This window comes from Coffea eugenioides, chromosome 9, assembly GCF_003713205.1.
Source record: "Coffea eugenioides isolate CCC68of chromosome 9, Ceug_1.0, whole genome shotgun sequence".
In the NCBI taxonomy this organism is placed as follows: domain Eukaryota; kingdom Viridiplantae; phylum Streptophyta; class Magnoliopsida; order Gentianales; family Rubiaceae; genus Coffea; species Coffea eugenioides.
In genome coordinates, this window is record NC_040043.1 from 38,260,736 (window position 1) to 38,332,824 (window position 72,089).

A 72,089-nucleotide genomic window follows, 5' to 3' on the forward strand; every position below is an offset into this window, starting at 1 on the left:
GATTGCCCTAGAAGTGAATAAACTAGTAAAATGAATTGGATGGAATTGACGATTTATTCAAAAATTGACTGGACTGACCTAAAGTGAATAAATCGGTCAAAATGGATTGGATGGAATTAACGGTTTATTCGAAAATCGACTGGATTACTCCCCTATTTGTAGTTTCAAAACTCACAATATTTGTTGCAATGCATTAGTCTATGAGCCTTCTAAAATCAAGATTTGATCTCGATATATTTATCATCTCAACATTGAGAAATTATTTGTGAATTTCTTCAATTCAATGTCCTTTATGCAAGGGATTTTACCACCTTTGACAAAATGATCAAAAAATGATTATTAAAGGCTCATATTCTAATGCGCGAAAACTGTTTCATCACTATTCTCAATGTCGTCATCGTGGAAGGGACCAGATCGTACCTTACCTTGTGCACTACCTCTTTGGATGGTACAAAAATATAAACGTGCAAGTCTCATTGGATTGTGTATCCGAGACAAAAGATAGTTTTTTCCTAACGTGGGATTCCCTATACGGCATTCTCTCTATGGTTAATGCATGATGACAATTTATTAAAGCGTATTAAATATACAATGAAATAATTGAAATATGACCTAAAAGTGCTCCATTTAAATGGCGGGGTAAGCTTAAAATGATGTGCTTATATATACATAGTATTAATGCGATAAACTGAAATTTAAATGTACTATTTACAAAAGGTGGTCTGCCCTAAGTGAGTACCATGCCAGGACTCTTGTTTCTAGGGCTTATGAATGCAATATAAGAAAATAAAACAATTGTTAGTTTAATAAACAACACATAACAGATTGGAGCAACAAAATAATACAGAAATATAAGATAAAAAAGAAAAAGAAAGGGGGTAAAATCCTTCCCCTCGTGTCTAGTGTTCTTAATAGGATAGATGAAGGTTCTATCTTTGGTGATTTCTATTTGGATGCATGAGATTCGGCTCACTAATGCATCTAGACTCGATAAAATTTCAGATTCCCAAGCCTTTAGACAAAAGGGCGAAGGGTCCTCAATTCCAAAGCTCTTAGTCGGTGGCTCGAGTGACCCCTTTGACATTGCTACGTGCATGTCGTGCCACGGTCACATGTCCAAGTGGATCGATCCTAATCCTAACAGGAATGAGTGGTGTGATAACCACTAACTGAAAATAAGATAAAAGGTTAAAAATAATAATGTATGCACGTATGAAGTGCTCATTTGAGGGGAGGGAGTAATACCCTTAAACATGCATGAAGGTTCTATGGTAATGTCGTTCCCCATCCCCAAATGCTAAGCGCGATACAAATAAGTAAATAAACAAAAGTAAATAGATAAACCATTTATCACATACGCAAAAAACGAGGAACGAATACTAGTGTGAAATGTAAAACATTCTGAAAAAAGAAAAATGCAATCTAAAACATTCAAATATGATAAATGAAAGGGTTAGAAAGATAAAAGACAACTAAACCAAGTGTTTGGACTCTCTAGCGTCCCTAGTAGAGTCGCCAAGTTGTCGCGCCCTATTTTTCGCGATGGGAAAAAAATATTTTTACAAAAGATGTGATTTTATTTAAAATAAGTGAAAAGAATATGTGAAAAGGGACATGAAATAGGACTTTAAAAAATGTGACAGTTTGGGTCCAAAAATTTAGTCAAAAGGATTTTAAAGAAAATAGGAGTCGTCACTTGGTATTGAGTTAGAGTGTATCAAGTCACCCCAAAAAATATTTTTTGACAAAAATAAAAGAAAATAAAACCCTTTTTGACAATTCCAGATCTTTGAAAAACAAGAAAAAATAGGTTCGGGAGTTACAGTTGAAGAAAGGGAAGGCAAAGGTTCGATTAAGTCAAATCTAAGGCACCCTTTCAATCTAGTCTAAGTTAGTTGAGAGGTTTAGTCAAAATTTTCCTAATCTAGCCCTTAATTTTATTATATTTGGATGTTTCCTATATGGATGCAAATCTAAATTTATAAAATATCGAAATGGACAAAATATCCATTCAAGAGTTTAATTGATACCAATCGCATTGACTGCGAAAATCAAAATAATTTCTTGAAGGGGTCACGAGCATGCATAAATGAAATTCAAAGAAAAGAAAAGAAACTTAAATTATATATCTAGATATAAGTGTACAAAGAATAGAAATGCAACATAATTTTCGTATACAGGGATTTATGGATATTTAAGCTAAAAAGTTATAATCACCCATTTCCTATGTTCAAAGAATAATTCTCCTAACATAAGCAAGCAAATGAACTAGCTTAAATGAGATGCAATTCTAAATGATATGATTAACACATATAGAGGGTAGGGAATAATATAATACGAAATATCATGCAAATGAGAAAAATCCTAAAAATAAAAATATGCATGAAAATATAATAGATATCATGCAAAAGATAAATCTAATGCATGAACGATCTACGGGTCTAGCGTTGGACTAGTCCATTTCTAAAAAAAATCCTTACTAGTGTTGGACAAGCAAATAAACGGATGAAGAAACCACAACTAGCGTTGGACTAGTGTGGTGACGTCATGCATTCTTAACATATAATAAGATAAATAAGGCATAAATTAAAATAAATAAATACATAAGAGCACGTAGCACGAAACACATGATATCTAAATGCAAAAACCCTAAGAAAGCGAGTAAACACATAAACATACAAGTATGCAAGCACACAAGGCAAATAAGAGCAGATAGAGACCTAACTATTACATTTGGGGGCTCTAACTACAATCTAAGGAGGTAAAGAATGAAATAAAATAATAATCTAACTATTACAATTTGATATTCAATTGCCTTTTACATAATCATCAAAAAATAAATTTATGAAACTTAAAATAAAACAAGTAAATTAATAAATAAAACACTTAAGCCATGCAATTATACATAAAACACGTAGGAGCACAGAAAAGATTTTAAATTATGAAAGAAAATACCTCCCATTGAAGTAGTAACTAATTGAGTTTGGATTTGCCGTATTTAACTCCAAAATTAACAAAAATCATCAAGGCACCAATTTAATCAACAAATAAATCATTAAAAATGAAAATAAACATGAAATCAATCAACTGAAACATTCAAATGGAATATAATTCATAATTAAAGAGGAAAAACAACTTTTATTTAAGAAATCAAATCTATTAGTGACCTAATTGCAAAAATTAATAAAGTTTTAGGGATCAAATTATAATTATCACAAATATTTGGGGTCAAAATTAAAGAAAAATAAAGTTTAGGGATCCATTTATAATTAAATTAGGGACCTAATTGAAAAAATCTAAAATATTTAGGGCCACAATAAAATTATTCAAAAATGGAGGGACTGAAATACAGTTTTGAACCGGATTTCTTAGCCAAATGGGCCATTGGGCCACTTATTTATTATTTGGGCCAAAGGCCATCAGGTCAAGACAAAAGTCCAAGGAAAAATACACAGGCCAACCTGTTGTTTTATCCAAGAAATCAGCCCAATGACAAATGCATGGGCTCTAGCCTCCTAACCCAAGCCAAAAACCCCAATAAAATAAAACCCAAACAAAATAGCCCAGATTTTTATACAAAACCCACCTAACAAACCTCAACCAAAACCTCCAACTATTTTACCAAACCCAATCAAAATAATAAATCTATCAAAATTATTAAATCTTAAATTTTATCCTAAAATTCATAAATAATCTGTAAAAAAAAATCATATTAAAAAATGCCAAAGAAAATTTAAATTTAAAGGGGCAGAATTGATTATTTGCAGAAGTTTTTGAGCTACAGTGAAATTAGGTAAAAATTGGGGGATCAAAAATGAAATTTTCATAAAATTCATGCATCCTGCCCGAAAGCTTTCTCCTACAGTTTTTGGATTTGCTTTTCCAGCCAACGGAAACTCCGGCAGCCATGGTAGCGTCGACACCTGTCGCCGGCGATTTCTCCGGTCGCCAAAAATTTCCAAAATACACTCTCCCACTCGATTTTTCACGTAGATTCCATTTTTGAAGTTAGTTTTTACAAAAAAATGACTCGAGAGTGGCCGAAAGAGCAAAAGTCAGTCCAGTTTTTTATTTTTATTTTTTTTAACACTCAAATCTTCATAAAAACCAAAAAAATTTATACTACCACACTCCTTGCAACTTCTATAATACAACTGTGATTTTAATTTGACAAGAACGCAACATAAAAGGGCTAAAATAAAGCAAAACAGCCCCTAAAATTCATTTTTTTTTTCATTTTGACATTTTTTCAAACAGTTAGCATGCATATACAAAAATTATTTCCTTTTCCCTAATCTAATTCAAATCATTTTCCAAATTTTGAACAATACAACAATAACAATAAAAGACCGCAAAAGCTAGAAAATTAAACGATAAAATATTAGGGGTGGGTAAAAAATCCGGACCGATCCGAAACTCGACTAATCCAATCCGAAAAATAGGATATTCGATACGATTTATTTTAGCGGGGTAGATGCGGGTCGGCTACCCATAAAAACGGATACGGATACGGATCAGCAAAAAAACCCTCGGGTACCCGACCCGTAGGGTATATTATATAAATATTAAAAAAATAAGGGTTCATTATATAATTTTATAATTTTTAATCCTAAGCGTAAGTAAAGTGGTTCACAACCTCATATTTAATCTCATATGATCCGCCTCTCCTCATCTTGTCTAAAAAAAATAAATATTCTTGGTGAAACCTGAACCAAATGAATAAAACAAAGAAAAATTTGTGAAACTCTATCATAAAAATTGTTCATTCCTTTCATCCTTTTTCATTTTTATTCTACTTCCATCGATCTTTCCTGCAAATTTTTCATCAATTCAATCAAAAATTTGTGTTTGGAGCTCCAATTTTCTGTTAGCTAGATAATTAAAACATTTGTGTCTTTCATTTATTTATTTATTTTATTGCAATTGCGTCTCTTAAATTTGTCTCCTTTATTTTAGTGCAAGAAATTTATTTTTCTTTTTCATCACCTTTAATGCAACAAGGTCTATTCCAAAGATGTAAGAAAGTTGTGGAAATGAACCAAATGCAAATTTGTTAGGCTAAGCGGTGAAAATGAGGTTAGCTAAGACTTGGGCGGTGAATAATACTTATTGGGACAGTTATCAGGGAGAAAACTACCAACTTTGCTATGTAAGCAGAGACCGACCGAGTGCAGCTAAGAGAGACCAATTGTTAAGAATGCCTGGGCGGTGGAGGAGAGCAAAATGAAACTGCAGACCTTCTTCTTATCAACTAACATCGAGAGGAAAACAGAGAGTGCGGAAGTGAGAGCAAGAGCTTAGCTAGTTTATCACCAAACAACCAAAGATAAGGAAAATACAGTAAGGAAGGCAGGAGAAGCTGGAAAGGAAGTAATTTCGGCTGCAATTTCTAAAGCTTAGGACTAGAGGCAAGATCGTGAATAACATTCATATGTCCTGAGTATATGTTTAACCTGTAAGTTGAGCTTCAACTGAGGGAAATTTCTGATCTAAAGCTCGAATAATTCTGGACTGATGTAGGCCGTAAGAACTTTGAACTAAATTCTGATAGGAAGATGCATGGAAGTGTTACCTCTGGTTTCTGATATTAGGTCACGTTTAGCTATACAAACCTGTAAAAGTTGGTTGAATTAGTTAAACTTGAGCTTTATATGATGAGTTTAGCAACGGAATGAGTTCTGGTTCAAAAAAATGTTTTGCATCAGAATTTATAGCTAAAAAGTAGAAATGAGCTAAGGTTCTGTTTAGCTCTTGAATTTAGTCTCACGTTTTGTTTAGTTCTTGAGTCATACCTTACATGCTAGCTGGAACCTGAGATTGAAGGGAATCCTAAGGAACTAACCAATAAAATTTTGTTGCTAGATGCATGCGAAAGCATGCAAATCTGATGCATGCACGGCTGCACCAGATTTGCAGCTAGCTGCCGAAACGAAACCGAACTCAGTTGTTTTCTTTTCCTTTGAATCCTGGTCATGAACGACCTTGTTTAGCTAAGGATAACCTACAACAAATAAGGTTAAATCAAGTAGAAAACTTGCATGAGAACGGACCATGCGTTTGCGACGTGCGAAACCGGTTAAACTGGAAAACAAGGCAGCCCAGAATCTGAACTTTGGCTACATTTTTCTTTGTGCTACGTACTGATTCAGGGTTTGCCCAAAACATGAAAGTTGTATCTTCTTAAGTGCTTGTTGTGCCTGAAAAATTTCATGGCAAACGGATCTGTGTAGCCTGAGTTATGGCCAAAACCCTCGCTTCTATTCTACACTCTAAATTGTGCTACGTTTCTTGATTTTGCTTCTGCCCGTGCTCAGTTCACATTGATAACGAAGGAACTGGGTGTTGAGGTCTTCATAAGACTTGTAGATCTTTGTCTCATCTTCAAAACAGTATAAAGTGCATCCAAATCCAAGTTCCGTAGCTCTAGTTATACCCAAAAAAAGATCGGGTGTCGGAACTGCCTTTGAAGTTGGACAGTTCTGATAGGAACTTTGGACCCATTTTTCCCTATGCTCTGTACTGATTTAGCTTTTGGTCAAAACACAAAAGTTATAGCCTTATAAATGAGATTTCCAACGCCTCTAGAATTTCTTGATTCTGATCTCTGAGTTATGAGTTATAGTCGTTCAAACAGGGCCTGCTCGGTAACCTAAATTGAAACGGCTGGGACTATCTTGTGCATTTTTGTCCTAGTTCCATTGAGATCTGACTTGAGGTGTCTTCATGAAAGTTGTAGCCCTTCTTCTTAGCTTCGCAACGGTATCTCATGCACTTTGATCTGATAACCATAGCCTAAAATTTGATCAAAACAGTTCTATGTTCCAAATTTGCCCGTTTCCGTTCGCCGACCGTTTCCGTTTTCGTTTGCCGTTTCCGCCCGTGCATGTGTCCGTTTTGCCGTTTTGTTTGATTTATGCATTTTAGTAGTCGTTTGTGTAGTAATGTGGTGTAATCTTTTATTTCAGACGGTAACAGGCTAGAGGGTGCCAGTAGGGCCTACTAGCTGTTACGTGACGTGATCTTCGCACTTTTGCTATACTTGCTCTCTGTATAAGTATTCAGGCCGTTTTTTTGTATAACTTGCTTATGTGCTTTGGTGTGGATGAGAGGGTACTTAGGCGAGGGTGTACTTGATTACACTCGATCTAAACCCTACTTTTCACCTGTGCTTCTTTATGAGATGTGTATATATATGAATTATTTTGGTGTTGAGCCCTTGAGCTTGTAGTTCGGGGTGACTTTTGTGGGGCCCAATCTCAAGACCTAGACGGACTATTCGAGCCGGCTGGGGTTTGGTTGAAACCAGTCCAACCTAGTCTTAAGGTCACAAAGTTTATGGTTTTGTGAATCAAGTTTGTGAACCGAACTTGTGAGTCAAGTTCAATTTCGTTTCGTTTGCTCGAGCTATTTCGTGAGGTGACTGGCCAGTGAGGGTGATAAGGTGTTAAGTGGGAGTACAAGTGGAGTTTTACGGACCCTTACCGGTGGTCGATGGAGTGTCGACAGGAGGTCACACATGGCACATGACGTGGCTTTGGAGCCAACCTGTATCCTTAACTTGTGTTGTTACTTTTATATTTTCGATTGGACATCTTTGTGACGTAATTGTTCGTCTTAATGTAAAATTTACGATTTTATTCCTGTTTATTTACTAAGCATATAGCTTCAAGATTATTTTGGTTATACTTTCTTTAAAAATTATTAGCTCTGTTCAATTCTTTTCCGGACTTGATTCCACAATCGACTCATTTTGGATGCAATCTTGTACCATAATATCCTTAAGAAAGTTAAAAAAGTTGCCATATACTTATTATCTTTATGTTTGTTATGTTGTAAAAGGACGAAATGCGTGAGAATGGTGATGTATTCAAAATTATCATAAAACTTCATTTTATCCTTGTGTTTGTTATACTTGGAATAGTTGGAAAAGTTGCCATATACTTATTATCCTTGTGTTTGTTATGTTGTAGAAGGATAAAATGCGTGAGAATGGTGATGTACTCAAAATTATCATAAAATTTCGTTTTATCTATTAGATATTATAATTCTAATATGTACTAAATTTATAAAATCAGTTTGATTATTGAATGAAATATGTGAGAATGGTGATGTATGGATTTTGATTATAATATCTCTACTAGTGTTAATTGGAAAGCATACTTTTTTTTATTGGAAAACATGTTGATATTAAGTGAAAAATATTTTTGTATTGGAAATTTTTTTTTTTAGGGGGGGTACCCTATGACCCACCCCTTTTTTTCGGGTACCCGAAAATATTAGAAACGAGTTAGGGTCACAAAATGGCTGATCTGATATTTTAGGGTCAGGTTAGCCAAATCTTGTTAGGGGCGGGTACTCGACCCGTGCCGACCCCTATAAAATATGAATTTAACATGGTTAACAAAAAAATGAAAAAAAATACCTCAATCTAAGCAAGAGTTTCTCGGTCAAATTTTGAAGGGACACCCAGGCTTCAATCCTTTGTTGCTTGCTTTGTTGTGTTTAAATTGTATGTGGGTGTGTTGTGTGAATTGAGAAAATGGAGGGATAGAGCCGAGAGGATCAGAGAAATTTTTTTCTCCTTCTTCCTCTCTGTTTTTTTTTTCGGCAGCCTAAGCTGAGAGAAGGAGAGAGTGAGGGCCTCTCTGCAAAATTTTCTTCTACTCCATTGAGCCAGCCGAGAGAGGGAGAGAGTGAGAGAGTTTTTCTCTTGCTTTCTTTTGCTTTTTTTTTCTTCTTCTTTTTCTTCTCTTTTTTTCTTCTCTCGGATCAGTTGCTTCTTTCTTTTCTTTCTCTGGTCAAAGGGATGGTGATGGCCATCATGAGTCATCATGAAGGCTCATGATGACTTCCTTTTTTTTTAATACAAAAACTAATTTTTTTTTGTTTTTTCTGCTTTTATTTTTCTTTTCCTAAAACAAACCTGCAAATATAAGAAAAATGCACATTAAAATGTAAAAAAATAAATAACTCATTAAATAAAAAATAATCAAGAAAATATTAAAATTTGACAAAAATACGGTGTCTACACGTAGACAATCATGGCTTTCTCTTGGGTGATTTTGCAAAGTGGATGACCTTAGTATTTGTCAAATTGAAGGTGACGGCTTAACAAAAAGATGACTTTTGTTGCTACCCTTTAGATTTCAAGAGTTGAATTGTTAGAGACTAATCAAGACTCAATGATGAATTGTTAAAAGACTAATCAAGATTGAATGATGAGTTCAATTACAATTTGTTGAGTTATTGCACTGGTTCTAACAAGTTATTGATTTAGATTTTTTTTCATCCAGCCTTGTAGCATCTGTTTGACTTTTTAAATCAAGATAGTAGGGATGGTTAGATCATGAATTGGAAAAAACTTTTGATTGGGTGAACATTATTACGTCAAGATGGAAATTTTTAAGCAATCATTCTTTTCTGTCCAGATTGGAATTGTTTTGTGGACAGCATTATTTAAGGACTTCCGTTAAATTAAATGTTTGATTCCAAGTCTTTATTAGTAATCAATTCAGATGGTTGAGTCATAAATTAAGTAGCAAATTTAATGTGATCATAAAAATATCTCAAGAAACCGAAATAAATTGAAGAAGATCAGTAACTGCTCTGCTAGGGAAACATATATGGTCTTCCTTGGCGGATTTGGGTGGTTTTCAGATTCCCATGAAAATGCCCATAGGTTGTTTGGATTGGTAGGGAGCATGTAGGATGGCCATGGGTAATGTTGTTTTCCTTGAGGGGGATTTGGGTGTATTTTGGTTTTAAATTTCCCAAGAAAATCTCCATTGGCTGTTTGGATTGGTACTAGGACGATATTTGGATCCACAATTAGTGGAAAGAATTTAAAAGTTGAATTTGATGGATTTCATATCCGATAAAGTTAGAGGCAATTTTGAGATCTTTCTATAACATATTTGTCCATATGAAAAGGAATAGGGCAAATTACATTTGACCCTCCTGTGGTTTAGCATTTTTTTACATAACCCTCATATGGTTTCAAAAGCTATACATAATCCTCTCGTGGTTTGGATTAAAATGTCAAAATAACGAAAATAGTCATTCGTAACGGAACTTCTAAAAATGTCAAAATTACCCTTATAAATATATGATACACTAACTCGTATGATTTTGATATTTTACCATATAACCCCCTTATGATTTAATACTTTACCATATAATCCCCTTATGGTTTTCAAAATATATACATAACCCTAGGGATGGCAACGGGGCGGGAGACCCCTCCCCCACCCCCCGCCCTGTTGCCTATTAACTCCCCCCAACCCCCGCCCCGCTTCCCCCGCGGGGGCACCCGCGGGGTTAATAAAATTGTCCTCGCGGGGTTAATAAAATTTTATTATAGTTAAATTTTAATAAATAATCAAGTACTAAAATATCAACACATCATCAAGTTATTATTCATTGTAATTTTACAATTGAAACTCATAAAAACAATCAAACAAAAGTTATTTGAATACAATCCAACATGATGAAATAAATACAACTAAAATAGTCAAATTTTCACTTTTGGTACAAATACAATCACTAATTCATTATTGTGTTTGTGCTTTTTTTTGAGAAAAAAGTGTTATTCTATTAAGTGTAATTAGAAATTTAGTATAAATGTATTAGTAAATTTAGTATAACTAATTAATAAATTCTATTAGTAGACATGTCTAATTATTCATATAAATGATAATATCAATTATATTACATACACTAATATACATTATATAGTACATCTAACTAATAATATCATTATCATAAGTTTATAACTAATTAAATTACATATTATATATATTTATTTATATATATATATACTTTTTTTTTGCGGGTGGCGGGGCGAGGGTATACTCCCCCGCCCCCCGCCCCGTGTCTAAATGGGGGGAAAAAATTCCCCCCCGCCCCCGCCTCAACCCCCGCCCCGAGAGCCCCCCGCGGGGCGGTTGCCCCATTGCCATCTCTACATAACCCCCTTAGTTAATAAATAATTTTCAACTTTACCTAAGGGTATTTTTGAGATTTTAGGTGAATCAGTTACAAATGATCATTCCCGTTACTTTGACACTTTAATCCAAACCATGAGGGGGTTATATATAGTTTTTGAAACCATAGGAGAGTTATGTAAAAAAATGTTAAACCACCGGAGGTAAAGTGGAATTTGCCCGAAGGAATATTCACTGGATTCCATATCCACCAGTGTTATGCACGTTTTCAATTGATTTTGAAAACCTAATTTTAGCTGTTGATTTTTGAAAAGCTATTTTGTTGCATTCTAAACTGATTTGGAGAACGTGATTTTAGATTTTTTTGGAATCCCAAAAAAACTATAAACAAGAAGCATGCTTTGAACCAGTTTTAGATTCTGATTTTGATCTACTTTTTTATGCAGACAAAACAAAGGTCCCCTTTCAAACTTTAACATAAGTACTAAACTACTTAAAAGTTAGATAAACTCTTTTACCGCACGTCTCTCTATTTCTTCATATTTGCAATTTCACTTATAGATGCGTTTACTTAATTACATGAAAAAACTATTTATTTAGCACAAAAGTCGCTTATGTAGCACATATTTTTTTGAGAATACTTATGCATTTATTAAAATAGCAGTTTTAACTACAAACGAGAATACATAACTAACTCTAAAAAAATCTGATTTTTAAGAATCATTTTTATAAAATTAATTTTTACGAATTAGAATCGGTTGAGAACAAACTCAAAATGTGCTTTCTCATGCAACTCAATCTATTGTAACATATTTTCAGTTTAGATTCCCTTTGCACATAACAGACAGCTCATGAATATCCAATCTGCCACCCAGATTTATTAGGCTTTGGGCCTGAGTCTCCATTTTAAAGGCTGAAAAGTATATAGTGGATTAAGTGGATTCTGGCTTGTTCGTAGGCATTCATACGCCAAGAGATTCTTATCTCTTCCATTTTTCCTAATTTTGTGATCCACCCTTGCAAGTCTAGGATGTCCATTCTCTAGATTAGGAAATTATGAAAGCGGACTATATTTACGTTTTTCTTATAAATATGGAAATATGGACAATTGCGAATGCATTACTTTTTGGTCGATTTCAATTTATCCAAATCAATTTAATGCGCAAGAATATTAGGTGGCTTTTGGAATGAAAAATTGGAATAAACCCCATAATTGCGGTTTGGATTACTTTTATCGGAATAAGATTTTGGAATCATATCTAAAAACTTGGAGTTTCCCAATTCCCTAGTAACATGGAGGGTTTTGGACAAAACCCAAGTCTGATTCCCATTTAGAAATAGGGCTCGTCTTGCCATCTGTTAAAAAAATTGATATATAATTATATACATATAAAATATATTATAATTATAATTATAATTATATTATAATATTAGTATAATTATTAATATATTTATAATAATAAATATAAATATAAATATATTTATAATTATTATATACACATATATAATATATTATATAAATATATATTGGAGTTATTTAATTAAATATAATTATATTTATATAATATATATTATAAATATATTAATATTATATAATAATATAATAATATAATTTATAAATATATATTTATAAATGCATATTATATGTGCATATAATTATAATGTATATGTGAATATAATAATATAATAATATATTATATATTATATATTTATTATTATAAATATAATAATATATAATAAATATTAGTATATTTAATATATAATATACATTATAATTATATAATATACTATCATAATTAATATTTATATATATTATATAATTATATTATAATATTTTGTATAATTATATTTAATTATATATAACATATTTAATTTAATTAGTTACAAACTTATAATAATGATATTATTCGTAATATAATTGATATTAGTATATGTAATATAATTGATATTATCAATTATACTATTAATTATACATGTTTACTAATAGAAATTATTAATTAGTTATACTAAATTTACTAATACATTTATGTTGATACATTTAATTAGTGAAAATTTCTTATATCCTATTTCGAAAGAACCAACGAACCAAATATCAACTATAGTAATTATATACATTCTTGGTACTGAACCAAACAGATGTATTGGAATGACTGATTCCATTCCAAACCCAGAATGAATGATGATCCCAAATCCGAGTCCGATTCCAAGTTGTGAACCAAATGTCATCATCACAAGTGCTTCCAACTCTTTCTTGAGTAGCACTGTTGTTTTCCTTTTGTAACCACCGACTTCTTAATCATTACTGCCTCCAGAAAATAAAAAAGGGTGTGTTTATGTATTATATTGCTTTGTAATGTTTTAAAATTTGGACCGGGGAGTAAATCGGAAGAGTTTGTAGTTCGCAATTTGACTTGTTCAACCTGGATTCAATGATTTAATCTTTTTCTATTTATTTCAGTATTAAAAATTCTGAATAAACTAAATATTTTTGTTAAAGGTAAAACATAAAAGTGAATCTGGTTGCTCTCGGTTTCTACTGGTATAATCAGTTCTTGACCTAGTTTTATGGGTTAAATTGAATTTCTGGATTAACTATTGAACCAAACCGATAACATGGCCGATTCATGATTCGACTGGTCAAACAAATTCGGTCCAGCTTTCAAAACCCTGTTTCTTTGTGTTCACAATATTTGGCTCAAGAAAATAAAACATTGCTAGAAAAGTGTTTCACAAAACCAATGGGAGTCCCCCTTCTATATTCTGTGGTGGCACAAAATCGAACAAATGTCCCATGCAGAATTTACCTTATCCTTTCTTTAACAAAACATCAGGTTCATCTTTATATGTTCTTGTGGTAATGGGCAAATAGACATCTTATAAATTCTAAAACCCCTCAATCTACAAACTTTATTCTAATTAATTTCCCCTCACTTTCTATTGCTCACTACCCTAGAGACCTAATGAGATTTAGGTTCCTCATGTTTTTATAGGAAGTCTCTACAAGTGTGTAATCTGTCTCAAACCGATTGAGACATGCTTTAATATCAACAAATGATGAGAGATATACATGACAAATCCTTATAGGATACAGACTTATATAAGCATGATTCGCACGAGTATCCACTACAAGAAAATTGGTTAGCATTGACAATATTTGTCAGTGCCGAAACGAATGTTGTCACAGAAGGAGGTGCTTTACTCATGATTTTATATTCGTCACATGCATCTCATAGGAGCCAATTATATAGGTGACGACTTGATTATGTCGTCTCAAGTGTAACCCTGCCAACAGATCTCGAATCTGCGGGCAGCCACGGATTTAAGGGGGGGCTGGTGGGGGCTTAAGCCCCCCCCCAAGCCGCCGGAAAACCCCCTATATATAGGGGATTCCGGCGGCCAGCCCAGCCATTCCGCAGAGGGCAAGCTCAGGCTCCTGCTTGATGATTTTTTCTTTGTCTGATGAGGTCAGACATTCCGCAGAGGGTTGCACGTATCCATACCCAAACCCTATGGCAGAGTTGCAATAAGTCTCTACGGTACCATCCCTAGATTCTAGGTTGATGTTGTTCAGCACAATGTGGCTGCAAGGAACCGTGTCGCTGCATGCAAATTTCATGGCGTTTTTGCTTTTGGAAGTCCCGCTAATGTTCTTGTACATGATTTCACTTATTTCAACTGCAGAACTCTGGATATAAAAAGTCGTTGTCAGGATATTTTAAGGATGAGTAGATAAACAATTGCCTGCACTTTTTTTTTTTTTGGTCGAATTTTAGTATCATTCAGAGTTTATTCACCAAAGAGAGCAGAAAATACAAAGTCCGTCTGGTTCCCAATTAACCAGCTATTCTGGAAAACCATGAAGCTAGAGGGTGAATCATACCTGGTTCTGGCAAGGCGTCGGCGAATCACAGTAGAATTGGTCAATGATAATGGGATTTGAAACGTCATCTACTCTCACATTCTGATATCGTACCCCTCGAACATACCCAGATCCTCCCTGCAGAGCTACCATTTTTAATCATTCTCCATATAATTATATGTTTTTATTATTTTTATAATTATTGATTCTAAATTTTACTTATTAAATATATTTATTTCGTCACAAAAAAAATTTTTAATACACTTCGGCCCCCCCAAAAATAAATTTCTGGCTCCGTCCCTGTCTGCGGGAGTGTTTGAAGCATACAATAATGACGACTTAGTGAATGCTATCCTTATTGTTGGTTCTTGTTTACTGAAGACTTTCACTTGTTATCACTGATCTTTGTTTATTGACAATATTTGGTTGTCATTATAACTGTGAATAGCCTTAGTGATAATTGGTTGTCATCACTCAATTGTCTTCAATTTTTTTACAACTACTTGCAATATATTATTATTAGTACTAGATTGTTTTTGATGAAACTATTTGACAACCATATAACTTGAGAACATTATTTTCAGTTATAAGATGTACTTTGGTTTTGCAATTATGAGGAATTGGTATAAAATTTTAGCACCTGTAAGAACTATTAGAAATTTAATAAAAGTACATTTTCACTTATATGAATTTAACAAATTTTGCCACATATGATGGAAATTTTTGTTTTTGTGTTAAAAAAATAAGGAAGAATACTGCAACAGTAAAATCTATGCTTCAAACAAAATTAAAAACAAAAAATATTGCAAATTTTTTGTCTCAAATGGGGGGAAATTAGTGAGGTCAAAATTTTGATCAAATCAAAGGTAAAATGGAAGTGGTGCAATTGAAAGTTCAAAACAAAACACCGAAAGAAAGCTGTCTGCTCACCGTTTGAATTAGTTGTTTTTGGGAATGTTTTTGAAATATTTTACTATAATAATGTAGGTAAAAAACTTTTACTGTAGGTGTTTTTAATGGTGTTTTTGGGATGTCTTTGGAAATATATTTTTGGGTGGGGTTATTTTTAAAATTTAAAATTTTAATAAAATATTTTTAAAATTTTATAAAATCTTACAACCACTCACCACTACCCCACCTCTCCCATCCCCTCCTCCCTCCTCCCCACTCACTTCTACCACCCCCTTCCCCCTCTTTGGTTGCATGTTGCGGCTAGAGAGGGGGAGAAGGGGAGGGGGGTAGGTGGAGAGACGTGGGGAGGGAGGAGGAGAGGAAGAGGGAGGAGGAAGAAGGAGGGGGAAGAAAGAGAGGAGAAAGAGGAGGAGAAGAGGGAGGAGGGGGAGGATCAGGGAGAAGAGGAGGAAGGGGCGGCGAGTGGTGGTGTGTTTTTAGTGGTTGGTGGTGGTGTATGTGTTTTTTTTTGTATATTTGAAATTGTTTTTGATATTTTGTATGGATGTGGTATTTTGGAGTTGTTTTTATTTGTGTATTACAATATTGTACATAAAAAACTTGTTTTCAAAAATCTCGACTCTGTTTGGATTGCTCAATTTTTGAAAAACAAGTTTTTCATACATAAATGTTACAGTAATACACAAACAAAAATAATTCAAAAAACATCACATCCAGACAATATATCAAAAACAATTTCAAATATACAAAAAAAAAATACACCATCACTTTCCACCACCACCACCACCGCTACTACCCTCACACCCACGACCCTTTCTCCTCTCTCTCTCCCCCCATATTTCCCCCCTCTCTTCTCCTCCTCCTCCTCCTTTCTTCCTCTTTCTCCTTCCTAGTTACTACCAAATCTGATCGCGTCCAGAAAGGTCGTAATTTTTCTGGTAACGACCAAGAAGAACACGGTTAGAGTGGTGGTTAGAGTCGCAACCATCACCCGTAAGTGGGAAAAGGTTTTGGAATTGGGGGGAAAGAAGGGGAGGAGGAAGAAGGGAGAGAAAAGAGGGAGGACTAAGGAGAAAGATGAGGGAAAGGAAAGAGGCGTGAGAAAGAGAGAAAGAGAAAGGAGAGATGAGGGAGGAGGAAGGAGGAGGTGTGGATGAGTGGTGTAAAATTTAAAAAAATATTCAAAAAAGTTATAAATTATAAAAATATTTCAAAATATATTTTGAAAATACCTCTAAAATTAATTCAAAAAATATCTATAATAAATATTTTTAATATAAATCGTTACAATAAAGTCTTTAAAAAACAACTCAAAAACACAACTAATCTAATCAGAGCGGAGGAAATCACTCTCATAAGAAAACCAACACCCTCTCTCCGACTCTTGCCCTCTCACTCTCTCACCTCTACCCATCACTTTCCAGTGGCTGTACGGTGTTGAAGGGCCCGTGTTTTGTCCAAGTGACAAAAGGTTGGTTTTTTCTCTCTCCTATTTTCCCCCTAAAATTTTCCAAATAATTCTGGCCTAATCTTTCTCTTTTTATTTTCTGAAAATTTCTGCCCAAATTCTTTTTGGATCTCGAGTATTAGATGCTATCACCTCTGTGTGGTTATTTACGTGATCAATTTTTCCGATCACAAAGTTTTTGTGCTCTAATTTTAATTTAGCTGGAAGCTTTTGGCCAATTGTCTTGGCTCCGCTGTATTTTGTAGGGGATAAATTTAAGTTGTTTTCTGTCAAAGGTAATTTTAATTTAATTACTAGTGTTCTTATCCTTTATTAGAGGTTCGTTGTTTATCACATTCAAGTATCAAAGTTAAAAGTTTAAGTAGCTAGGTATTACGCAGGAGCTTTGTTCATATATGAAGTTGAGTTGTTTCCTGTGTTGTATAAGCTTCCTCCAAAAGATGTCTTCTTTTATATCAAAAGAAATTTTAGACAGCAAGCTTGTGCTTGTACTCTCTGCCTTCAATTTTTGTATTTGTTTTCTCTTCTATATAGTTTCACCATTACTCAGATTGAAGCATAGGAGTTGGACATATGATCAAGATGCCAGCCTGGGATAACAACCAAGACAACTTTTTCACTCCCCTCCAAGAGGAAATGGGTTCTTTTGATTTGCTTTAAGGAACAATAGTGAACAAGTATAATCAATTTGATTTTTCAGAGAACAAAGTATAGGTATGAGTAAAGTAATACCACAACAGATTCAATTTCATCAATAAACGGAAGTCAAGCATGAGCTGGAAGTAAATTTGAAATCTTTTGCTAAATTCAGAATCCCATTTATCAACTGTTAAAAACCACCAGAAAACTTACTCTCGGCAAATGCAAATAAAATAGGAAAAGTTTCCTCTTTTAGCTCCCCATTTGCAAAATCAACTGCATGCCACGCACACGTCATTAATAAAGTTTTGGGGTGGCTTCTGTCCCCGTATATGGGGTTAGCCATTAGAAAAAAAAAAATAAAGAGTTGTTTCCTGTCAAGGGTAGTAGCTAGTGCTAATTTAGTACTATAAGCTACTCTATTTCTCTTCCTTTTTCATTACTAGAGACTGATGAAGAAAAATGATTAGTACTGGTCTAGAACAGCTTTGGGTACACATTTATATGTTTTTATCCTTTCTTAGAGGTTCGTTGTTTATCACATTCAAACATCAAAGTTAAAAGTCCAAGCAGCTAGGTACCATGCAGGAGTTTTGTTCATACATACATATACACACACACACACACACACCTCTTCAAGTGCATGTTTTTTGCTTTCTGGGAAGCAACCTATTAGATTATTCCATCCTTTCTTGCTCCTATTTCCCTTATTTTGTAAATGTTGCTGAATGCAAAGAATCTGTATACAACATGGTCATGCAGTTGTGTTTTGTATACTAATTCAATGAGCTAAGTTGAGAAAATGGACATGATGAGGCCATGAATGCAGTTGTGTTTTATATACTTAGTGAGGCCATGCACTAGTCAAGACTTAAAAGTATTGTGAGGGCAAAAGAGTAGTGATAGTCATCTAGCTAATTAAGCTCCTTTTGCTGATACAAAGCACAGCAGCTATGAGAATACATGTTGTATTCAGTAGATTTTCATGCTAGTTATCAATTGGAGCTTTCTTTTGCATATTTTGTAGTTGCACATAAATTGTCCCTTTTTTGTGTATTCCTGCCTTGTAATGATTTTACTGTGTAATTTCTCCTCAACAGATTCATTTGTTATTATTTGCAGCAATTGCAACTCTTTCACATGAGCTTGGAATTCCTACTAGAACCTTGGCAGTCTTCCGAGTTCAAGTTGTACTTTTTCTTACCGGTAACCTTATATGCAAAGGCACTTGAGAGCCAACGAGCTGAAATGCAGAACCAATAGATTGAAATGCAAGAACTCCTTAAGGCTTGAAGAGCAAAAATGCAGTTTAAGAAGCAAGGCAGTGAAAATACATCTGGCGATAATAACTAGTAAAGAATCGTTCTTATACAGCTAATTGAATTAGAATGCTATAGATACCTATTATTTTTCATGGTTACATTGTTGTGGCTAATTCTGTGGATTAGTTTAGTTCAATTTTATCAGCTGATGGCTTTAATTTGCTTAAGCTTAATAGCAATTCTTATTTCTGGGCTCATTTTGTTCATTAAATTGGTTTAATTTACTTTAGTTTTATTAGCTGTTGCTTGTACTTTGAGCATATATATACTGCCTTTGATATTAATGAGTTCCTAATGCCAATTGAAAGATTTTTAGCATCCTAAAATTGTTTGAGTTTTCTACCACTACTGGCTGTTATTTAAGTTTAATAGCAGTACTTATATCTGGGGCTGATTTTGTGCATTAGTTTGGGCCTGATTTTTATTTTTGGGGCTGATTTTAATTTTCTGGGGCCGCTTCTACTTTGAGAATGTATGTATAGCCTTTAGAATTAGGTTCTCTTTGGATTGCATTTTTTTATCTAAGCAACCTAATCAAAGTTGCTTCTCCTTTAGTGTTGTGCTCGTCTTCTTATCTACTTTTTTATTACTTTATGACAGACAAATGTTGGTCATTCAAACTTTTGGAAGATAGAGTCTATAGATATGACTGAAGGACATTGAAGACAAAGTTGCCTTTGATCATGCAATGGTTCACTTAGATGTTCTTTGGTTTCTTGAACTCAGATTCCTTTTGTAAAAGTACCTTATGTAGATGTGATACTTGGACACAATGTTACTTTTGTAGACATTTGTTGGTTAATGTACACTTAGAGGACGAGAATGAGAGAGATCAGTGAGGAAAAGAAAAGGAGATGAATTGGATAATGTGAAGAAAAAGAGTAGCAAAGAGACTAGGAAATGAGAAAAAGGGAGAAAGATTGTGAAGGGAGAAGAAGAATAGAGTCCTGGGAAGTCAAGAAAGGGAGAGAAAGAGACTGGAAAGTGTAGAAGAGAGAGAAAGAGAAAGGAAGATGGAAGACACAAAACTGAAAAGATTTTTTTTTGATAATTTTTTTTTACAAAAGTTAGGGTAAATGAGTTTCAACATCCTCAAATGAGTGGAAAATCATTAAACTTAAGGTAAATTACACACCATCCCTGTACTTTAGCGCTTTTTACATATAACACTCTTATGATTTAAAAGTTCTACATAACTCTCACATAGTCTAAATTAAAATGTCAAAGTGTCGGAACTTGCTTTCTATAATAGAGCCCAAAAATATAAAAAATACCGTAATATCAAGATGAAAATTATTTGATAACCATATGGGTGTTATACATGGCTTTTGACATAGGGGGCTAAATTGTAATACATGTTCCATATACATACACACGCACAGACATCTATATATACATGTTCCACACACACACACACACACACACACACACACACGTATATATATATATTCCACATATATATAGGCCTCATTCACTCACTAGTATTTGAGAAATTCTTACGATTGCTTTTACAGAACTTTCTTTGTATCATCAAAGCATCACCATTAATACAACATCAACATTATTTGATTTCAAATTCAGAGCAATGTGAATGCCTATTGTCCCTTCTTCAAATTCAACTAATTCGCCCGCCATTACTTCATCATGACCATGAACACGAGCAATGCCATTGCCTACTTGAAGCATGGTACCACTCTATGTATATACATACATACATACAAACATATAGGCCCTGTTTGGAACCATGGTTTTTTAGGAAGTTTGTTTGCTATTAGTTTTTTAACAACTTTTGCTACAGGAACCCCAAAAAACTTGTAAATAACTTTGGAGGTTGTCTGAAACTTTAATGAAACTATGTCGTTTTGGCCTCAAAAACTTGTGTTTTTTTCCCGTCTTCATCAACTCAGCTCGTTGCACAGAAGGCAAGCTTCCCCGGTTGCTGAACTGCAGGAGAACACCAAGCTAATTCTTCTCGTTCGTAGGCTGATAAACCCAAAGAGAAGCGGCGCACGAGGTTGGTTGGACACTCCTCTACTGGTGTAGCAGTCTCGCAGCCATCGGAGTTTTGTCCACCGAAGGTTCAGCATTTTCCTCATTTGGTACTTGCTGAAGTCCGGCAAAGCCTACGGTGGCTGATAGTCGTGTCGTCCACCACGGTGAGCTCTGCAACAGCTGCCCTTGTCCGCCCGCTACAAAAGCCCTCTACTTTCAGGTGCCTAACTACCAGAACTGTTAAGAGATTAGCTCGGCTGCTTGCTTATTTATTTATTTATTTTTTTGAAGCAGCAGATTGCTAAAATGACTGAGCAGTCGCTGTATAGTAGATTCCTTTCCATTTGCTTCATTTTTTTGTTAATTGGTGGGATTGTTGCTAATTTTTATGGCCTTTGCGGTACATTTGTTCTCTTTCTGATCTGAATATGGTACAACTTTTCTGAGATTCACCTACTTGTGAAAAATTTCAGAAAGAGCCGAGAGAACTCTGTGTGTTTTTATGTGTAAAAATGTCCTACTAGTGAGATCTTGAACTTAATTGAGGCTGTTTAATGGAAATTATCAGTTATGACTAGGGATTTAGTATGAATTATGAAGACAAAATAGTTCCGGTTTGGCCATGATTAGTTGTTAGTCCTGATTACTTGAGTTTTTTCCGTTTATTGGATGAACCATTATTGAGGCTTGTAATGGAAAAAACGAAAAAGGAAATCTGGTATTTTAGTTAAGAATATCTGTTGGTTTAGAGTGGTTGAATGGCCATTTTTTCCCTGTAAGAGCATTTTCCATTTCAGCCATTCATTTCTAGCTTTGGGAAGGAGTCATATGCTGCTGCATTTATGAAAAAGAGACTGATTTTGGAAGGAATTTGGTTGATCGTTAGATCATATTCCTCTTATTTTTATCTTTAAGTTCTGGACAAATTTGATTTTCTCCTCCGTTCACGTTATGATGATTGGCATTCAAATTCATATAAAAAAAAAACTTCTGGATTTTAAGTTAAAATTTGAACATTACCCTTCCTTTTTGAAAAACTGCAGATGTTGATCATAGCTATTGAATTTAATGCCAAAGTATAAGCTGGGAAAAATACAGAGTTGTTACAAGGGCAATGTAACTTGTCAAGCCTCCTGCAAACTTGTTTTACCTGTTTGGAGCAGTTTAATGTTCTTATGCTAATCTTATTTGTGGCAACATGTTCTCATTTCGTTCCTGATTGCCTTAATGGTTTAAGAAGGTGTTAAAATTCTGAATTCATGTATTCTTTTGACTGCAAATAGCTATCTGGTTATGAGGGAGTCATTCGAACAAATCTTTCTAAGTGTTGTAGGAGCACACAAAAAAATTTTCAATTGAATTTTTTTTACTTATTGAGGCTTTGGTTTAATTAATCCATGAGTAGTAGTAATATTTTTCGTGCCTTCATTTGATTTAGGTGAAATAGGGGGTTAGCGGAATTAGTTCAAATTCTATTGTTTGCTTTTTAATATTTTGAATGTGGAATTTCATTTCTTTCTTTAGCGTATTTTTCTGTTCTATTATAGAGTTAGGTAATTAAGCTGAATTCCAAAATTTGAGATATAGGCATATATTCTTTTGTTAACAGGTTTATGCCGCCGCGCACTAGATCCATTTCTAGAGGTTTGTTTTGGGGGTATATATTTTTTTTCCTTGCATGTCGGACTGTTAAGAATTGTAAGGGCTAATTTTCACTTTCGCTCACGGTCGAAAAACTCATACTTCCTGATCCTGTTAGCATTGCTTGGTCCGAGTGTGGAGAGAACGACTTAAAGCTTTGCATCACCAATTACTTCAAGGTATTATTGAATTCGTTTCTTTTTCCAACCCTGTCACTAATATATTGAATTAACTATTTTGTGTGTCTCGTGTTCATGGCTGCCCTAGTTGTTCATTGGTAATATTTACACGTGATTCACCTGTATTACTTCAATATTGCTATATATGCATTGGGGCTATAGATACCATTCAATTTCTGTTTAGCATCCTTAATTGCCAACTTGGAGCTAATCTTATTTGTCCTACATAAAGTGTAAAAAACCAATGGCTGGTAAGGTTGGTTCATCAAGGCAAGGTCGAGCCCAATTTCCAATGGAGCGAGAGCTTGAATTTGCGGAGTACTTGGTTGAATTTAAACGGGCTAATAGAATGAACAAGGGCAACTTAAAGAGTGAGGTCTTCCCGGCAATTGTTGATAAATTTGCCAAAAAAGGATGCCACTTTGATCCAACTCAAATCAAGGCGAAGTATTATGCATTACGTCATCTGACACAAGAATACAATCGCATGCGATTGAGGGTGACTGGGGCCGGATGGGATCCCCTCCTCCAGACTGTAATCATGGACGAAAGCAAATGGCAAGCTGTGATTAAGGTTGAAAATTAATTTTTTCTTTTGCATTACATAAGCGTATAAAGTGTAAAAAACTATTTTTTAACATCCTTTTATGTTCTTTTTGGTGTTAAATGTGTAGGAGAATCCATCCTTTAAGACTTACCACAACAAAGATTGCCGTGTCTTCTACATATTGTCGGAGGTGTTTGACAAAATGGATGCCCAAGGGCGATATGCAAGGGACTCGAACCAACCACCGGTTGACATCAATGACGAGATAAGAGTGAGGCAAAGTCAAGCGTATGACAATATGGGTGGCCAGGGCACGGAGCACGTGGACCTGACTGATGATATAATCCCTCCTATGCAGTCAATTGGGAAATCGGATGCCAAACATTCGAAAGGCAAAGGCAAAGGGAAAAGGAAGACTCTGGAATCTTCATCCGCCAAAGACGGCGACCCTCCGCCTGGTCTAAGTCGTTCCTCCTACAATAATGTAATATCTTGGATGGATGCGACGTTTGCTTCCGATCGGAGCACGTCCCAGAGCGTAGATGCCCCACCTCCCCCACCTGCTGCTGCTCCAGCTCCTCCTCCTCCGATTTACGTGGATGATGACCCTTACTCGGTGGCAAAGGCAGATGAAGCCTTAACCAAAATAGAAGGCTTGTCGGATAAAGTAGCTGTCACAGCAGCTTGGAAGTTGGCTGATTCTGCTGACCATCGGAGGATGTTTTTGATTCAGAAGAGTGAGGCTAGGAAGCGGTTATATGCACTGAAGATTGGGGGGGGCGAACTAGATGATTGAGACCTGCATGTGCCTAGGGGGGTTAAGCACCAGTTGGAAGGCTTTGTTTGCATGTTTTAATGTAAAAGATTTCTATTTGTGATTGATGGCTGCTGGTTTTCCCTGTTGGGAAACGAATTTGCACTTTGGTTGTTTCATTACGTAGTTTGGATCATTTGTAGACCTACCATAATGTTTCTCCATTTCAAATATTTGACTTTTCGAGTTGGCGAATAATAAATAGGAGTTCTACTTTGATATAAGAGTTGCTTCACTAATTCACATATTCCTAGCTTCTGGTTTATTTGGTGCTTATCCTTCACTTTTTTTCAAGGTGCAAGTGTTTTGCTCGAACAGATCATAAATGGTTAGGGCTACGCCCAATTTTGGAGTGAATTTAGATGACCCAGATGATGCAAGACAAGCCGCAACTGTTGTGTTAATACTATCGTGACACTTTTAAACACATCATATTTCAAGGACAAGACAGCTAGTCCATACAAGTGCTATATTAGGTCAGGGTTGGGTAGACGAGCTGTTGGAGGGAAAATGCATTAGAATGCTTAACTACATGCGCATGAATGTGCCCACATTTGTTCAACATGCCGGATATTGCGAGAAAGTGGATACATTACTGAGGGCCCCTGTGATAAAGTGACTTTAGAGGAAGGAGTAGCAATTGCTTTATATGGCGTGAGCCATGATTTGACACAAAAAGTGCGAGGCACCTAATATGGATGGCAGAGGTAATATGGATGAAGCTAATATGGATGGCGGAGGTATAGAGAGAGCTCAAATGCCACAATTCCACGTCACTCCAGAAGCACTTCATGATTGGAAGAAATAACGAAATGCAATGGCTGATCACATGTACCTTCACCGAAATGAGTAGTATATGGTTGCCACGTCCAATTTTCACGCTGATTACTTGATTCCCTCATAGCTCGAACTAGTTTTTTGTATAATATGACTCTTTTTTAATATTTGGTATGAATATTTGGTCATGTAGCAATTGAAGCCTTCTGGTCATGTACTTATTTACCGGATTCCTTTCCACTTGTATGAATGTAATATTTTCACAACTTCTCTAAATTATTTTGCTATAACAAATTATTTGCATACAGGTTTTGAGATTCCATATTACTGTGAAATATAAGAAAATCTCTATGTTTACCTATTTAGATGCAAGCTAGTTGAAAAAGTCATAATAATTTTGCTACAGTAATATGGAGCACAATTTTTGGCTACAGAAAAAAAAAATTTCGACGAGAATTTTTTTTAAGTTATTAAAAAAAAATTTTTTTAGTAAAAAAAATTGCTACAGTAAAGTTTTTCCAAAATTGCTACAGTAAAGTTTTTAAAAAACTTATACAGTAAGTTTTACTACAATTTCTACAGTGATCTACAGTAAGTTTTAGATAAACTTCTAAAAAATTTGGGTTCCAAATGGGGCCATATATAAGCCATTTAGTAATTTTAGTTTCTAAATGAGATTAATGTTGATATTAAAATATGTTGTAATGCAGTTTCTTTTGGTTGGATAAGGAGATAGGGACTGGTTGTGCCAGCGGATTTGCAGAAGGTAGTAGCATAGCCGCATAGGGCTGCATCAGCTTCTTGGGATTGGGTGCAAGTGGAGGATAGCGGAAGTTTGGACCGGGAATGAGAGGTTGCAAGTGCAGCTGTGCAGGGCATGTTAATTGGGTGCAAGTTTTTGGTCAAGTTTATCTGTTATATATTTTTTTAATAATTTTAATTACAGTAATCTCAAAAAAAAATTTAAAATTTTTAAATCATACACTTCAAAATATTCAAAAATTTATATATTTCAAAATTTTTTTCTATAACTTTTACTTTAATCTACATTTAAAATTTGAGACAAATACCTAAAAAACTTACTTGTCAACCTAAACCTATATTTTGTTTTGTTTTTCAATTTTGGGTTAGCCACCTGCCACCTGGATGCCGTGTCATCCCTTGTCAGCCAGCCACACCTTTTCGAGGTTTCGGATTTAGGCCCGGATAAATAAATGAATGAAAATTAGTCACAAGAGACTTACACTTATCCAAAGCCAGTCAGCAATTTTAAAATACAAAGATAGCATCGCATGAATTCTTTCTTATTTTTAATGATCAGAAACTACAAAAAAAAAAAAAAAACTTCGATTATTCACCTCAATTCTCAACGAATTCTATGAAATTGTCAAGAGTCCCACGATTTGTTGAAATTTTAAACCAACCAGTCATAATTCATGAGATTACAATTCGTAGTCATATCTTTCAAAAGTCACGAAAAATAGCCATTAAGGAGGTCATAGGGAGAAGAGAATCAAGAACCAAAAACTTCATCCAGCAAATACATTCTCAATCACTTGGCCCCTTTTTCATCAAGAATCGAAGCAAGGATTGCTTTGTCAGTCACCATTCACTTTGCAAATGTTAGAAGGCGATGCCAAAATCATGGAAAGTGAAGAATTTCGGACAAGAGAAGCTATACTTGTAGCTTTTGGCACTGTAATCAGGGGACAGTTTGTGCAAATTGCTAGGGAACTGTTGGTTAGTTTTGAATATGCGTGTTATTTACCAATGGTAGACAGTCATGGCTTTCTATTGGTGTAAATTCTGCAAGGCGGACGAACCTTAGTATTTGTGATACTGACGATAACGGCTTTAACAATGATGGCTTTTTTAACCTTCTGGATTGCATGAATTGAATTTTTAGAGACGAATCCAGACACAATGATGAGTTGAACTCTCGAATTGTTGATTTTATTACAATTTATTGAGTTATTGCACTGGTTCCAAAAATATATTGAATTAGATTTTGATCGAGTTTTGATTCCACAGCAGAAATTTTTATTAATTTTTCACATCTATAGTATCTATCTGATAGTTCCATGGTAGAAATTTATATTAATTTTTAATATCTATGGCATCGGCTGTCCTTTGGATTATTGTATTTCCTTGCTAAAATTCTTGTAGTATATTTAATTGAGGTAATCAATTTTGCTAAAGAGTTTTTGCTAAAAAAGTATCAAAAGTTTCTCAAGAAAGTGGTCACTCTTTTCTTCTACCGTTCATAAAGCAAAATGAATCACTGAACACATAAGAATGTTTATAAGCAGGAAGACTAACATTTGTTTATAATATGCCAAATCATTACCAAATACAATGCTACAGTATCACTACAGTATCGTGTTACAGTGCATCGTTTTGTTTTTTTGTTGTCGTGTTTGCACAGTAACTTGCCGGACTGCTACACTGCTTCCGGTGTTACAGTAAAAACGATTTATATATATATATAAAAGCTAATATCCAACTTGGGATACAATCCTATTATACCTAATGAACTCTTAAAAGAAAATCAACTTTACCACAGCCTATGAAGTTAAGAAGGGGTACAAAAAAATCATGAAGGAATGGAGGGAAAAAAAATCTGATTGTATATGAATCAATTCACAATCGTTGCATATTTTGATCGAGTTCGTGTCTTTACCAACCCAACAAGTTCGGCTTGCAGCCTCAACACCTCTTCTTGAACCCTAGGATGTTCACCATTCAGCATCTTGGCCTTAGTGGACATTAATCTCAAAGCTTCTTGTGTTTTCTTCTGTCTCACAATATGGTTATATGCAACCTCGTCCTCCTCCAGCTCCAGCCTCAATTTGATAAACCTAGCACCATTAGAAAACAAGAAATTAAATGAGATTATCATGTCATTTAATCATTGATATAATTATGTATATATACGTATTCTTTGATGGTAATTTAGGAATACAATACAATTATAAAGTAACTATTAAGTAATTGAATGTGCTAATTATTGCAAGCAACGTAGTGCAATATAATAAAATAGCACGTAACATTTGGTATTATTATTCCAAGGAAGAAAATAGTATAATTATAAAAGAAAAGAAAAGAAAAGAAGAATACCTATCCTTTTCCCTTTGTAGTTTTAGATAAGAAGCAAGGTACAAAGCTGTATCTCGAACTTCTTTTAGCTTATCACAAGCTTCTTTTATTCCTTTGACGTGGGCTTCCACAATTTTTCCCTCCTCAGTTTCTTGCACAAATTTTTCCTCATCAAATCCTTCCAACTCGTTTTGTTCTTCCACATGATCAACTTCTTCCATCTTTTCTCAGTCACTCACTCCGTCTTATGTCTTGTATTCTCACCTGAGTTCCTTGGTATTTGTTGCATGTATAGACACTTTTATGGGAGTAGAGGGAAACAATTAAAAGTTTCCTAATGGGATTATTAGGAGATATCATATTTGACCGAAAAGGGTAAATTTTGTATTGGGCAAAGTCCAATTCCCATTTGGTTTCGTTTTCCTTTCTCACTCTTGATTTGGTGTTTCCTAATTGAGACAGATGCATGAATATGGTATACGCACTCTGGCTTGGGAGTTTCCTTTCATTCTCATTACTGAATCATCTAATTGAACCAAAAAGGAAAGAAACATTTTCTCATCGATTGTTTCCCCCAGTTTTCTTCCATTCTCATTGCTAATTATGAAAGAAAGATGAACTTTTCTTTTAAGTATTTCGGCCATGAAAGAAGCACAGAGAAGAAGACGGCTAGTATAGGAAAATGCAACAAAAGTATTTTTTTTTTTTTGACAAAGATATGAGTTTTAATTTTGAGAATCGATTAATTTTGTGGTATCCTAGATTATACTTTCTAAAAAATAAAGGGCAAATTCTACTTTATCCCCCTGTGATTTAGTATTTTTTTTTACATAACCCCCCTATGGTTTCAAAAACTATATATAACTCCCTCATGGTTTGGATTAAAGTGTCAAAGTGATGGGAATGATTATTCTTAACGGAGTCACCTAAAATGTCAAAAATACTTTTATGTAAAGTTGAAAATTATTTATTAATCAAGGGGGGTTATGTCAAAAAAAAAAGGGGGAATTATGTGTATATTTTGAAAATCATAAGGGAATTATATGGTAAAATATAAAAATCATACGGGGTTAATCATTAATGTATCATGTATTTATATAGGAATCCTAGATTAATTTTGAGAATCAATTAATTTTGTGGTATCCTAGATTATAGGAATTGATAAGAATCATACTTTAGAAAAAATAAAATAAAGTCTTGTAACCTTGGGAAAAGCAACAAATTCTTTAGCAATAAATACAGAAGTTGAACTCTTGACACTGATCAAACTCTTGGTATCCCAAAATTGTAGGAATTGATTAAAATTCACAACTCAGATAAAGGAATAAAAACTTGCAAAGCATCCATATAACAAACCTTAACAAATTCATAGCTAAACAGTCCTTGTAATCTAGGTAACATTGTCTGGGCTTTAGCAAAATCTTGCATGAATCTCACAAATATGGCTATCAGCAGGGTAGCATCACAATTCACACCAACATCTACTTCACTTCTACACTTTCTCTGGCAGGAAAAATAGTCACCTTTATCACCACGGGTCTAGATTTGATCACCTCAAAGACACAGACATCTCCAGAACACAATTTGTGATCCCTACAAAAATAACCCCATCCCTTGCTTAGACTTATAACCCTACCATGTCTGACTATGACACCAACAGTCCACTTGTTTCCATCAGAATCCTGAAGTTCAACAGATTTTTTATCAGTGCGCAGATAAGTGCTAGAAAATTCAGCTGGAACATGCACAATATAACAGCGGCTCAAATTGTACTCTTTCATTGTCATTGAGAAGTATGGATTGTCTGATTTGAACAGCCTTGTAACAACGTCGTGCTCCGAAATTTTCTTTCCTCTTCTTCTTGACCTCCTCCTGATCGAACGAGGGTTACCCGAATCAGTAGTTACATCGCGAATTTCTACTTCCTCGGTCTCTGAAGAAGACGAGATTTCTATGGGATGACGATCATCTGCTTTGGCAGAACAAAAAGCGTCGTGTTCGGGTTCGGGAACTGTAGTCTCTGCTACGGGATTGAACTTTTTACTGTTATTACTGCAGCATTGATAATCAATCTCTGTAGCAGTGAGATCAAATATGGCAACATCAAATTCTGAATTTCCTTTATATTTGAACCACAGAAAGTGTCCAAATGTCAAAGAATGATGCTCGGCAAATCTTTGCCAACCATCACGGAGCCAGAGCATATTCTCATCCTTCTCAATTCCAACACGAAATATGCCACCAGATGGAACATTAAGCCTGACACTGGAGCAGATTTCGTCACCGTATTCTTTAACGAAGTTCTTGGGCAATCCCAATTGGCCTTCATCAACAGCAGGCTGCGTAATTATCCGGTAGAAACTCGAGGCATCCAAACTCTGCCAGTCCCTGTTGTTCTTCATTGTTGACCCTTCTTGATTATCTGAATCTTCCATGTTAGCCAGAGGAGATCGAAGTTGAAGCCCAAAACATATAATCGAGGATAATCACCAGTCAACTTCAATATCAAAGTAAAAGTCGAAAACGAAATCAAATTCAAGATGTTAAAAGGCAAGTAAGAATAAGGTTCATAGTTCAAATCAAAGAATAACTTAACTACCCCAAAAATTTTCAGACTCAAAACATTCAAGAATCAGAGAATCAAGAGTAAAAATCAGAGAAACTAACCAATTGTATGCTGAAGGTAACCCAATCAATTTTCTTGTTTAGTTCTTTTTTCCAATCAATTCTTCCCACAAAAAACAGATGTTAAAGGGAAAAAACAAAGAAAATAAAATAAAAGAATCGATTAAATATGAAACCAAAGTACAAGTAGGAAAAAAGATTATTGTTACCTTAGGCTATATAATGTAAACGTAGACCTCCAAAAGGCTGAAGTCCAATAGCTTTCTCCTTCTCACCAAGATTCAACCACGCTGCCCTCTTTTTACTTTTTACCTTTTTTTTTTGGGTTATTTGGTTTTTTTTTCACTCTCAACATTCTCTTGCGTCTTCCGCTCGTCGTCTCCTTCTCTATTTATTGATTAGGACTTCGGATTTGAAAGTGACCCTTTTCCCAAATTCAGCAACCGCATTTATTCGAATTATTCTTACCCTTTGCTTTCAAAATTAACCTATATAGGGCTTTCGTTCCAACCAAAAAAAAAGGAAAAAAAAAACTTTATTATAGGTACAGGAATACACAGGATAATCTCATATATATATATATATATATATATATAATAAAATCGTATTCTCATTCTTATTCTTTCATGTTTTCTCTTTCCTACGTGGTTTAACGAGACGTTAAGTAGTTTCCTACGTGACTTGCTCCTTTTTTGTTTGGATTTATATCAATTCTTATTTCCTAGAAGAATTCTTAATATTATATGATTCTTATTTCCTATCCAAAAAAGGAATTGGAAAGTAATGCGATATAAATAAAAGAGACATAAATATCTCTATTAGATATATCTCCAAATTCATGCCAATAATTTGTGTAGTACATAAGGAACCAAAATAAATAAGAATTGTTATCACTACAACAAGTAGAAAAGTAACTAATTTCAATTAATAAATCCTCTTTTCTTAAAAAAAAAAAGAAGTTATTTGGACGATTGTGGTTTTATTTCCTATAAGAATTATTAATATTATAGGATTTTTATTTCCTACCCAAAGTTATGTACTTTAAGCAACTTAAATCAAGACAAACCTACTTTTAATGTTCTTATTAATATTTCTTTATATCCTTATCAATTCTTATTTCTTATGCCTACACTACATATAGCCTCTAATATATTGATTTCAAACATCAAATTCATGGTTAGGTATTTTCAGTACAAGCGGTTGGCACATTAAAGTATCGATTTTGGGTTTCCACTCCTCTTGATTGTCAGGTACATCTTCTTTCAATATATATATTTTTTAAAAAGGCATGTTGATCTTCAATTGTAAGAGTTTAGTAACATATCTTGAATTTTATTTTATTTTTGTTTTATTTTCTGTTTGTTTTGTATGAAGACATAGGATTTAAACAAGTACTTTCATCATTATTTTTGTAAGATTCTTGCTAACATGTTTGTTAATTGATTTTTGTGATCATATGTTTGTTAATTTGCCTTTAGGAAAAACAACCAAAAACAAAAGGCACTGGAAAGTAATGCGATATAAATACAAGAGACATAAATATCTCTATTAGATATATCTACAAATTCATTAGTTAATTAACAGACTTTGGCCGTTTACTTAATTAATCCACTTGAGAATGGTTTCATAAGGTTTTTAAAAAAATATCCAGCCTTATGTCTTACCAACATAGTTTAAATAGAAGAGAGGCCAGGAACCCGATCACTTAAACAACATGAACTTCCGGCAACTATTGGCTATATACACTTATAGTCTATACTTCATAAATAGCGCCATGAAAGTGCTTTGCAGAATACGTCAATTCCTTGCTCCCATAATCAAGAAGTTTAAAAGCAAATTCTATCTACATTCAGAATATTAGCTACCACTATCAATGCTATCAGTAGTCGACATCCAAGGAGTATTCTCAAATGTTGTCAGTAGTCGACATCCAAGGCCCTGTATTGTAAGAAAAATGTGGAGTATCCTAAACTGTGTAATGCTTGCAGTCAAAATGTGGAGTATCCTAAATTGAGATATGTCGTAGGTGTTAACCTTTTTATCATTTTGATTGCTACAATATCTACATAAACATAATTTTTAGAATATGTGTATTTATACAGGTATATGTTAAAAGTCTTGGCAAGTGATGCAACCAATAGTGTTTGGTTTGTTATATTTGATCAAAAGACTGAAAGAATAATAGAACACAAACTTTCTTTTGTTCTTGAAGAATTTAACAATGTAAACTTATATCTAATGTTTTAAAATATTTTTAATAATAGTAGACAATCCGACACTTATCTCAGCCGTTGAATATTCTAACAAAAAAAATCTATTACGCATTTCGTTTCCAGGAAGGATTTAGCAATGAAATCGTATCATCAATTATAAATAAGATCACGTGGAAACCTTTTGTATTCCAAATCAAATTGAACAATTACAATCTGGAACAAGGTAGTAATAGATTTATAGTGACTAGATGGTTCCACTGTGATTTCGGGAGGGAAACGCATTTCATGCTTTCACAAGTAATGTGCAATAAATTTCTCTTATGTTTCACATACTATATCTCACATAATATTTTTACCTTTAATTTTGATAAATCATTATCAGATTGGCAGAACTGACAACCAATACCAACCTAAAGTATCTTCTTCTCAGATCCCAATTAGTACAACAGATGATTTTAATTAACAGCATTTCAATACACTTCATATGAATCATTCATCAGAGGGTTCAACAAAAATCACAGAGAAAGGGAATCCTCATAAAAAGATTTGCATGAGAAGGTAGATTTAATATACTATTTTATTTTCTTAAATTATAATCTTTACATATTGTTATACATAATCTTGAATGCGATAAATAATTTATTTTTTCATACTTAGTTATCCTGCTTTGCTATCATGCAGTGATAATGAAAAATCAATAAATGCTGAGTTGCATGGACAAATCGAGAAGGATGTTCAAACAGAAGAAAAACAAAAACAAGTTTCTGAAGAATAGAATATTATTTGATACTATTTACTGCACTTTTTATTTATTGTCAAATTTTTGAATGTTATGGTATTGTTGAATGTTATTTTTTCCATTTTTAAATTATTATTCATTGAATTAGATGTTCAAATTTATATTATAAAAATAATTTATATTACAATGCGCACCTAGTAATATACTTAAAACAAGTTATAATAGATTATACATTAAATTTGTATTTTATATCGACATTTTTATAAAATTGACTAAATAGTTTATTTTTTTTCTACTACAAAACTAGTTTGATAGATAGGGAAGGCACAAGATAAGCACATAAAAAAAATTAAAAATTAAGAATTCATCTACTCTAAGTAATTTTAAAAACACAATATGTCTAAAAGATAAATATACATGAAACTTTTAAAAATCAGAACGTGAGATATCTTTTAATTTCTATCTTTTAGTTTGTACAAATCATATTAGTTGTATATCACTTAAGAGTAGAATTTTGTTTTATCTTTTTTACCCTCTCACCTCTCCCCATACTCTTCTCACCACCGATTAGGGTAGGATTTTTCAAAAATTAATATGTCCATCATAAGATTATAACATTCCTCGTTCTAGCGTTGGCAGTAAAGATAAAAAATATTTGGAAATAAAATAACATGAAAGCGACCTTTTATCGTGTGAGTGCCTGGTGTCGGAGTTGGAAACAATTTCTAATGGGGGGCACAAATTGAAAATAGCAAATATTGTTAATCCTTTTCGACACTGTTTGAGTGAAGGAAAGGAAAAGAAAGCAAATAAGAGAATTCTAGTAGAAAAGAAAACAAAAGAGAATAGAGGAAAGGGATCCCATCTATCATGTTTCGATTAAATACGAGATTAAAAGAAAAATAAATATTGAAAATGTTTTTTGGACTAGGGAAGGAAAATAAAAGAAATTATGCATTAGTAGATTTTTATCAACAATTTAAGAGTCTAATTTATAAACACATGTGCTTTTTAAGGAAAATTTAAAATTTTCATTAATTCCTTTACTCTTCGTTTTAGTCCACTTTAGAGAGAGAGAGAGAGAGAGAAAGTTAACAAAAAATAACTAAACCTTATCCTCCTTTTCCTTCCCTATCATTTCCTTTCCCTCCTCAAAAACGAATCTAGACGTCAAAAATTTTTCTTCCTCCATTTCCTTTCTTTTCCCTTCTAACAAATAGCGACTTAAAGAATTACTTCTAGCAACTGTATTCATGTGATACGTAATAGCAGCTGTGATGGAATATAAAAATAAGTGTGATGGCAGTATAACTTTTTAACATAAAAGTACAATTCTGCGCCAAATGAAATTGTTTGCAGCTGGACTGTTAAAGAGTTTAATTGGAACTTAATATTATCTGCTTTTGTCAAATTATAATTGTAGTCATGGCTCATACTTGTTACATAAAGTAATTTTTAAAAATTTTAAATGCCATCGTAAGTAATTTATTTTGGCCAGTGGAGACACATGCCCCAACTGGAATGTATGTTGATCCGCCACTATAAGCCCCTGATAGAAAATTCATCTATTCATTTGTCGTTGGAGTTGAGGATTCTTCAACACACAGAGCGAGTGCATTTTTTTTTTTTTTTTTTTGGGTTAAACGAAGCCGGCGACGCATGATGTTGAGACGGATTAGAGAACTATATTACCTTAAGTTGTACAATATTGGTTCATTGAATTCAAATCTTTCATGATTTAAAGGAAAAAGAGAAAATTCACACCAAACGTTATTGAATTTAGTAGGACCTTGACTAGCGTCAAAATGGGTGATTTGAGCGGGTTTGGGTTGGTTAAAATGGATAATGGGTATAAGTGAGTCAACGCATTTATATCCATTTAATTAGACGGGTATAAATGGGTAAGTCAAAATTGAATTGGGTAACTGAATTACCCATTTATAACCCATTCATTTTAAATTTTTGTAAACTCATTTAAATTCATTTTTGAAAACTAAGTTATCAATTTATACCACCCTTTGCACCCATCACTAGTTTTAAATATTTACTTATAATGCTCAATAAGTCTAATTATCAATTTTTTTTCCATCCGTACTCTATGTCGCAAAATTACATACTATTTAATAATTGTACAATAAGAATATAAAAATTTGAGCTAAGTACTATAAAAGTTAACATGAAAATTTAATCCAAAAATTTTAAATATCTAGCATTTTTTGTGTGTAAATTTAAAATTACATTTTGGAAATGTAAGAAAAGAGATTAAAACTTGTCATAAATTGGTAATGCTGAAAAATGAGCAAGTTAACAAACTAAGAGAAAATAAAATGATAAGATAAAACCAACAATAAAAATAAAGTAATTAACATCATGACAAAATGAAAATTCTAAAAACAAATGGGTGGGGAAAGAGAGGAGATTTGGGAGAAAACAATTCTAAATGGGTTAATTGGATTTGATGGGTTATCTAATAATGCCCATTTAATCCATTTATACCCATATGTAAAAACTAAAGATACCCATACCCATTTATTCATGGACGGGTATGAATAAATTTAGTTAAATGAGTTTACTTGCGGCCTATAACCTTGACCATGAGTTTTGTTGCGAGGTAATCTGGTCGGATCTGGATTGTTCATATCCATCGTGATACTTTTCGTTTTTCGTTTTTTATCTTTATTGTCCGTTAGAGAATTTGACTTTTGCCGTTTAATCCAGGACAGATTTCCTTTCAGTTACACCCTAGCGCATATTTGTTTATCATTCACTGTTGTTCTAAAATTTGTATGTTGTCCCATAGATTTTTTACATTTTGCACATAGGTCCTTGTTGATTTAAATTAGTAACATTCATGTTTCTTAGTTCCTTAGGTGTTAATGGAAAATTTGCTTTTTGTGTGTGGCCTTTTCATAATTTGGTAGGTAACGTGTGTTTTCATTACAATGTTAGTTTGATTAGCATTTTCATGATTTCACCACTCCTCGATAATCAATCACTAGGATCAAGTTTTGATCTTTTGGTGTCTCGTGGTACATTAAGGTTGTGCTTCGATCGACGCTCACCTTTGTCTTTATTTTCCTAAATTCCTCCAATGTGTCAATGTGATATACCGTGCCTTTAAAGTTTTGTTATGCAATGTATTGGAACTTCCTCTCTGACCATGTGCATGTTTTTGTCAAATTTTAGACTGAATCTTCTCTACCACAGCAATAGATATGGGCTACTTGTTCATTTGCATATGTGTCAAAACCTAGATTTTAGATCATTCTTGTAATAAGGTCAGAATATCTTTCTCTTTTCCTGCTTTCTTTTATAATTTTATTTATTTTTCTATTTTGAATATATTAATGTGCAGACAACAATTGTATTTCCTTACAAATTAAAGACATTCGGTCTGTTAACATTGAAGTTAAAGAGGATATTCTTAGACATGATATTTGATATAGTGCACAAGTTGAAATTGTCCATCTCTTGATTATGTGTATGTGGAACAAAATGTAGAAGCTTAACTTGGATTGAGAACATATAAATTTGGAACCTAAATTTCTTCCCTGGATACTAACTAATATCCTACATTCGTTAATGAGGAGAATAAACGAAGAGGAAATGGCAAAAGTGAATATAAGAGGAGATAAAGAAGGGACAGAAAGAGAACTGCAAACGGGCCCTTCTACGTTTTCAAGTCAAATTGTATGACCGAGATATCGTCTAAAATAGCTACTTTACCCACAAGGATTTTAGGAATTGTGATTATGCCTTAGAAAACCTTGATTTCAACTTTGACTTGAGTTTAGAAGAATCGAACACCTTTTTAAAAATTTTCTTTTAGCAGGAGAGAAGTGATATTTAAGAAATGGGAAGAATAATATATGAATCCAAAACCTCTATATTCTGATAGGGATGACAGCAGGGCAGTTTTGGGGTAGGCAACTCACCCTGTTCTACAAAAATTTCCCCAGCCCTCGCCCAATCCCCTGCTCCCCTAACCCCCACCCCTGCCCTGCCCCACTACCCTCGCGGGTGCACCTATCCCACCCCATTATCATTATTATTTTTTATTTGATTTAATTTTTTTATTTGTATTAGATCTAATAATAATTTTATTAATCCTTCTTTTGAAATTTTATCAAAGTATTACATCACTTTATTACGACAATATAACATATTACTTAATTCATACAAATTGTATTTATATAATAACAATAACATAACATTTATTTCATATTATACATATAAAAACATACATAGGTGTTATAACATGTTAAAAAAAAATTACACCATTCCTTCCTGATGGGACGGACACCCACCCCTGTTACCATCCCTATATCTTGTGCAGTTGTGCTTCTCTGTATGAGCTCTTGTTTAAATAGGTCATACTTGATGGATTATCTCAAAATATTTCAAAGGTAAAAGTTGTCAGTTCCAAGTTGAAGAATGTTTTTGAAAACTGCATGTGCATGCAAATGACTATTAAAGTTCGAGCATTAATGATATTATGTAATTTGAGAATTTGCTTTTTTTCTTTTGCAAGCAAATTCAGGAATTTATTTGAATTTTGTACGAAAACTGAAAAACGAAAGTATATGAAGAGAAAGTACAAAAAGAAGTGGAGAAATTTTGAAACACATTCAAGGTTGGGTATTGCACGTAAAAGGGTTGCATGTTGAACTTCATGGATTAAAAGTGAGAAACGTGTGAGATTCGTTGGAAGTGTGGGCTAATTTGTTTGACTGAAACTAGAATATATATAGTTTAGCTTTCTTGTTGCTACAATTGATGGCTGGAAATCAGCATGCATGTAGGACTTTTCTCCTATGTTTTATACCAAATAAATAGCTAAATAATTGTCATATTTGTAACTTGTCTCAAGAGTTAATAGTGAGCAAGAGGGTAACCCCAAAGTCGAAGTGTGATTTTTCACTTAGGGTGAGTGTTCCTTACATGCATTCATGATTAAATGTTTCTGTTAGATTAGTACTTGTTGTTTACTTGTTTGCTTGGTGATTGTTGGAAAGTAGTGATGGAAATTGTTAGATGTATTTTATTGATTTGTTGAGACTTGAACTTAAGTTACCTAATGCATTACTGTTGATAGGCGAATAAGTATTTTATTGCATTCGACCTAATTGAACTTGAGATTTCTATAGTCTTTACTACTGGAACAATGTGCATGACTGTAAGCAGTATGTATACTTAATCACATCAGCTGAATTGGACCCCAAAACCCATCGTCAATCAGCCTATTCGAGCCAACGACAGACTCGGTTAGATAGATTGGCAACCCTAGGTAAATGTGTGGTATACTCGAGTATTACCTTATAGTATAGTGATTATTGAAATGAATACTAATTGAAGGGGATTGTTATTGTTTTGGAGAATATAAGAGGTGATTGGTGGAGTGTGCACTGATGTCGAATTGGCTCCCAAAGTGAGCTTGTATCCTTTCATATTGAATGAGTCATTATATTGTGAATTGTAAAGTTATTTGTCTTGATTTTAAAGTGTTTGTTAAGTATGTTATTCTGCCGAAACTGTGGATTTGTGTCGTTTATTGACTGTTTTTTATCTGGGAACCTCACTGGGCGTAAGTTCAACCCTTTAGTTTGTTTTCCTTACAAGATATGAGGGCCAAAAAAGTTGAGATTAGTGATAACTTGAACCTGAAGTCTCTATTTTGTACTTATTGTAAACAAACTTGTACTATGAGAATTAATGAATAAATTCTTACTTTAATCCTGTTTGTTGGTATATAAGTGTGAATGTCATGGTTGATTTGATGGAGTAAATGTTATTTTGAGAGTTTATTGTAGTGAGTTCTGACGAGAGTCAGGCAGGCGATCCGCTAAATCCGAGGATGCGCCTTAGGGTGAGGTGGGGTCATCACATAAGGGACCAGAATGACTATTTTGAGTATTTTCCTGCAAAAATTAATACCTTTTTTTTGATAGAAAAGATAATTTCATTCGATCAATTTGCACTAATGGTGAATAATACATCAAACAAATATGACACAGATACATATAGATATAAAATTAATAGATATAACATATCTAAGAAGTCAATACAAATAAAAATAACATTGATGCTCTTACATATCTTCCATTCGAATGAATCATTATAACCCAATACATCTGTACATGTCTTCTGACAGTCAAATCTGATTAAAACTAATTCAAGTTTAAAGAGAAATTTAAATATGATAATAATGGAAAATTACATATCTGAGAAGTTAGATCCCAAATTTACAAAATCTTAAATTTCATTTAAAAAAAAAGACAAACTAAAAAAAACTTTCACAAGAAAAGACTCGAGAGAAAATAAATTAGGAGAGCAGAAACTCTCATTAGAAGAATCTAGAAGAGAGCATTAGGAAACTCTAGGAGAGAATTTATTCAAATAAGAGAAACTAAAAACTGAAGAGAGGGCTCTCTCCTATGAACTAAAATACTACAAATAGTTTAATAGGTCTTAGCACTTTTAAACTAACTATGGCTCCTTCTTACCAGAACTAACTTAGAATTGGATTTATAAAATATTCACTAGTTTCAAAAAGTATGGACTTGTGCTAGGTAATCTTTTTGCTGAAATGCTGATTTTTATTCAGCCAACGATACCACTTCAAGTATCAGTTGTTCTGCAAAAGGTTATCACTTCAAATAAAATTCAGCCAAAGGTACAAGTTTGACAAAAATGCGCATACGGACTTGTGCGTGAATAAAAAAAAAACTTAAATATTACGAAACGAAAAGTACAGGCTATTTCATTAGAACTATCACTTAATTATCCTATAACATTGGTTATAAGCTATCAAGTATCATGGCACAGACATTATAGTCATTTCAAGTACATTTTTAATTTGATAAGATGGAGAAAAATACAAGGGATCAATTGCACCTTTTCTGCTGCTAATTAAGTATTTGAATGGTGAATATATCATGGGTCAACCATTTAATCTGAACGAGCAAATTTTTTTTACGAAGCAAATCGAGTAAAGAATAAATAACTAATTCAAGAAAATAGAACGCAAACCATAGACCCATATTTGCATACACAAGTAGTAGTAGAAAACCTTCATTCATTTATGTTAGAGAAAATTTTGGCATAATAATAGTAAACTTTGGTGGTCAAGTAGTAAGTTTTGTGATTTCAAATGTAACTTTCACAAATTGCTGAAATCTACTTGTTTTTATATAGTTATCGGCTCAAGAAATTCCGCATTTAACAGTTTTACAAGGTTATGTATGTAGGGAAGGTCTAAATTGGACAATAAGGTGAAAGATATTATAAATAAGAGATTTTGAATTTCAGACATTTCACTTATAAAAATTTTTGTTTTTACTTACTCCCTTCCTTTTTTTATAACTGACGTTTAAGGTTTTGCACACCAATTAAGAAAAGTTTTTCATTGCTTAAATCTGTACACTACTTTCCTTTTGTACCCTCATTAATCGTCCAATTCACCCATGTTTTATCTCACTAGAGTATTAAATGGTGCTGTTTTACTAGACCAAAAGCAATGCAAACTAACTCCCACCAAACTAAATGTTTCTAAAATGAAAGGGTAAAATTGTGAAAAAATAATTAATACTGTATGGGGATAATAAAACGACAGATAAAAGTACACTAGAGCAAATTTCTTAAACGTCAGTTATAAAAAAAGGGAGGGAGTATAAACAAGGCTGTGTGCGCATATCCCGAGTCTACAATCATAAAGTCCAATTAATATCCAGAATCGAGCAAAATGAGGCTGGTTCAGTTAGGGCCATCCATTTTGATTTCTATAGTCATGGAATAGGCACCCAAATTGGGCAAACCTCATTAGGCCCAATCCTCATTTGCACTTACAGTTGCTCACCAATCCCGTGTTTGGTATCCAAAAATGACGTTACACTTAAAAAAGAAGTTATTATTTATATTATTCTTATTATATAATTAAATGTCCTGCGATTATTCGGATAAAATGTTTATCGTTATGATTAATTTATTTGGTACAAACAATTAGTTTGTTTTTTGTGTAATTTATATTATTCTTATTATTATTAAAGGGGGTGTTATTGTTTCCATAAAATGTTTATCCTTCAAATTAAATTACTTCGTACAAATAATTAGTTTGTTTTTTATGTAAAAAATTAATATTTTCCTTTCAAAATTAAATAATTTATGTTTTATATCATTTTCATTGAATGTGCTTTCATTTTCATTGGAAACAGTATGATGGTTATTATAATAATTTTTAAATAATAATGCTTTTGTCTTTTAAATTATTTAGTTTGAACAAATTATTACTACCTTTGAATTATCTTTTGACCTTTTTTAAGTGGAGAAAATATTAAAGAAGGGTGTAAATGTCATTTTTGTTTGGAGCAAATCTTTCTTTTGTAGACCATTATATCTTATTGTGCCTGCCTTTTCTTTTAGGAGCTGCCACTTCATGCTGACTGCTTTCTAAATACAATGGTCATCATCATCACACGCACATTCCAACTCCTATTCTTAATAAACTATAATTTTTCACATTAATTAAACACAATTCTGTTAAATACGAATGCATTTTTCGACAATTCTTCTTTTTTCACCTTTTTTTTAGTCAAAATGTTTCTATCCATGCATTCTCTAGCGTGTGATTTCACCATTTTAATTATTCTTTACCAAATATTATATTAGAAATCTATTCCTATGTAATTTAAATACTTGTTAATTTGAACACACCATTTTCACTGTACATATCTAACATAAATCAAAATTATTTCGCCAATAAAAAATTCTCTTTTTAAACCTTCAAAATATTTTCCTACTATTTAATCTAAAAAAAACAAATATACACATGTATATCCAAATCCATTCTTAACATGAATACACATAATCTTGAGTACTATAAAACATGCAAGTAGCACGGTTTCACAACCTCTTAGTGAATTGTAAAGCCCCTTCTGCCTTGCAAAGCTCAGTTCAATTTTTTTTTTTTGTTGAAAATTCACTCATTAAATGCTTAGAAATCTTTTATTGGCTTTATTTAGGAATAACTAATAGGGGTAAAGTTTTATCTATTACAAAAATGTTAGGTTATTTATGAGTTTAATTAATAGCCAGCCATAAAATCTTTTTGAAACAAACAACTCTAGTTATATTTAAAAATATTTTTTTCATCTTTGCTAATGTTTAAGATATTACTAGTTGAAACGTTTGGCAAAATGCAAAACATTTTTCGCACTTGATAGATATGATGAAAACATAATAAAGAGAGAACACGACTTCATGTGTTTTAATTTTTTTAAGTTATTACGTTGCTAATACATATAAAATTCTAAAATAAAAATCTATATTGTAGAATTAATCAAATATTAAAATTGATATATTTAAATAGTACATAAGTTATTCTTAAAGCAAAAAAAAAAAAGTCAAAATTCCTTATAAGTAAATAAATAGCGGACAACAAACAAACAAATCCTAAGTAAAAACATTTTATGTTCTATAATATAGTTTAGCATAATTAAGTCAAATTTGTGCCTCTATTAAAGGAAAAATTGAGTCACGAACATTAGTTCCCCGTACCCGTTATGATGCATCCTTTTAGGTCATGTATATTTGTATATTATTATTTTCCTTTTCTTTTCTTAGAGTCTTATATTTTTGCATTATTCGTGACCTCTTCAAAGAGTCTCTATTGGTCATCACAATTAATGTGATTTGCACCAATTAAACTTTGAAGAGATATTCCGATCCCCCGATAAAAAAAAAGTCAAATTTGTGCATATTTTATTCCATTCTAACGTCTAAAATTTAATTATACCAAATATTGAAAATGGAATGGACACTCCATTACAGAAATGACAAATTTTTTCTTCTTTACCATTCTGTGTATGAACAGAAAAGTATTTTGGATGAAAAGTCCATTGTATTCTAATAATTCTAGGGTGCCAAACGTGGGGTAAGACTATATATGTAGACAGAAAAATCAAGTGAACTCAATAGAAATCATTCCCACAGTCAATCCCATTTAGCGTACAGCCAATTCTAACTTTCGATGGCTATGGTAATTTTTTTTTTTTTGACAATTCTAACTTACGATTGCTATGGCAATTGCAAAGATTACTATCCCAACTTGAATCAATACCAAACAGCACTTTCCCTATTTCGACTTTAGGAAACCAAAGCCGGATTTAATTTGGCAGCTTAGTATATCGACCTGCCCCGTTAAAATTTAGGAAACTCCGAATCAATCTACTTGCCTAAATCGGTCTTTCTTTTCGGACAAATATGGTAACTTTTCTATTGCGATTCAGGAAACCAGCACTTTCCTTATCATTGTCCCCTCCTCTCGTGACTATTATATATTAGCCTTGGAAAGAAAGCAGCTGAAAGACAAGATGGATGAAGTTCTTGAACAAGTTCGAGAAGTTGGAGACGAGCTAACACAAATTCGAGATACCGCTACCCTCCTGGCTGCTCATTTGAGATTGAAAAAGGCTAAGGCTCGGTATGTTTCTTCTCTTCTCGGTTTCGATCTTGTTCAAGATTCAATTGTTGTAGTGCTCTTGAATTATCACCAAAGAATTAAGTAAACATAATGTTGATGCTGATTAGGTGATTGGCATTAATTTATGTTGCGAATCATGTCATGATAACTTGATCGTGTGATCATAATCTCATTAAATTTGTGCCCTCATTGTTTCTAGGTTCATCAAGTCAAGGCAAGAGCTGGAGGCTGAGATGGTTGCTAGTCAGCATATTGTGAAACAGGACGAGAAACAGGAAGCTTTAAGCTCGATGTCTATAAAGGCCATAAAGCTGAATACTCAACATCTTAAGATTCGAGAAGAGGAGTTGAAACTGCAAGCTCAACTTAGTACTCCGCTGTAATAGAGGCAAATGATTCGAGTCTGAAACCAATGTAAATCCTATTTCGTTATTTTTCCTTCTTCATGAGTTTTGTTCCCTTTGATTTTGGTTCGACTGTAATAGAGGCAATTGATTCGAGTCCGAAACCAATGTAAATCCTATTTCGTTATTTTCCCTTCTTCATGAGTTTTGTCCCCTTTGATTTTGGTGATTAGTTGTCTATGCTCAAAATGTTCCCTAACCAAGATGTTGCATATTTTGGTACTATGTTAATTTAGTCATCGGAATGATTTGTCATATTGGAATGAAATGGGGATCTCTGTATTATACTTAATATTCTTTACTAGTCCTTTTTTTTTCCCCAAAAGTGGAAACATTTCACTGATTATTAATAATCAAATACAACGTAGAGCAACTGCTTTTCAACATCAGCTTGTACTGCATCAGTCAGCCAAGCTGGGAAGTCAGTCTTCCAAACAGTCTCAAATTTCAAGTTGACAGCAAATTGCTGCTCTTAGTGCTAATGCTTCCTCCACTTTTGCTTCTCTGCACATTTTTGAGCGGCATGCCTATGAACCAACCAGTTTGCCATCCTTATCCCGTGCGATTATCCCCCAACCTGCTCTATTTTGTTTCTGTTTTAATGCAGCATCTGTGCTGATTTTTATGCACTCCCCTTTTGGAGCTGTCCACCTAGCCATCTGTTCTGCTCTCTGTTGGTCTTCATCTTCCTGTCTTTGTTCTTCCTCCAGTGCTTTTTGGTACTCCAGCTATTCTGACATTGCTTTCTGGATGACTTGAACCAGGTTTAGAATTTTGTTTTTGAAATTTATCTCATTTCTGGCCTTCCAGATATGCCAGAGCATATATACCGTGGCTTCAATGTGTATTATCCCTTTATCCCTCTTAGTAGCCTCCAGTAAGCTTTCCCACCATAGCCAGAAATTACCCCTATATGTGTCAAGTCCACCCCACTGAATTGGGCTTGCTTTGCAAATCTGCTGTGCATTTTTGCACAAGAACAACATACGCTCCAATGTTTCTTGGCTTTCTCCACAGCATCTACATAAATGATCTCCTTTGCCACTCCATGACCTAATGACTTCATTTAGGGGCAGGATTCCTTGTAGACATTTCCAAATGAAATGCTTTAGCTTATGCTTTACATTCAAGTTCCAAATGAACTTCCAGCCTTTTGTGGTCCCCTGGTTTCTGCTGCTTGATCTTTCATCTTTTTCTTTTGGTTTCCTTCCTCTCTTAGCTTCTTTTGCTAAAGCATATCCAGATTTGAATGTATATTCTCCTGAGCTTGTTCCTGATCAGTATAGTCCATCCTTTGACTCAAATAGACTGATTGGAATCTTTTTAATGCTCTTCCTATCCTCCTCATCAAAGATTCTGCCAAGAGTATCTTCATCCCATTCCCCATTCCTGATTAACTCACTCACACATTGAAACTCTGTGTTATGGGTGTGTCCGCTACTCATTTTTCCATCAGTTGAATCTGCTAGCCACTTGTCCTTCCAAATATCAATAGTTTTGCCATCACCTACTCTCTTCCTTATTCCTTTCTGCAATAGATCTTTTGCACTTAAAATGCTCCTCCAGCACCATGAATCCCCATTCTTTAGATTCGTTTCCCATATTGTTTTCCCCTTGAAGTATTTCCCTCTTAATATCTTACTCAGCAATAAATTGGGTCTTGTCAGTATTCTCCTTAGCTGCTTTGCTAGGAGTGCCTCATTGGATTCTTCTAAATCCCTGAAACCCTGACCACCGCTAGTGTTCACTTCTGTCAGCCTTCTCCATTCTATCCAGTGTATTTTTCCTTCATCTCCACTCTGGCCCCACAAAAAATTTCCCACTTCCCTACATATATCTTTACAAAGCATTGTAGGCAGCTTACAGGAAGACATTACATAAGTGGGAAGAGCAAGCACTACTGATCTGAGAAGAACTTCCTTGCCAGCTTGACTCAACAGTTTTTCTTTCCAATTGGTGATTCTACTAATGACTTTTTCCCTGACATAATCGAATACTTGCCTTTTCGATCTCCCAATCACCACGGGGAGTCCCAAGCATTTACTCTGCTTGACTTCCTTCATGTGCTGCATCAGTGAGAGTACTTCCTGCCTCTTCTCATTTGTCACGTTCTTGCTAAAGAAAATTGAAGATTTTTTGTGGATTGATCAGTTGCCCTGTGGATTTTGCATATGTCTTCAGTGTTCTCATGATTTGCCCAGCTTCCCTCCCATTTGCCTTTACAGAAAATTAGCGAGTCATCTACAAAAAATAAATGAGATAGACTGGGACTTTTGTTAGCAACTTTTACTTCTGATATTAGACCCTGCCTGGCAGCAGTACTTCCTGCCTCGTAGGTCTGATAAAACCCTTTTTTCTCACCATTAATATTAACAGCATAAGACAGAAGAAATGCAGTTCATGATCCATTTTATCCACCGAGGGCAGAAACCCATCTTTTGCATCATTTTAGCCAAGTAGACCCATTCTACCCTATCATATGCTTTAGACATATCCAGCTTTACTGCCATATACCCATACCTACCAGATCTTTTGTGATTTCAAAAGTGAATGTATTCATGGGCAATAAGGACATTATCTAAGATCTGTCTACCAGGTACAAAGGCAGATTGGTTTGGGCTAATGCAGCAGCCTAGAACATGTTTAAACCTATTCACCAGAATTTTGGCTATGATTTTATACAGTACATTACATAGGCTAATGGGTCTAGAATGAGCTACTAGAGTGGGGGTATCAATTTTTGGAATCAGGCATATAAGTGTCTCATTAACCGCCTTTACCAAGTTGCTAGAATGAAAAAAAACTTCTAATAGCAGCGACCAAACTCATAGTTTATGATAATCCAAAATTTCTGAAAGAACGAAGGGGACATACCATCTGGTCCAGGAAACTTATTCGGATCCATAGAAAAGAATGTTGTCCTGATTTCCAATTTCTGTGACAGACCTGATGAGCTGGGAGTTCATCTCGTTAGATATTGTCTGTGGAATTCCCTGGAGGATGCTACTGAAGTCATTGGGCTGATCAGAATTGAATAACTGCTTGCTGCACTATTCTCCCTTACTGTTCCTTGGCGATTCTGTTCCTCTTTCTTTTGCTGGCTACACAAGCCTGGAAATAACTGGTGTTTTTATACCCCTCTCTCAGCCATTTGACTCTAGATTTTTTACTCCAATACAGCTCCTCGACTTTATAAGCTTCTGCTAGCCTTTTGTGCAAACCAGCAAATTTGATGTTCTTTCCCTCCATATTTCCTTCTTTTACAGTTTTTATTTGTTCTTTAGTCTGTTTGATAACTTTTCCAGCATTGCTATTAAGGCTTCTATTCCATCTAATCTAAGAAGGGCAATTCTGCAGTTTTTTTTTTATCTTACAATGGAACTCTAAAGAATCTAGACCCTTGCTGATTGTTAGTCCAAGCCTTTTTAACAACATCCTCCACCTCTCTATACAACAGCCACTTTTTTTATCAAACATGAATCGTTTAATTCGTGAACGATCTTTTTAAATATTAAGCAATGTATTTTGCTTTATGAGCTTTAAAAGAAAAAAAAGTAGAGTTATCAGGTAAAAAGAGAGAGCCATTATAAATCTTTCTTGGATCAGAAAATCTTGCTTGCCAACTCAATTACATGTAAAAAATAAATATACAAGGCATGCAATTGTGTGCTTCACGTTCCAATCAGGATGAAAGATTAATCGAGTTCTTGTCCATCCAATTCAGACCCTCAATCATAAGAACAAGGCGTGTCAATGATAATTTGGAGAACACAGATGAAGAGCACATGCAAACAATTTCATTTGAAATATATTTTTTTGTGTTTGCAATATGATTTAGGGATAATTTCAGAAACCTCCCCTGAGGTTTCTGACAATTTCATTGAGCTCTCCTGAGATTTGGAAAATTACACCCACCTCCCTTGATTTGATAGTTTTAGTAACAAAGCCTTAAAATAATATTGACATGGTCAAATTCTTAAATGAATACCCAAAAATGCCCTTATGTAGTGAGTTTTTGTGAGAACCTGTAACTTTTTCATTTTCTAGGTTTTATTATCTTTCTAGGTTTTCTTATCTTCAATGGCTTGTTTTCTGCACTTTTTGTATCTGGAAAATTTTCTAGATAATTTTTTTATGAGTAAATATAGCTTTTAAATGATTTTTCTAGTATCGGTTAGTTTTTGAGAAATTAAGAGCGTATATTGGACGTGGGACCCGCTAGTGCGGAAAGTTCGGTAAAATTCGGCCAACTAGGTTAAGTTTTGGACACTGGAATTAATTTACCAGGTGTTATGAGATATCTAGAGGTTGCCAAGTGGATTGTTGTAAGAGAGACACAAAAGTTAGGCATACATTTAATGAAGGTGACATGTGTCACCATATGATTAAATCTTGTTTTGACTTACTATTCAACCTTTTACCATTTACCATAATAACTTCAAAAATTGACCAAAATATCTTCATTTCTAAGCTTCATATGGCCGGCCACCTTCAAGCAATAAGGGAAGAAAAGCTCTCCAATTTCTTTGCTCCAAGCTTGCTTAATCTTCACTTTTAACCGTTTAATTTTAGTTTTACTCCATAAAACCTCTTCACTTAGTGTTTGTGAGTTGTTTGGTGGAGTTGTTTGGGAAGCTAAGGTGACAAGTTGCTCTCCCTCTTGTTTTACTAAGGTGAGTAGTGGATGAACCCCTCTCCTCCCTTAATTGATGCTTAAATCATGATTAGTGGTGGTATGAGATGCAATATTATGGATTATTTCTTGATTTGTGGTTGAAGTGATGAAGTTTTATTATTTTTGGGGATTTTCTGTTTTAATATAAGCATGATTGTGTGGTCATGTATGATGATTGGAAATGTTATGTAATGAAGCTAGAAGGTGGAAAAAGTGATGAATTGCAACCAATTTCTGGTTTGGAAGAAATTTCAGAAAATTAGGGTTCTTAAGGGAGCATTCTGCCCGAATTTTTAGCTCCTAGTTAGAGGCCGAATTGGTCTTGGCTTAAAACATGAAAGTTGTAGGGAATAACATTTTAGAGGTGCCTACAAAATTTCAGGTCAATCGGAGTAGCGTAGAGTGAGAAAAGTCAAAATTATTATTGCTGTTCTGGTTTTATCCGAATGTAAGAATTGCGCCTGTAATTGGTTGTTTTGGTTGGGATTGCTTCCGAATTGGTTGTTGAGGCCTTCTGATGAAATTTAGCCCTGTTTCTTAGCTTTCAGTTGGTTTTGGAATTGCTGGATTTGGACTTGGAAAACCTGAGTTATGATGTTTCCGCTAGAATGCGTTTTGGTGAATCTGTTTTACGTTTTGATGTAGTATCTTGCATTTTTGACCTGTTTGCACTCAAAACTGGGTTGAGTGACCTGCTGTGATGTTGTAACTCTGTCTTTTAGCTTCGAAATGATGGGTCTTGCACCCTCATCCAATAATCGTAGTGAAATTGGTGCCATTACCGCAAAATGAGGTCAAAAACTATTTTTTCAGGGCTAAAGCTAATTCCATTTCCGGATTTTTCTGGTTTCCTCTAATGCTTATATATGCTTATGGAACCCTATTGTGATCGTGTTGGCATCGGTTTATGACTTGTAATCGAGTCTTCTTGTGCTTATTAAAATATTCTAGGGCTTGACTTTTATTTCCGGTCATTTTCCTAGCTAACTTTGTACTTGGATAACCTTGAGCCTATTGAACGGCTGTGATGATGAATGTATATTGAGTATGACTTTGGGAGTTGATTGAGGAATATAATGAAGCCGTGATGGCTGGAAAAGTAAGAAATTTAGGGGAAGTGCTGTCCAATTTTTCTAGGCCGATTGGTTCCTTTAATTTTGAATTGGCTTGTGATAGAAATGAAGGGCTTTTAGGTTGTTGAATCTAGGTCTTCATGTTACCTTTTTGTTCCCAAAAATCATGTTTTGTACCCTTGCAATAGTAATTATTTGGCGAGGCATACGACTAGTAGTCGAGCCTCACATGTGCATTTTGTTTACTCGATTCTAGATGTGAAACCTTCAATTGGTTTACTTTGATTATTTTAGGGTTTCTTGGCGATTAAAGCCAATCCGAAGTGAAAACTTTTGAGGTATCTGTACTTGAACCGGTGAGTGTACCACTCCCCTCCATTGCTGTTTAACTTGATTTCTGCTCTGCAATCTGTTTAATTTGTTTGAGACGAGGGTGTACTTTATCACACTCGTTCTTTTGTCTGTTCATATGCCAATTTTGGTGTCAATCTGAATCTGTATCTGTATCTGTATCTGTATCTATTCGGACGTCATTTGGACACTTGTAACCAACGACCTTTCTGTGACCTATGAGCTCAAATCTTGTGGCTAAATTATTCGAGTCGGGCCGGCAAGGGTCTGGACGATTAGATAACGAACCACGGTAGTCTGTTTTGGGATCTTTGGGTATTGAGACCCTTGATTCCGGTATACTCGAGTATTACCATTTCTGTTTCTGTTGAGGTGAGCGGGCCCGGTAAAGGGGTGTTTGGTGGACAAAATTTGATGTAAAGTGGGGTCTACGGACGTGTTGGTTCTATATACATTGACGGAGAGTCAACCGGCTTGGATCAAGTACTGCGCTGGAAAGCTGGCTCCTGAGAGCCACCTGTATCCTTCCTATTTGAGTTCTTGTGTTTACATGTCTTACTTTAACGTGAAATACCTGATTTTTCTGCTACATGTTTGGTACCCCATTGGGCGTAAGCTCACCCCCTCCTCGTTATCTTTGTTTCCTTACAGGAACCTTTTTTGGAAATCATGATTTTGAGAAGCGAGTTGAGCTAGTTAGGAAATCTTTTGTTCTTTTGTATAGCTCCTCGAGAATGAGCAAACCCTAAATGTATTTCGTTTCACTGGTTCCATTTGAATTGTAAACCTAGCGACATGTATATATGAAAGCGTTTTCTCCATGTTTAAGCTTGGCGGTCTTCAATCGTTCATTTCTTTTGGGTCCTATCTCGCGTAATATCGGATTTGTGTGATTCGACTCCGTAGTCCTGGCGAGAGTTGGGCAGGCGGTCCGCTGAACCCTTTGGTTCGCCTTAAGGTGAGGTGGGGCTGTCACAGTTTTAATTTATTTTTCTTATACAATTATAAGATTATCTAGTGTAATTATAAGAAAAAGATGCCAAATTTTTCATGCTCATACCTACTATTTGATAAATAATTATAAAATAATTTTATCACTATAATAGAATACTTTTGATAGTATTTTATTATGGATTTATATTTATAAGATAGAAAAGAAAATGTCGAAATAATTGATTTAGAGTTTATGAATTTTTTGAGTGGTGGGATTATCATAATTTAGTAGTGGTTTTGGGTAATTTCTTTTTTATTTATTGTTAATTTTAATACCAAAAAATAGAAAACAAAGATTAGCAAAACACATTGGATTACGTATAAAGTTAACTCATCCAAAAAATCACTAATTTGACATTTGGTTACAATAGAAACTAGAGGTAATAGTAGTAGTTTTATAATTTTATTAGCAAAAAATTAAAATAAAAAGGAATAAGAAGGAAAAAGAATGAAAAAATAATTTTAAAAGTCATTCTAAGTATAAGCAGACCAAAAAAGGAAATTTCATTAAAATATTTAAGGGTAGTATTGTCATTTTAAATGATAAGGGAGGTATGTGTAATTTTAAAAACCTCGAGGGAGCTAAATGATATTGTTAAAAACCTCAAGGGAGGTTTTTGAAATTATCCCTATAATCCTGCAACCTGAATTCCTTTAGACTTTGAATTTGGATGTCGAAAATAAAATGGGAATCAGGGAATGTTGAAGAAGCACGGAACTTCCCCGGACCGAGCTGACCTGATGAGCTCGGATCGATGATGGATAGAGCGCGTCCTAAGCCTGAAAGATAAACAGGAGGGTGGACTGACAGGGGCTCCGAGGTAGTTCTCGAGGGCACTCCGACGGTCAAGTTAGTTTTCCGGTGAGTAGGGAATGTACTAACAGTAAGGCAGTCGGGAGTGAGTTGCCAATAGTGAGCGTACCTTGCGCAGTCATTGTGCGTTACTGTTTATACCTGCCGAGGAGTCCGACCTCCGTACGTTTCGGGACTTGCCCTGGATAGCTGCCAGTCCCGCGATGAGGGGGATTCTCCCCGCCCTCTGCGGGATAGCTCTCCGGAGCCCCGCGGAGCCCTACCCGCCGCGTGTCCTGGGCTGGTTCACCATGGGTCCGGGTTCCAAGCCCAGCTCGGGTCACCCTGGGCTGCCACGTGTCCAGGCCCAGGTAGGGTCTTTGCACCAACCCCCCAGATTAGGTGGGGTCTCCGAGCAGACCTAATCTGTAACCCTGCCACGTGGGAGGCCAGCACTGCGCCCTGCTCTGCCACGGTCACCTCCAGTACAGTGCCGCTACTGGAAAGCTGCGCCCGCGTCCTTTCAGTTGTCGCGTCCCCTCGGTCTCCGTACCGCTTCCTAAATGCGTTCACATGGGGCGGTTCGAATTCAAGCAAACCGTTTCCCCCCCATTTCGTCCCCTATAAGTAGGGGGTGCCAAATTTCGTTTAACTCTATTTGTCATTTTCTCCTTTCCTCGTGCATTTCCAATTCCCAGCGACAGGGCTTCCGGCTTCCAACACCCAGATTCCGGCGACTTCTCCAACCCTTCTTTCACTCCGATCATCAGTAAGTTCTTTCCTCCCTTCTTTCGCATTTCCTTTCCTCCTTTTGCCACCTCCTGCATTTTATGTCGGGTCACTCCGACGTCACTTCCACCGCATCCCAGATTCCGGCCAGTCGTAGAGCCTCCAAAATCTTCATCTCTTCTTCGTCCTCATCCTCATCGTCTTCATCTTCATTTTCTCCTCCTCCTCCTTCTTCTTGTTCTTCCAATCCCAATTTTCCCATTCCTGACTTGTTAGAGCCCATTGACATCATGAGCTCTCCATCCGCCCATTCTCCTTCTGCTCGACTCCTGGAGGAGGTGGCCGAGCTCGATGCCCTCATCGAGCAGCAAGCCACTTCCATCCCCTCCCCCAAGTCTCCACACAACTCCCCTGGCGGAGGCCAGGGGGGAGCTGGGGAGGACAGGGACTCCTCCGAGGGGACCCCTGCTTCCGAGCAGGGGGACGACTCCGAGTTCAATTACGGTCACCCCGATCGAAAGGAGGTCACCCTTTCACCCGGGGCGGTGGCCGAGCTGGCCGCATCATTCTCCATTCCCCCGGCCTACGAGCCGCGAGTTGCCGGGCCCACCGATCGAGCATACCGACCTCCCCCAGGTTTTGTAGCCTTTTACAAAGAGCAACTGGTCGCGGGGCTCCGACTCCCCATTCCTCCGACCCTGGCCGAGATCCTGAGCTTCTGGGAGCTCAGGATCACCTAGGTCCACCCTAATTCGATCAGGATCATCATCGGATTCTTGATCTACTGCCAGATCTGCTCCATCCCCTATTCTCTCTCTCTCTTCTGTGCTACCTACGCCCTCAAGGCCTCTCTCCCTGGGTGGTACTACTTCTGCCGCCGTCCCCCAGCAATCGCGGCGGGAAGGGCACCCAGGACCTTCTATACGGGGTCCCCTCTTCCGTAAAAAACTGGAAGGGGGACTTCTTTTTCGTTAAAATCACGCAATTTCCTCCCAATGCGTGGAAGGTTGGGGGGGTCGGGGACGACCCCTGTTCGGAGGACCTGGACCCTGAGGCTTTTGGCCAGCTGCTGGGCTCTGCGGTGAAGCTGTACGCAGCCAAGTTCCCCACCGAGCAGATTTCCGCGGCCGGGCTGTTGGGGAAGCTTTCCGGGTCCCCCGGAGGGGTGGCGTTCTCCCCTGCCGACCGAGATACCTGTAATACTGTACATGTTCCCTTGTTATCTGTTGCCTTTTCCCCTTTATTTTTCTGACCGGTAGCACTAATCCGGTGGTGTTCTCTGCAGTGAAGAGGCTCTCCAGGCTACTGGACGGGCCGACCGAGGAGGTCGCCTCCACTACACAGCCTGAGGCGGCGAAGAAAGCACCTGAGGCCTCTGCGACTCCTGGGGGCAGCTCGGTCCCCCAGAAGGAGGCCTCTTAGGCTCAGTCCCCCTCCAAGCAGGCCCCCGGCAAGAAGAAAGCAACGGGGCAGAAGAGGGGGCGAGAGGACGAGCCTTCCCAACCCGGGAGGAAACCTGCGCAGGGCTCGGCACAGCGCTCTCTCCAGCTGACGTCGGGGGGGCCCGTCCACCTGGGGGTAGGCTCCGCGGAGGAGCACGCCTAGGAGAGCGCCCCCCGAGCTTGTGGCACTTCCGCCACGTGGCCCCCTCGAAGCCGGGGCAGGCCCCCACGATACACGATCCCCGGCACTTCTGCCCGTCCTGGGAGCTCTCCATCAATGACCGAGCCCAATTCCCCGAGGTGGCTCGTGAGCTGGTCACGGGCTCAGTCCTTCCACGCGACAAAAAGTGGATGGAGCTGGCCAGCCCGTCCGAACTCCAGGATATGTACTACACCGCCCAGGCCCAAGTAAGCCCTCTCCCTTTTAGGCCCCTGGGGTCCCTGTTCCTTCTCTGAATGGGGTTAGTAGTATGCTAACTCTTACTCTCATTTCTTCAGGCCAACGCCGCCGGTGCTGCCCTGGTGACCCGCTTCTCCGAGCTGTCTCCCGACTTGGAGAAGATGCAAAAGACGAATCGGGAAGCCGAGCAGAAGCTCGCCAAGGCACTTAAGGAGGTAGACTCCCTTAAGGCCAAGTTGGGCAAGGCTGAGAAGGGGCTGGAGGAGTCCCAGGTCCAGCTTGCCTCCACCCGGTCCGAGCTGGACCAAGAGAAGAAGGGGGTGGCGAAGGAACAATTCTGGAAATTGATTACAAGGAGGATGAGACTGACCGGCGATCAATGGTCATCTTAGATGAGAGGTACGACTTGGAGAACAAGATACAATTTGGGGAGAAGCAACGATAATGCATAAGACTGCCTTTCCCGCCTCTACCTTCTCGTGTTTTATACATTTGGCTTACCCGTAACTAACTAGGCATCGTAGCCGTTTATTCTAACTGAAATCTAACAAACTAACTAACTCTGCACATGCGCGTGTCTTTCCTAAAGACGTCTCTGCCATAGGATCCGTGCTAGCATCCGAGCTGGCAGTTATAGTTGCTCTTCATATCAGACAAGGAGAAGGATAAGAAGAATGGATCATGGCTGCTTATGAAGTGTAGTTCCCATACGAGTATTGAAGAAGTAATCCCCGATGATGTGGTATCAGAAGTGCTCACAAGGATTCCAATCAAGAATGTATTCCAATGCAAGTTTGTTTCCAAGAGTTGGCGTTCAATTATTCGTGATTCTAGCTTCATTAGAGATTACAACGCTCGCAACCCTAGCCTTGGTGGCCTACTTGTTTATAAATACAGAAGGGCAGACGATGGGCACCGAGTCTGCTTCCATTACGCCAGCCTGAAATGTCTGGACGGGGAATGGAAAGTTCTAGTAGAACAGTTTGTCAAGTTTCTTGATATGCCCATGAAACATTACGATGCATTTACGCAGGTTGTGAACGGGCTGACCTATTTTTATTCCTGCAATCGCGTAAGCTTGTGCATTCCCTATTTGTCTAGGCCATGTTCTAGCAAAGGAATTACACTATGAATGAATGCTCTGCCAAATCCAAGAAGAGCCTGAGTTTACTTTGGCCTGCAAGATAGAGGAGTTTGGGAAATATTTTCCTCTCATAACCTTACTGACCAGCAATTCAGGTTTTGTTAGTAGTCTCCACACTTGTTTGGCAAGTAGGGCTTTATTAAAGCACTTTATATCTCAAAATCCTAAGCCCTCTTTGCCTTTGGTATTAGTCAAGTCCCACCATTTTTTTCAGTACATTTTCTTCTCACCCCTTTGAAGTTGAAAGAGAAAAGGTGACTGATTCTATGATAAGTCTTAAATAGTTTGTTATCTGTAAAGACTCTCAGTATTGGCTAAATCCCAAAATTTGCAACTACACTTAATTTCTTTTATAATGAGGAGGTAACTGTTAATTTGTTCAACTTTGACTAATCTAAAATTCTGAATTCTCTCAAAATACATGAAATTTCAAATATCATCTATATTACTACTACCCTACATTAAAAAAGCATTATATTGTTTCTATGATTTATTTACTTTTTTGTACGTATTTGAAATTTTCATTTATTATTTTCATAAATTTCATAATTTTTTATTTCTACATATTCTTAAATATTAAAAAAATAAAAATTTGTGAGGCTTACGCCCATATCTCAGGGATTTCGCCCCACCTAGGCGAAACCAAAATGCCTTGCCAATTCATCTTTGTAAAACTAGTTTGTAAGAAACTAAACTTTCTACAAGATGATCAGAGAACATAATGAAAAATTTAGAAGAAGATAAAAGAACAGAAAAGGGGTTGTAAATTGTTTGTACTCCACTAGGATTGGTAACTTTTTGATGAGAAATTAAAGATGGCGCAAAGTGAGAACAATGAGAAAGAAAGTCGATAATGAAGGGAGAAACACTATAGAAAAAAACATAGAGGTGACTGTAGTTCGAAAGAAGATGAAATTGAGAAAGAGACAGTGGCTTGTTTTAGGATAGGTGTTAAATAGTTTTTTATTTGTAATTAAAACCCTTATTATTGGCTACCCAAATTTTGCCACCACACTTAATTTCTTCTCGAACAAATGGCAAAAAAAGTCACTCAATTATTTAATATCGCACTATTTGATCACCAAATCTTTTTTCTTTTTTAGCTAAAAGGGCATTAAACTCGTAAAAGTGTACTTTTTTGGTCATTTGATTGAATTCTGGTGCCATGCTAGTCACAAGCAGTGCGCTTAGTTTTTCAATGGCAAAACTATCTCATAACCTTTGGCATGTATTGAAAAAAGACAAAGGAAATTTTCAATTTCCAAACTTTATACATGCTGTCCAAATAATGGCCAAAATTCCTAACATTGTTAAAGATTACATTCTAAGAGAATTAGTAAAGTTTGGAAACTGAGAAATTACTTTATTTTTCTTCAGTTCACATCAAACATTGCGAGACATTTTTGCCATTGAGCATCTAACCAGTGCATGGATGTACTTCCTACTATTGTAGGACTAGAATTCGACGGCATGACAAAGAATGGTGCATTTTTACGAGTTTGATGAGGCCAAGAAAAAAAGGGTTGGCGGCCGAGTGATGCAATTTTAAATAGTTGAGTGGTTTTTTTGCAATTTACTCATATATATATATATATAATTAGCATGTAACTGTTAATTTGTTCTTAACCTATCTAAAATTTTGAATTCCCCGCAAATACATGAAAATCATCTATATTAATACTACTATATATTACAACGATATTTGTATATGTTTTATTTTATTTTTTTTGTACTTATTTGAATTGCTAAAAATTATTTTTTTGAATATCATAATATTTTTTTATTTCTACATATTTTTAAATATTAAAAAAATAAGAATTTGTGAGGCTTACACCGCAAGTCTGGAGGCTTTCGCACCATTTAGGCAAACGCACAATGCCTCGCCAACGCATCTTTTAAAACACTGGTCATTATAGATAAAGTGCCAATTAACATATGAAGCTCATAATTCCATATTTGAATTTATATGGTTTTTTTGGTTCAAGAAAGAAAGTTTTGTCTTCCAAATATTTCACAACTCATCACCCTAATTAAACCTTCCAAAACAACAACTTCCTGAAGGACTGATAGAGGACAATTTCCAAACAATGAAAAGAATAGTACCACAATTCAGAACTCCAGAAGACGGAGAATAAATAAAAGGGGAGTTCATTGAAGCCCTTCATTTAGCTGATTCTAGTAAATCACAAAGCCTCCTCAGTTACATGCAATTAAATACCAGACCAAGTACATCGAAATGCATTATTACTTCAACAATGGCAGGGGTTAAAGTTTTGAACCATTAAACGAAGAGGTCACTAAATTTGAAGGAAAAAAATTTAAGAGTAATGAAACTTTTAACTGCATTGTAGTACTATCAGGTACCAGCCCATTATAGCCATCCACACTAAATTTGGAGGAAAAAAAATTTATGAGTACATGAAACTTCAACTCCAGGAAATTGAACAAATACCATAAGTCCATAGTAATAACTGATTCAAAATTTAGATACCTATAAATCTCAAGTCAATAGGAGAATAACATTTCTTAAAACATCCAAAACCAATGCATTTCAATTGGCACACAATAGTAGAGCTTTCAATTGAAGAGAACGGTATGCAAACATGACAAACTTGAGGCTAAGATCAAAAAAGTTGCGAAAAAAGCACAAGCAAAATGCATTTCTTGAATAAGAAAAGTTAGAGATTATTGGTACAAATTCACAAGACGAGAAATACACGTCGGCAACAAAATAACAAGAATGTATAACAGTAAACAATGGACACAAAACAAGCAAAAGTTCTAGTGAAAAAGATTCTTCATTGGGAAATTTTGACCAACAGATTAACAACATATTCCTCCGGCAAATTATTCTTACAAACACCAGTAATAATAGATGAAAAAGGACCTCTGAGCACATTCCACATTTAAACAATTTCCTTTTCTTCTTTTTTTGCAGATTTAATACTGCAATTTGTCGGAGAATTTGAAGGATCAAGACAAATATTCATGGACTTCATAGATGCAGTGCGTCATGAAACACTACAACATCAAACATATTGGACTTTGCTTTGATTTCCTTTTTCTTTTCATTTTAACACACAAGTACCCAAGCCACACTTAAACTCAGAACAAAATCACTGACAACAGGAAATCAACAGGAAGAGAACTTGTGAAAGATAAGGCAAAATTCCATTACATTGTCATGTTGGGAAAACCATATCATAGTAAAACAAAGTTTAGAGACCAGAAACCAGAATCTTACTCCAATATTCCGAAAGTTCTCACGAACAAACTGTCAACAGTTTTTCCCATGGCTTCCATTGTTGCTGGAAAGAGTTCATCCATCTTCCGATCATCAAGATTGATTATGCATCCAGCATCATCCAAAGTTCCGGAAAGTTTCTTGTCCAAAATCATTTTGCATACTGTAGAATCTGCTGAGGGCGCGTTCGAACTGAGCGCCGAACAGAATCAGCCGAGCTGACCTGCAATGAGTCGAACAGTAGGACTAACTCCCCGTTGTAACTTCGACGCTCAAGTCATCTGGGAGTAGATGAATAAAGAGAATAAGTGTAGTGTATTTTGCTGAATACCTTTCTTTGGTCTATTTGTCCACTATTTATAGAACTTCCCCTATATAGTCATGCAGAAGTCCAGAGTTATTCTTTCACTCCTAGTAGTTATCCCATTGATGATTATGAGTTCTACTAGGTTACTAGAGTCAGAGTCCTTTTCGATCTTTGACTCCAGATTTTATCCCGAAGATTTAGATGTTCCCAATCAGGACAGCCAGACCTGCTCTGTTCGGAGTAGATGTGGAATCAAACAGAGCTCATTGGCTTGACATGTGTCCCTAGAGAGTTTCTCCCTCTACACTAGCTCTCCCTCGAGGCTACCCTTGCATGGACTCCCTCTTAAGCTGTTCTGTTCGGCTCGGAGAAGAACTCGAGGTGAGAGCCAAACAGGATTGGCAGGGCTGACACATGTCCATGGAGGATTGGCTCATTTTCACTAGCCCCGCTTTGAAGGTTAGAGTCATCAAATGGTTGCATGAATCTGGCCCTAGTTCAGGGACACGTGTCAATTCAGCTACACGTGTTCATAAGTGCCGAACAGAATCAGCTGAATTGGACTCTTCTTCTGAAGAGGTTGAGGCTCTGAAGAAGTAACTGGCTCAAGCTCATACGAACCTTGAGCTGGAGAGGCAGAAGAACATAGTTCTGTCCCCTCAACTGGAGGCCGAACAGAGGAGGTCGGCCGAATTGGAGAGTCAGCAGGCCACTGCTTTGGATGAAGGCCAAAAGTTGGGAGTGAAGAACTTCTTGAAATCTGATGATTTTATGGCTGACCTGGCTATCCTGAATACTCCCATCCTCCAACACGGCTACTCCTCCGCCTTGATAGAAGTTCAGGCCTTGGATCTTCCTAGTTTGATATTGAAAATTTTTCAAATTATAATCCTAAGGCGGCCGAACAGATTGACCGCTTGGTAGATGGATATTCCAAGGGATACAAGTTGGCCGATCTGGTCGCCAACCGCTTCTTTCCCATCACCACCCCAAAAGAAGAAAAGGAAGCTTCAGGGGAGAGTCGAGTCGGTGATAATTACAGGTAGTTAGGAGCAGCAGAACTAAGTTGTTAGGATTTTAATGTATTCCTTCATCTTTTGTAAATCATCTTTTGTGGAAATAAAATCTTAACTTCTCTTAATACTTAGTTTTTATTTCATCATTTTGACTAGCGACACTAGCTCTGTTCGTTCCAAAGAAAATGAACAGACCTAATTTGAACAGACGTAAAAAGAACTAAACAGACCTAATAAAGTAATTGTGAAAATAAACATCGAACTAAAATCGAATAGAATAGTTTCTTGCGCCGATCAGCGAAAAATCTTCTGGTTTGGAATAAAAATGTTTAACTTTAGCATTATAATACTGAGCTATTTGCCCTTTGTACCTGGCCATCCGAACAACTGCTTCTTCCCTCCTCCGTCCAAACTCGTCCAGGTTGAATCTCAATTCCTTCTCATTATTTCGAACTATAAAATTTTATGCCCTGTCTGAGGGTAACCCAATCTTTGCAAGGATCACTGCCTCTACCCCATAAGTGAAGGCAAATAGAGTTTCTTGGGTAGCAGTTTCGGGTGTTGTTCGATACGTCCATGATATACTGGGTAGTTCATCCAACCACCCTGTCCAAGCATCATTTTTCCGCGTCTTCAATCTACGCAGAATTGTCTTGTTGACGTTCTCTGCTTATCCTGTTCATTTTTCAAGGGGATTGGCCTCCTCAGCATTGGCTCTCTCGCGTGCCCTGTCCAACATTTCTTGAACAGACTTGGGAGGTTTCTCCACAAATTTTGTGTACAGCTTTTGTAGTCGTAACCCGTTGATAAAAGCTACTATGGCCACTTTATCGTCCTGATCTCGCACTTGGAGAGACTCATTGTTGAATCGTATCATGTACTCTCGCAACGATTCTTCAGGACGTTGCCGAACTGCTATCGGATGAGCAATATTCTTAGAAAAAGTCCGTGATGAAATGAACTGAGCAGTAAACAACCGAACTAACTGCCTAAAAGACCGAATTGACCTAGGGGGCAGTCCCTGAAACCATAGGCGTGCTCTTGCCTCGAAGAACATAGAGAAGGTTTTACACCGAATTACGTCAGCAGTTGTTTGCAAACGCATGTGCATTAGGAAGGCGAACAAATGGTCCTCTGGATCTGTGGTCGCGTCGTAGGGTTTCATGCTCGGTACTTAAACTTGGCTGGCAAAGAATAGTTTTCGATATCTAGTATGAAAGGAGAGGAAGAGTACTTGTCCTCCTCCGAATTCAGCAGCCCATCCAATTCTTCTTGAACAGGGCATTCTTCATGCAAGGGGTAGTACTCCCTCCTGGTAATCCCTCGAAAGGGTCTGAAGTGTGAGTTCCAATGGGAAGATTCAGGAACCTTTGTTCGGTCATGAGAAGATTTCTTTCGTTTTCTCTTCTTTCGAGAGTGAAGATCTCTCAATCCCGAATCTGACGATCTCTCCTTTTCCCTCCCCTGAGTTTCATGATCTTGTTTGTGACAGCTTTGATCTCTACCCTTTAAGTGCTTTACTATAGTTTCAAAGGTTGGTAGGTTTTCAGCCACCACTTGCACCAATTGATCGTGAGGTGTTCCAGAGATCTTAGTTGCCTCCTCACCCTTAGTTATTCAAATCATCCACTCCTAAAGTTTCAGCTTTCTTCTTAGATCAAGTCCTCGGCATGTTTTTACCAAAGATCGAAGAGTTTTTCACAGACGGCGCCAATTGTAGAATCTGCCGAGGGCGCGATCTGAACTGAGCATCGAACAGAATCAACTGAGCTGACCTGCAATGAGCTAAACAGCGGGACTAACTCTTCGTTGTGACTCTGACGCTCAAGTCAGCTGGGAGTAGATGAATAAAGAGAATAAGTGTAGTGTATTTTGCTGCATACCTTTCTTTGGTCTATCTGTCCACTATTTATAGAGCTTCCCTTGGATAGTCATGCAGAAGTCCAGAGTTATTCTTCCACTCCTAGTAGTTATCCCATCGATGAATATGAGTTCTACTAAGTTACCAGAGTCAGAGTTCTTTTCGATCTCTGACTCCGAATTTTATCCCGAAGATTTAGTTGTTCCTAATCAGGACAGCCAGACCTGCTCTATTCAGAGTAGATGTGGAATCCGAACAGAGCTCATCGGCCTGACACGTGTCCCTAGAGAGTTTCTCCCTGTACACTAGCCCTCCCTCGAGGCAACCCTTGGATGGACTCCCCCTTAAGCTATTCAGTTCGGCTCGGAGAAGAACTCGAGGTGAGAGCCGAACAAGATTGGCAGGGCTGACCCATCTTCGTGGAGGATTGGCTCATCTACACACACTTTCTTCTCCACATGGCTGGCAGGTAACTCAATTAGATCAGCAATATGACCAATCTCGACCCTTGAGAAAGGCACAATTAATCTACAAAGGTTTAGCTCCAGCAAAGTGTCAAAAAGTGATGACAGATGCCTACAAATGCAAGGGTCCTCCTCTAGCTGAGGCCTAAATTTCTGAAGAGAAACCTCAAAAAGCTTAAGAGACTGTTTATAATAAGCATCAGCAACAACTCTCATTGCATCCAGTTCAGGCCCTTGATACTGCAAGCCAACTTTTGGTGACAATATCATTATGTTCACATCATTCGCCAGGTCTGCCAAAATTTTGCACAGCAGTATATACTTCAAGTTACAAATAGCCAACGAATCTCCCAGGGTGTTGAAAGTTTCAAAGGCTTCATGGAAGTAGCCATAAGCTATCTTAGAATTCTTCTCTTTTATATGGAGGACCACACTCTGCAAATCTATTGAGCCTTCCTGAGCTGGAGGCACAGAAATAGCATATGCTACAGTCCTAGTAGCTGTGAGGGAAGCTTTAGCTTTTTGAAGATCATGCAGAGCAAAATGCAACTTGCTCTTCAGCAAGTCAATCACCACAAGAAGTGATTTATCATCTATTCTACCCACCTTCTTGCTCAACCAAGAAAGCAAAAAGAATGCTTCAAAATAATCCTTTTCTCTACCAAGAATTCGGCAAGTCTTACTTTTATACGGTGACGAAGGAAAGTTCGCTTCTCATCGCGAGTCCACTGTACTACTTTCTTGCAAAGAGCAATCTGAAGATCAGATGTTCCCGGTATTTTAACCACTGCATCTGTAATAACTCGCATAATTTTTAGTGTTTTAGCCTTGGAGATCAAGGAGAAGAAGGGCCGGAGCTGAGTAATAAGGCACTTGAGCTCCTCAGCCCTACTTTCCTGTCCAAGAAGGTTAGAGAGAACAGGGATGGCCTGTTCTTTTATGCCTAGAGCATCAGGTAAAGAAGAAAGATCATCAAGGATCCAATAGAGGATGGTAATGGCATCAGACGGCAGTATGGCTTCAGAAGCCTGTATAAGAGACTTAGCCGTTACTGAAAGATGAGAAGTAAATAGCATATCATCTTTTATCATCAAGTCCTGCAATTACAGATAAAAGCAGGAACATCAAATTACGCCATGAAGTATGCAATCGACTTGCAGCTAAAATCTTGAGGATCAGATGAATGCGAGGGAAGATTTATGTGATGATGAGTAGTGTGAAGATAGTTGCTATTACTGAAAAAAATATATGAAGCACGTAAACTGACACAATAGTAGGATTGGGTCAAAGAATCTCTCCAAAAAATTGAACTCTTTTAGGTTGAAGTATTGCAAAATGCGTACATGTATGATATCCCTATCGGACTCTGACTTGGACTCGGATTCAGTTGCATCTCTATTTCAGAGCCAAATATTATATCCAACATATGATTTTCCATTAGCACGTAATAGTCTACATTGTTCTTCTTTGCATTATAACATAGTATAAGACGTATCAAATCAATCTCGACCTACATCAAGAGGCAAGTTAGCTAAGATTAATATTGCTGAAAAACTGAAGAATCTAACAACATAGACCAATTTGTAGGGGAAGGTAAAAAGTCACCGACATTTCTCCATTGATCCTTCGTAAATAAAGGCCAGGTATGGTGCGTAGCAACAGATATCATCCCTGGCATCAATAGTCGTTTCACCAAGTCATTGTTCAGATGAAGAGCACACAAAATGAGAGTAATCCTTTTGAAAGCATGCAAGTAAGATTTTCCTTGCACCCAATCACCATAGATGTTGCACATAACCATCTCAGATGTCGCTTTATACATCAAGCTTTAAGATGGCTCGAAATGGAATCTGCAACTCACTTGGTCCAATGAATATAAGAGGGAATTCAACAAATTGAACAGGCAAGCAATCAAATACTCTTCTGACAGTCACAAAGATTTGCCCTGGTTCTTCTATAATACGGGACTGAAACAAACTAACCAACAGCTGACCAAGATGCTCGCGCCCTTCCAATATACCACTGACACCAACCTGCAAAAGGCATTGTTAGATGTCTTGCCCTAGTATCTTAAAATGTATAGAATTCCAAAAATTGTTATATTAAATGCATATCTTGAGAAGTAGCCGACCATCTTTGACATTAAGAATAAAGATGGAATCCACGTTAGTGAGATCAATATCAAGAAACCAAATCTGCCCATCATTTTCCAAAATTTCCTTATAGTTTTCAGATGGTATAGCCATAACTTCTGCATACAACTGTTGCAACTTTTTCAGAATGGTCTTACTCAAATTGTTTTCCCAACCAATGTTCAAGATGAGGTATCATTCCACAAATGAAAAACAACCACACCCTCCACATAGGAGCCCAGAAACCAATTCCAGGACTTTTCATGGGTATCAAGTGCTTAAAGCGCTGATAATTCAAGTGCTTCAAATCATTGCACATCCTAATCCGCTGTGAAACTTTAGAACTGTATCTCCTCATACCTGTCGACTGCCTAACATGTGAAAATATAGATTGCAAAGCATCTGTGAACTGGAATGCATTCACATTTTCCAACCTAAATTTAACATGGGCATCAAGTACAAGGTTCATCAACTGTAGTATACGACAGCAAATGTGAACAGCATTTTGCTTTTCAAACTTAAGCTCTATTTTAGTGATAGTAACCGCAATATTCAGTCTGAAATTATGATTAACGTGAATGTGTTCCAAATTATGTCTTTGAAGCAGCAAATTCAGCATGGTGCTCCCTTGTTCGCAGAGTTGAAGACCTGCTTCAACCCAGTCAACTTTTGTACTAGGGAAACCCTTTGTACCTGCAAGAGACCTAAACAAGTTCTTTTTTTTCCGAGCCTTAATGGGGTCTTAGACGCAACATGTTCAACACAGCATGCTTCCGTAATCTTCTTAGACTTTTTTCACAACCTCTGACAGAGTCATCACAATCACGACTATAAACATAAGTTACCAGAAATTTATATTAGCATATTTAGACAATCATGCAAATAAACCAAAAACTTCTAACTATCTTTCTATATCGAAACTTACCACTTCATCCTGTACTAATCTGAGACAAGAGGTATATCTTCTGAACACCATATCCGACCAGATCTCATGTTGAAAGGGTGAGGAGTAGACAGAATTGATAAAGAAGAGGCAGTATTTTCTGTAACCAGTGGTGTACTTTTGTGGAATGGCTTAACACCTTCAAGTAAACAAAAATCATCAGCATCATCCTCTTTTCTTTTGACTGTATTGGTGTCCACTGGATTAAGTCGAGAAGGATGACAAAATGCAATTACACCAACATCTTCAGGATCAATATCATAGTTCCAGTCTCTAAAGCCCTCATGCATACGATATACACCAACCAACTTCCTTTTGCCATCATACAAATGGGGGAGAGCAACCATGTCAACTAAAAAGAAGATAAGAAAAAGAAAAGATTGACAAGAAAGAACAAAGAACTAAGAGGTCTCTTATCCAAGACAAAGAATCACTACAAGAACATATCATTTGTGCAGTGCGGCGTTTCTGTTAGAAAATTGGTTTAATTTCTTTTAAATAGATTTCTTGTTTTGTGTGGAAGTAACTAGTTTCCTAATTAGTTTTAGTTACTTAAAGTAGTAATCAAGAAATTTTATAATTTGTTTAGAATTAGAAATTATTTCCTATTTTGTATAAGTTTAAGAATTAAAATTGGTTTCCTATTGTTATTTGGTATTTTGACCAAATAATATTCTCTATAAATATGTGGGTTAGCATACTACAAAGACGCACACAAAAGGCAACATGTAGACTTATACATGAGTGGTGAGAGAGGATTCTTGAGAGATAAGAGATGATATACAAGGGTTGGATTTGGGTTTAAATTGTATTATTGTATAGAATTTTCCTCTCATAATAAAGAACGGATTTCTTTCCATGAATGTAGACTCAATGGTAGAGTCGAACTACATTAAATATTGTGTGTCGTTTATCTTTCATGTTTATGGTTTGTTTGTCATTAAGTTGTTGTATACTTGAAATCTTAATAGTTGTTTGTTCCACGCTTGAATCCTAACAAATTGGTATCAGAGATTCAGGTTACGAGATTGGGCTACTCATGGGCAAGTGAATTCTTCTCGGAGTTGGACGAGTGAAAATTCTATTCTTGATGGTGGACCGAAGTGCCAAGGAGTTTGGTTGTTGTTGGACCAGGTATGTCATTGGTTTGGCAGGGGGTCCGTTTGATGTTAAACCAAGGAGTCAAGGGTTGTTAGGGGTCCAGAATACAGTTTGGATATTGAAGAAAAATGAGTCCATATTTGGAAGAAAATGTGACCTTGGTGATAAAAGTGAGCTTGCATTGATTATTAAAGTGGGGTCGAAGAAGGGCTTGCAAATTTGAGTTTAATGTGGGGGTTACTCATGGAGAAAGAGATTTGTTAGATTCATGAGTAAGGATTGTGTCCCACATTGGTCCAAGAGATGGAGAAAGAGCGGTTAATATGTAAATAAGGGCCTAAGACCTAATAGCTTAAACTTTTGGGTCAGAGTTGGGTTCTTGACTTATATATTGGTCTCTTTGGTGGATTCTCTCGAGGGATTTCTCCTTAACAAATGGTATCAGAACTTGGTTGCGAAATTGGGCTACTCACAAGCACTTAGATCCCAACAAACTGAATTGTTGGATCAAGAGTTTGGTTGTTCAAGATTGGATCCTAATTAACTATTGAGATCAAATGGATCGGTGACTGTTACCAATTGAATAATTTAATGGGTGATATCCTTATTTTCAATGACTTGACAAAAAGTATTGATGGTGACGAATGGAAAGTGGAAAAGCATAAAGATATTTGACGGTGAATTTAGGCAGGTGATTCAAGGGTCAAGGAAAAGATAGAGTTCAATGTTGATTTTGGACGTGAATCGATGAAGATTTTTTCACACCTCCAACGGTTAATATTTCATTCCGGTGGATTTTAGATTTTGATTATGTTTTTTGGGTAGTGTGACACGTGTCCCAAAGAAACAAGGAGATCTAATTTTCATGCGCCAGAAGACTCTGATAGTTACGAGTTTTTCGTTTTAGGTGGAGTCTTGGAAACTACACATGGCGAGACAGTCCTGAAGATAGGAAGAAGTATGGTGATTTTATCACTTGGTTGCTTCAATGATTAGGGTTAGAACTCACACAAGGGGATCCCAGATTGCAAGTGATGGTGAAAAGAAATCCTGCAAAGGGAGACGGTGAATTGAGACACCTTCTCACCAGTCAACTAGAGGTTGGATTCCGGATAACTATACATGTTTATTTGCCGATTGAATCAATTTAATGTCAGAACTGTATTAATTCAAGTGTGTAGTTCGGTACCATATTATTTGATAGTTGAAGGCAAATGGTTGCTAAAAGAAATTTTCGCCAAGGTGGAGATTTGTTAGGAATTTGGCTTAATTTCTTTTAAGTAGATTTCTTATTTTGTGTGGAAATAACTATTTTTTTAATTGGTTTTAGTTACTTGAAATAGTAGCCAACAAATTTCCTATTTTGTTTAGAATTAGAAATTATTTCATATTCTGTACAAGTTTAGGAATTAGAATTAGTTTCCTATTATGTACAAGTTCTGCTTCGATTAAATATTTTTTGTAGTGTTTTTAAAAAATTTTACTGTAGCAGAGTTTTTAGAGTATATTTTGAAATATTTTTAGAAAATATTTTGGAATATTTAAGAGTAGTAGAATTTTTAAAATATATTTTGGGATATTTTTTGAATATTAAAAAAATTTAGACTACTTTTTAGAGTACATTTTAGAGTACTTTTTAAAATTTTTTATAGTATTTGAAAAACTAGTGGATCCAAACAGTATGAATATTTTCTATGAATAGGTGGGTTGGCATACTACAAAGACACATACAAGGGCACACAAGAGGCAACATGTAGACTTATACATGGGTGGTGAGAGAGGATTATTGGGAAATGAGAGATGATACACAAGGGTCGGGTTTGAGTTTAAGTTGTATTCTTGTATATGGTTTTTCTCTCATAATAAAGAACGGATCTTTCTCCGTGGACGTAGACTCAATGGTGGAGCCGAACCACGTTAAATATTGTGTGTCATTTCTCTTTCATGTTTGTGACTGGCTTGTTTGTCATTAAATTGTTGTATACTTGAAATCTCAATAGTTGTTTGTTCCGCGCTTGGATCCTAACAGTTCATCAGCCAAAACAGATGTATGTCAAACTTGAAAAGGCTCAACTTAGGAGAATAAAGTATGGAAGAAAGGTCATAAAGGACAGCTATTATGGGTGCAGGTATTATCCATCCTTTTTTAAAGAGAAAACGAGCAACAAGTGCTGGATCATAAAACCAATCATTTAAAGTTTATCCATTCGAATTGTGTCCAATACTTGGTAGACAATTAAGAGAATACACTGCATGTTGCTGCCTGTTATCCACAGAAAATGTTTCTTTGGAAGCCTGATTTTTCAATATTAGCTCTACCCGGACCTTCAGAATCGTCGCCAATGTCACAGCCCACTATATTATATTCAATGGCAATCTGATTACTTCACAAAATGAATTCAAAAATAATATGAATCCAAAATTTGCAAAAAACAACTTAGAACTTTATGCTAAGGCAACAATCAAGATTAATCACTTAAGCCACCAACTACTACTCAAATTTCTAACTTTTTACAGAATAAAAAGTCAGATTTGAAAAGTAACAGAGAACAAGGACTAAGAAATGTACGTTTCTGATTCTAAACTACATTTTCGTGTATGTGTTATGACCATTGATAAATTTAAGGACATCAAAGCAACTCAAGGGGATGTGATTGGCGTTTTACTAAATTTTTGTTTTTGCTTTTTTCTTTTTTGCAGCAAAGGTAAGAAATATTGAATAAGAACGGATGTCTAATCACACTTTATGAGTTTGGTGTAGAGTAGAGTGCATGAAAATAAACAAAAGGAACAAAAGGAAAAGAAAGTAAAATTTTTGGTTTTGAGAGTATTTTGGTCAAAGGGACATTAAGATCCAGGATGACAATGGGGTGGGGGGTGGGGGCCCATTGCCTATTAATTTCCCTGGTCCCCGCCCTGTCCCTCGCCCCTGGCTTCCCCCATCCTGCCCCCGCCTCGCCCCGTTTCCCCGCGGGGGCACCCGTGGAGTTAAAAAAATTTTGTTATATAATTTCATTATAATTAAATTTTAGCAAATAATCAAGTACTAAAATATCAACACATCACCAAATTATTATTCATTGTGACTTTACAATTGAAACTCATAAAAATAATTAAACAAAAGTTATCTGAATACAATCTAATATGATAAAACAAATATAACTAAAATAATCAAATTTTCACTTTTGATACAAATATAATCACAAAATTATTAGTGTGTTTTTTTTTTAGAAAAAAGTGTTATTGTATTAAGTGTAGTTAGGAATTTAATATAAATGTATTAATAAATTTAGTATAAATAATTAAACATTTTTATTAATAGACATGTATAATTAGTAGTATAATTAATAATATCAATTATATTACATATACTAATATACATTAAATGATACATATAACTAATAATATCATTATTATAAATTTATAACTAATTAAATTAAATATTATATATATAATTATGTACATATATATTCCCCCCCTCCCCCCCCCCGCATTTCTAAACGGGGGGAAAAAATTCCCCCCAACTCCCACCTCACCCCCCGCCCCAATAGCCCCCCGTGGGGCGGGTGCCTGCCCCATTGCCATCCTTAATTTAGATGGATGGTTAAGGTGCCCACTTAAAAAGTTATGGATGTAAATGCAAATCTATTGAAAGTTTACTAGAGTTTTGTGCAATTAATTCATCTTTATTTCTCAATACTCTTGAAGGCTAATATGTTTGAAACTTTAAATAGAAGGAGGTTTACGTACGTGGGAAAGTAAAATATGTAAAAGTAATTGAAGGGAAAGAAAGTCGCTTTCCGATTTGTGTTTAGTTAAAAAGAAAAATTTTGACAGAAGGTAGGAATTTAAAGAAAGTTCATGATAGTTAATTTTTAACTAATGTGTCTAACAAAAGTATATTTTTTACAACAGGATCCTATTAATCTTGCACAACCACAACTAAAGAAAGTGAGAAAATGCAAGCAAGTTTTACAACTTTCTTGATAATCTCCAATATGAGAGTACTGAAAAAAAAATTAACTTTTCTTTACTTACTTTCCACAAAAATTCTATGCAAGTACTTTCATTTCATATTTTCCTAATAAATACATGTTTATGAATCAAAATATGAGGTGTACACACATTAATTAATAAGTCTCTTCCTACCTCTTGCTCTGAAGTCCCAACTCAAGCCCAAATGTACACATAAACCCACAAATAATAAACACACCCTTTTAAGAGAGTTCTTTTGTGATACTAATTACTTTTTCTTTTTTCCTATTGAAACTTTGCTCTAATTACCCCTAGGAAGTAGGAACACAGTCCTTCTGGTTCCACACGCACTTGGGTTTTCATCAGGGGCGGAGGGAAGGGGGGGCAACCGCCCCCCCTCCAATTGTTAAAAAAAAAATTTCTAAGTAAAAATTTTTTTATTATATTGTTTTGCCCCCCAAATATTGATAAAAAATTTCACTTTGCCCCCCCTCCAATTGTTATAAAAAAAATTTCTAAGTAAAAAATTTTTTATTATATTGTTTTGCCCCCCCCAAAATATTGATAAAAATTTTCACTTTGCCCCCCTCTCAAGGACCCAAACAATAATATTTGAAAGTTATTTGGACTTGGTCCAAATAACAGAGACTCGCCCCCCCTAATTGCAATTCCTAGCTCCGCCACTGGTTTTCATCGGCATATAATTGACAATTCGGATAAAATGTATTAATGTTTTTTATTCTTTTTTTATTAACACCAACATTTGATTACCATGGAAACTTTAATTTGATAAATTTGA

The 72,089-nt window shown here is 35.8% G+C and overlaps 2 protein-coding genes, 1 long non-coding RNA gene and 1 pseudogene across 8 annotated transcripts; 1 reads left to right on the top strand and 3 right to left on the bottom strand.

Annotated features, from left to right (window-relative positions):
* Nucleotides 1-14,360: 14,360 nt before the first annotated feature.
* LOC113781948 lies at nt 14,361-14,936 on the bottom strand. The gene is made up of 2 exons (XR_003469778.1): nt 14,824-14,936; nt 14,361-14,628 (listed from the first exon to the last, which is right to left on the bottom strand). It is a non-coding gene; the product is annotated as an uncharacterized LOC113781948 (long non-coding RNA).
* Nucleotides 14,937-17,068: 2,132 nt separating this feature from the next.
* LOC113748453 lies at nt 17,069-24,540 on the top strand. Of its 5 annotated transcripts, none has more exons than XM_027292016.1 (7): nt 17,069-17,185; nt 18,922-19,173; nt 21,051-21,355; nt 22,745-22,779; nt 22,864-22,955; nt 23,188-23,529; nt 23,630-24,540. In XM_027292016.1, the coding sequence occupies exons 4-7, from the start codon at nt 22,749-22,751 to the stop codon at nt 24,296-24,298; spliced, it is 1,134 nt and encodes a 377-aa protein (XP_027147817.1). In that variant the 5' UTR covers nt 17,069-17,185; nt 18,922-19,173; nt 21,051-21,355; nt 22,745-22,748; the 3' UTR covers nt 24,299-24,540. The 5 variants fall into 5 exon arrangements, with proteins under 5 accessions (XP_027147817.1, XP_027147815.1, XP_027147816.1 ...); XM_027292014.1 differs by having other exon boundaries at nt 18,944-19,173; XM_027292015.1 differs by lacking the exon at nt 17,069-17,185 and adding an exon at nt 17,255-17,457 and having other exon boundaries at nt 18,944-19,173.
* A 4,926-nt stretch (nt 24,541-29,466) lies between these two features.
* LOC113783567 (B3 domain-containing transcription factor VRN1-like) lies at nt 29,467-31,149 on the bottom strand. 2 transcript variants are annotated; one of them, XM_027329744.1, is made up of 2 exons: nt 31,024-31,149; nt 29,467-30,686 (listed from the first exon to the last, which is right to left on the bottom strand). In XM_027329744.1, the coding sequence occupies exon 2, from the start codon at nt 30,622-30,624 to the stop codon at nt 29,671-29,673; it is 954 nt and encodes a 317-aa protein (XP_027185545.1). In that variant the 5' UTR covers nt 30,625-30,686; nt 31,024-31,149; the 3' UTR covers nt 29,467-29,670. The 2 variants fall into 2 exon arrangements, with proteins under 2 accessions (XP_027185545.1, XP_027185544.1); XM_027329743.1 differs by lacking the exon at nt 31,024-31,149 and adding an exon at nt 30,857-30,932.
* Nucleotides 31,150-59,487: 28,338 nt separating this feature from the next.
* On the bottom strand, nt 59,488-66,561 carry LOC113782526 (annotated as a pseudogene).
* Nucleotides 66,562-72,089: the final 5,528 nt, after the last annotated feature.

What these genes read in the sequence shown, in the direction of transcription:
- LOC113783567 (XM_027329744.1), bottom strand. Translation starts at nt 30,624, where the DNA reads ATGGAAGATTCAGATAATCAAGAAGGGTCAACAATGAAGAACAACAGG.
- LOC113748453 (XM_027292016.1), top strand. Translation starts at nt 22,749, where the DNA reads ATGCCGCCGCGCACTAGATCCATTTCTAGAG. An exon ending in CACTAGATCCATTTCTAGAG is followed by an intron (nt 22,780 to 22,863) that starts GTTTGTTTTGGG and finishes TTTCGCTCACGG; the next exon opens with TCGAAAAACTCATACTTCCT. An exon ending in GCATCACCAATTACTTCAAG is followed by an intron (nt 22,956 to 23,187) that starts GTATTATTGAAT and finishes TCCTACATAAAG; the next exon opens with TGTAAAAAACCAATGGCTGG.